The sequence below is a fragment of the Leptosomus discolor genome, chromosome 6, assembly GCF_034619465.1.
Source record: "Leptosomus discolor isolate bLepDis1 chromosome 6, bLepDis1.hap2, whole genome shotgun sequence".
NCBI lineage: Eukaryota > Metazoa > Chordata > Aves > Leptosomiformes > Leptosomidae > Leptosomus > Leptosomus discolor.
In genome coordinates, this window is record NC_141396.1 from 38518729 (window position 1) to 38590072 (window position 71344).

Consider the following 71344-nt stretch of genomic DNA (forward strand, 5'->3'; position numbering starts at 1 on the left):
TGAGAAGGGGGTATTCGGGAGGGAGAAACCTAAGTTTTCTGAGCAGCCTTGCTACTTCAGAAAGCATCTTGCTGAGTTATTAACCACTGTCTTCCCCATCTTACCCAACGAAGACAGTGAAACCAATTGTTCCATGAACAATGAACTAATGAAAGATAGATTTATATGCTATGCTCCTTCTTCTCATTCTTCAAGACTCTCATTTTTCCCTGTGACCTTCCTATTCCTTTGATACTTAATTTCCCCAGTAAATCCCCCAAATTACCATCCAGTTCTCCCAACCACCTGCCACATCTCCCAGCTATGGGATGGGGATGATGTGGCAAGTAATAGCTGAGTTTACCGCATCGTCGTTCCTCTAATGTCAACGCTGATTCCTGATACATGTATTTTGTAAAACCCGTGGAACATCATATAGCTGCTAAAATTCATCTTTCTGTCTCCAGCCTTGTTTTCCCATTCCTGTGCCCTACTAATGCTAAACACGACTTGATACTGGCGGGTACCGTGGCAAAAGTGCAGATCAACTAATTTTATAAAGGAAAGAAACAGCTAAAAGACAGTAATTATAGGCTAACAAATAGAGCTGATATATGCCCTAGTGAAAAGAAATGTCAGTAAAGTCTCCTAGCCAGGCAGCAGGCATTGGGGTCCTGTGAGTGAATGCAGGGCTGGTGCATGCCTTCCTCCACTCGTGGGGAGTTCAAATTCAGATTAGCGAGTAATCCCTTATCCAGTTTTGATCTGGTGTCAGGGCCTCAAATGCAAGACCAGCACCTACAGACCTTGATAAGGCTCTGTTCTGGACTGCTTTAAAGGTTCTTACCCACATTAAAGGTCTGATATTTACATGCTTCAGTTTGCTCTCGCTTGTAGTCTCTCTGATCTACTGGTGAGAAAATAAAACTAACCTCGGCATGATGGAGAATCGGTACAAAGCTGAAGAGGATTTTGGGCGCATTTCTGGTTACCAAGAAACAGCGGAGGGGGAATGGCCTCTCGCCTGCAAGCAGACGGCTCCGGCCTCACGCTCCCCGGGGAGAGCCGAAGAACGCTGGCCCGGGGTCTGCCGGCGTATCGGGGGCCGTAGGGATTCCCGCGGGTGTGGGTGTCACCGGCCCCTCCGCGGGTTGGGGCCGGTTTCGCCTGCGCTCGGCGGCTGCGCTAGGCCTTGCTGCCTCCGTAGGCGGCCGCCGAACCCAGGCGCTGCCCGCCCCGGCCTCACCGAGGCGCCGGGGCCCGGGCGCGGCCTACCCGCAGGGCCCCGCATCCCTCGCCCCAGCCGCCGCTGCCACCGCGGCTCCGGCAACCCCTGCCCCGGGCCTGGCCGTGCCGGGCCAGGCGGCGGAGGCGGAGCCGCGTCCGGGGCGGGGCGGCGCTGCGGCCAGTCGCTGCCTCAGCGGCGGGGTGGGCGGCGCGGCGCGGCGCGGCGCGGGGTGATGGAGCCGCGGGCTCTCGCCGCCCGTTCCCCGGCACGCAGCGCCCGCTGAGGCCCGCCCGCCGCCGCAGCGCGGCCGCCCCTCGCCTCCCGCCGCCAACCCCCCAGCCCCGGGAAATGGCCACGGAGCCCCCGCGGCTGGCGCCGCCCGCGGCGGGGCGTCCCGAGGGCGGGCGCGGGCGCTGCGCGGGCGGCGGACGCGGCGAGGCGGAGGAGGCCGCGGCCCAGCCGGCGCTTGGCGCCTCCCCGGGCCCCGCGGCGGCGGCGGCGGGGGGCCGGCGGCGGGGGCTGAACGGCTGCGTGCCGCTGTCGCACCAGGTGGCCGGGCACATGTACGGCAAGGATAAAGGCGGTGAGCGGCGGCGGGGCGCGGGGAGGGGGGCGGTGGGGGCAGCGGCTGGCCGGGCCGGCCGTGAGGGGCTTCCCCGTCACCCGCGCCCTCCCGTTTGTCTGAATTCTTCCAGACCTGGTTGTGACGGGGCGGCGAGGCTTCAATTCCCCTCACGTCCCGCTGGCGGCACCCGGCGGCTCTGCTGTTGGCGGGGGATTGGGTGTCGGTGAGGGGCTGTCGGTGACAGGCGTGAGCTGCTCGCCGGCGGCGGGAGGGGGACAGAGACAGCACCTGAGGAGCGGCTGGCCGGGCTCCCCGCCCCTCTGGGTGAGCTCCCGCCGCCCGGGCCGAGCTGCGAGCACCTGTTCGTCCCATCGGTGCCTGCCTCAGCGGGGCGGGGGTGTCGGTGCTGGGGTCAGGTGGTCACTCGGTGGTCCCTGGCCAAGGTCCGTGGCTCCTTCCCTCTGAGGGCTGGAGGGGCTGGCAGAGCTCGACCGGGCTGTGCGGGTTGTGGGCGCAGAGGTGCCGAGTGTCTGCCTTCTGGTGGTTTTCATAGATGGCAGTGGCCCGTCAGGAGAGCGAACGGGAACCTTTAAGCCAAAGGGCCTCTGCAGTTCAGCTTCGTTTTAACAGGCACCTTTAAAAAAGTGAGACGTTAAGTAACAGCCTGCTGGTACCCTCAGAATGTGTGTTGAAACTATGCTTTATCTAAAGGGAACCCCCAAACCTATGGCTGCCAGAAACTTCAGCAAAATACTAGTAAGCGATTTACCAACCAGGGGTTACTTCTTAGCTGCTTGTTTATTTGAGGTAAGTCTGAACCAATGGTTGACAGTACAAATATCGTGAGCATACAACATTTTTGAAGCGTGCCTCTGCTAGCTTTAAATTACTATTTTAATTCCAGGTTGAGGAGTGAGGTGTTGGCTCTTCTGATGAAGGTGCTGTTTGACATAGGTAGTGGTCATTGCCAGAGCACACAGCCAAGTTAATGTTGCCAAATGGCATTTCTCACCCTTCCAGGACATCACATTTGGTGTGGCTCCTGCCTCTGAGCCAAATGTAAGGTATACATCCATTCAGCTCTCAGTGTGCCCTTTGAGAGCAGCTATAATGAGTACTTCTGTCATATTGCCTTTGAACCCTGTAGGTAGGAACTGCCTCTGATGAATAAGCCAAGAGCTGAACTTCAGAACCCCTTCAACCGTCAGTGACTGGAATTACAACATTAATGGCACTGTGAGTTTGTCTTATCTACAGCCTGCGTCCATGGCATGACTTGCTGCTGATAATCTCCACAGCAAAGTAATTCTTGTCCCTTGCCCCTCCTGAAGTCGGTGCAATAAAATGTTGAGGGATGTGCGTTGGATCCTTGGAGCTGTACATCTTCCTCGTTGTTCATATGACATGGGGTGGGATCAGGCAAAAAAGTCTCGCTTCAGGGACAGCCTCACCTTTGGCACGTCAATTTTATTGCAGTTGGATCAAGACAACTGTGATACACCCTTTGTATTGTGGCTGTAGCTCAAATGGATTAGGTAAAGCTAGCTCCACTACATCCAATGAGTAAGACCAGGCCTTTCCTTCAGGGGTACCACCGTGGTTGATGATCTCATCCTAGAAACTGAGTTTTGCATTTAGGTGAAGACCAGAGCTGCTGTGGCACTCATGGCGCTCTCGTAACTGAATCTTCTCATTTTATTTCTTTACAGATGTTGTATGTAGGAGTGCAGGCAGTCAAGAAGCTAAAGATACAGGGTCATGTGTAATTCTGCAGTGCTGCTTCCCATGGTGTCTTTGTTGTGAAGCTAGTGGCCAGATGTTTGGATATATGTAGTTGCTAATAGCACTGGTAAGGAATATCACAGACAATCTGTATGTCAGAATCTGTGAGAACTTTAAGCATGTGTGAGGAGACCTGTGTGTCTTCTACCTTCTCTGCTGCTTTTTCTGCCTTTTCTTACAGTAGTCCTGCTATTTTCTGTTCTGCCCTTTTCTACCCCGTTGAACCTTTAGCATTTTAGAAGCCTAAAGCTATAAAACCAGTATGCCTTTTTGTCGGGATACCTCTATTGCTATGCTTACAACATGGCAAATGTGCCTTGAAGGTTGTACTGAGCTGTTTACTGATTCAAGTTCAGAGCCTTCTTTGTTCTGCCCAGCTTCCTTCTGTGTGTCACTGCTGTCTGCTGCACTCGACTTCCCTTCTGTCCCCACATACAAATACGCAGAGGACTTGAAGGTATTAGAAGTATTTTTTAACTTTTTTTTTTTTTTTTTGGCTAAAGTACACCTTAAAATTTCTTTGCCACAGGGTTCCCACCCTCCTGAATACCTTTCCATTTTCCCTTTGCTCCCTGTGGCTGTTACCGCTGCGCAAAGAAAGGGCTCTAGCAGTCTCCTTGCATGTACGCGTAGACCCTCAGCTTCTGGGCATTACAATTGTTGAATGCTGTGTTAGGTATTGCTTCCCCTGGAAGAGAGTAAATCGTGTAGTAAGTGAGGTAACCACCTTGGGTTGTGGTTTAGTTCTGTAGGCAGGTGGAGAGAGACAGGAGCTGATGGGATACACCACCTTACAGAGCCTCCTGCACCTGGCCGTGGTTTGGTGCTTGTACCTGCAAAGTGCTGGAGGTCCCCAAGCCGTTAGCAGGATTCTGCAGCTAAAGGAGCCAGTCTCTTTCAATGTAACTTGCTCGGTCATGCAAATCACAAAACTTCTAACTCTGGCTGCTGTTTTCCCAATGCAAAGGTTAAAGTGGCACATGCATACTGGTCAGTCCTTGTGAGATACCCTTGGAGGACAAAGGATCTTTTCTAAAGTAAATGTTCACTGTGTTTGTGCAGAACAGGTTTTGTCTATAGTTCAGTGAAGCATGTGGGTTGGATGTGATTTTTTTTGTTTGGTTGTTTTTTTTGTTTAGAAGTGTGCGTACATCTGTATTGGTTATTTTTGCAGTAGATTTGAGTTTCAGGCTGCTAGCAAGCTTTGCATGCAGAGCCATAGAGAAATATTTGTGAGATATTTCAGAATTTTAATTTTGGTATAATTCTACCTATTCAGAGATGTTAAATTGCTTATTCATATATTAAAACAATACTACCACCGGTCTGTGTTGAAAAACCCCAGGCACCCTAGAACAAAACCATGACCGATATCCATTGAGTATGGTCTGCAGGTAATGGTATCTCTCGTTGTTGTTGTAGATCAGAGGGAAGGTTATGGAGTTTCAGCGTTCGTGGTGAGTGTTGAAACATGAGTCTTTGGTTTCCAGGCCTGCCTCAGTCATGGCTACATTACTAGAGGTGCTCCAGTCTGTCAAGAAATCCAGAGGATGAGGGCATTTTAGGCAATGTCAGGTTATATAAAACTCCTTAAGTAACACGTATCAATCCAATAGCGTATGGGTTCTACTTCCAGGAATATTTGCCTGGTCTTTCTGCCTTGTAGATTGTCTACTTGTCTTATCATCAGAGCCAACATGCAGATTGTGAGGAGTATGTGCTATAAAACCTTTCTTTAATGTTGTGATGGTTAGTGGTTCACGTTCAGCATGCATGCCATTCAAATACTTTGTGCACTTTGCAAAGTGGTTCCTAGCACGTGTAAAAGGGTGCGGGGCCGAGGGGAAGAAGCTATTGTGTTTTGAAGATATTGTGATAGTCTGTGCATTGTTGTGTGGTGATATTGTTCGAGTTCTGGAAAGTACACAAAATGCAACTTTCAGCAAGCAACATGACTCCAGAGCTGTTTTATGCATCTCTTTGAAACCACTCTTTGTTCATTGGCGGAGCCAACTAATGAAACAACTTTTCTAAGTCTGGTGGTTGTTTTAAAGTAAGTATCTTAGGCTCTAAAGATATTGTTTAGTTTCCAAGGCGGCACAACAGAGCCCATTCAGAGATAATGCTTTCTGAAAGGTGAAAACACAATTGCTGTTCCAACTGCAAACTTTTTTTGGGACACAAAGCTCCTGGCTTGTTTAACTGTATTTCCTCAAGTGATAAGCTGAAGACTGAATCTATTTTGGATACAGTTGTCGTTTTTGCTTCCCATCTAAGCAAAATAAGTTACTGTCTAAAAGGCTATGGATAAATCCTAGGAGAAAGTTTCTTTTCCGGAAGTGGGTTTTTCTTTCTCCCTTGCAACTGATGATCTTGAAACTTAGAGCACATGTCACAGGGATGGAGTTACTTTTCTCCATTCTTGCCTGTATCTATCTCTTGAGTACCCTCAGATACTCAGCTGCATTTCTTATGCAGCTACTTGGCAATATTGCTGACTGGAGAATCATTAAGGCTCTTTCAGGAGGATATTTTGGTTTGTTTTTTTTTTAATGCAGTCATGGTGAAGGTGGTTGCCTGGCCGAGGTGAAATTCTGTATTGTAATGGGTGATAAGAGAAGTAGCATCTGGTTAGCATGGAGTGCTATAGGGGTGTTACTTCTAGTAATATGGAAGTGCTCTTTCAATGCCACTAGTATAGAAATACATTCACAGGACATATATCTCTATTTTAGCTAATGAGAAATTCATTACACTTGGTACTAACTCCTCTAAATTCTTGGCATTGTTGGTAAAACAACTTATCTGTTATTTAAAAAGGGAGTGTCTATGTAATCTTCCATAGCTGAATTAATGTTTTTTTAGGTGGAACTTTTAATGTCAAATCCCAGTGTTGTGTTGGCCTTGAGCAGAATTAGACCCAGGAAATCATCTTATGGCTAGAAAAAGAGGAATGCAAGCAAACCTCTGCTAAGGGTTTTGTGCAGGAGCTGCCAGTTTCCACTGTACTGTGCGCGTGCTGAAAGCAGCACAACTGTTCAAACAGGCTGTCCCTGATGGTGTATTTGCTATTTCTGAGGAGGGATAAAAAAAAAAAGAGCTGTATCTTTTAAAACTAAGCTCTGAAGGAAGTGCTTCTTTTCCAGGTATACTGCAGCATCCAGATGGGACTGTCCTAAAGCAGCTGCAGCCACCACCTCGCGGTCCCAGGGAGCAGGAGTTCTACAACAAGGTGAGGGTCCTGCAGCGTGGAGGGAGCTGGGTTGTTGTAGGTGAGGTGATGAGTGTGCTTCCTGTAGAAGTACATCCTCATTGTTGTGGTTGGGAAAGTGCAACCTGAATGTCTGAATGGTAGGTCACTGACAGCACTGTCATGGTATCTGTGGGCTCTCTAGAGTTTTCTCCTCTTTCACTGTCTGTCCTCATGCCCAGCCTTCACTCACAGGATTTAAGCTTGCTTATTTGCTCATGGGACAGTGGGGTTTTCACAGCATCTAAGATTTTATTGAAAAGCCTTGTATTATCTCCATCTATGATTAAAAGGTGGTATGTTTGATCCCATCTTTCTCATGTTGCTGAGTGTCTCAGAATTGATTGCATCTAAATTTAGCATGTCTTACACTTCCATCTAATCTGGTTTATTCCTAGAAGTATTGTTCTGTTCACAGTATTAAAAATGTTCCCTGTATTAAAACTCAGCTCCTTTAAAAAGTCAATAAAAAGTGAAACTCTCCAGCTGTTTTAACTTTAGTTTGTTGTATTTTTCATATGGCTTCTCTTGAGTTTGCTTTATCAGTAACTTTACTAATACAAACCAGGAAAGCTGTTGCTTGTTGCTTTATGACGGTAAACTGTTTTTGGAGCCTCTTTCCCTTACCGACTTACCTGCCCGCGATAGTCCGTTGCATGTTTTTTATGCCAGTTTGGTATGTCATCCCTTTCCATGGCTTATTAGGTATGAAGAACTGTAGAAATCTTCATGCAGGATGGGAGAGGAGCCTCAAGACCCTCTCTTTGTTGTGTTGTTTGGTTTGTTTTTCTTACTTCCGCTCCCCTGAAGGATATTAATTTAAGTTATCAAAAAACCTTATGTATTTTGTGGAAATGTCTCACATTGAAATGGACTAAGCAACATGCATGCTGTAAGTGAACAATGTGTTTGCATACTAACATTACTCAATTCTCATGATGGGACTTCTAGACAAAACAGCAGCTCTGGAATTAGTAGGACCTCAGTGGGAGCCAGTTAAATCTAAATGTAAATATTTTTCTGAGGTTTCTCAGTGACTGTCATTTAGATGAGGTTAAGAAAGCCTGAGCGGTAACTCTTCAGTAGAAGGAGAAAGCTTGAACAGACTCCTTTAAGTGCCAGGCTACTTACTCTTCTGTGAAATCCTGCGGTACAGACAGTATCGTGCTATCCCTGTCTAAAAGCTTAAGCATTGCTTAGATGTTAGCCGTTCACAGCACAGGCTTTATCATTCTGCCTGTTGCTTAGACTCCCGTGACAAGCTGTGATCAAGACCCTGGGCAAAATCTTTGCGAAAGAGGTCTGTATTAGTGCTCTTGTTACTATGCCATGTCATAGTGGAAGAGGTTGGGTCTCGATGCTAGTAACTTCCAAAGTTAGCTGCAATTATGTCTTCCAGGGCCTGGCGGGGTCATTTCCAACACTCAGGTTTTTTTGTTATAAGCCATTTGGGAAAGGGGTTGGGCAATTCTTGAAAAATAACAGAGAAAAGCAAAGGTATATATGCAATTAGTTATGCGTGAACTAGAATGCCTTTTTGTGGGAGAAGGGGAGGAGAGCAAACGCGTGTGTGTTATGTAGGTGAAAGTACAGGAGAAAGGTCTTGGGGATTTGTTGCTACTCGATGATTACTATCTTGCTCTCGGGCAAGAGCCATGTGATGTGGGATATAGACACCTAAGCACTACATGTGATTGTTACAAGATGAGTATTACTGCAGATTGTGAGGTTCAGTGTCAGGTATGGTTTCACATACAGCTTCAGCTGATAAAATACCTCATTGCTGCCAAGAGGGAAAGGCCTTTCTTCCCCTTTTTTACCATTTACCTTGTGCCCTGCTGGTACTTTTTGGACATCGATGAACTGATTATTTAAAAGACAGCAAAACTTCCTTGTGTTGGTAGTCTTCTGTCAGTTTTAATGATTGAACAGATAACCATTGGGAACAACAGCAAGACTGCCCTGTTTTGGTGCCTGGGCGCAATGCATCCTGTGGTCTATAATCAAAAGAGGTGTTATCACCTTGGAGTAGGCTAATGGAGCCTTCAGAGAATGGGGGAAGGAGAATTTTACCACTTCTTGAGACAAGGGATTATTTACAAGGCAGTCAGGTACAGGAGATGGTGAGAAACAGTGCAGAAACGAAACAAGTGATAACAAGACTGATGAATCCCAGGCTGTCGCTTTGTCAGGACTAGACAGTCTGTTGATAAGATTAAACCAAAATATTACCCATTAGTATATGTGGATTAATTGTGACTTTGTTTTCATTTCTGCACCTCTGTTTTCCTGTGTGCTTATAACTGTTTTGTCTGTAGTGATAGATCAGTTACTGCATGCTACCTTATCCTGGCCTGAATTCAGATTAGTACTCTAGTACCTGAGCCAGAAACAGTGGGGTGTTTACTTATGGGTAGAGCAAACCTCCTCAGCTGAAGTAATTGAGAACCTCTGTTGTTTATGGTAGCAAGAAGATGAGGATGTCTCAGATTCAGCCGCACAAGTCAGCTGGAGAGCAGGTATCACAGATGTGAGGCAGAATTGTCTTCCACTAACCAGCAGTGACCAGGAAGCAGTATTTCAGCAAGCAGTCTGAGTGCTCATGAGCTGAAGGTTTCAGGGAATGTGTCATGATAGAAGATAACGAGGCATTGAGAGACGTTTGACTATAACTGATATATTTAACCTGATACCAGGCAGATATTCTCTTCTGTCTGGCCAAGGCAGTCTTGTCTTCTGAAACTGCTGGATTTGCCTTCAGCTGGATGTGTAAACATGACAGAGGGCCATAGCCTGCATCAGCAAATCATCAGAAGTTTCTTTCCTCTGGATATTGCTGGATTATTTTCTATTGAGCATGAAGCTGAGTGCTCACTGGTAGAGCCCAAACAAAATGGGCTTCCATTTTGGAATGGAAACTTAAGCAAGACACTGTAGTATAAAATACTAACAATGATCTGAAACCTGCTAAGTTGGTGGCAACTGGCAGTTTTGAAGAATTTCACAGGTCTCTGTCAAAGTGGAAAACTGGAATCAGACTGCCATTAGGTTACCTTTCTGTTTTACTGTTAGTATATTTTCAATTTAGCAGTTAAAAACCCCACAACCCACTCTCTGAATACAGGTCTTCTTTCTTAAGGGATTATTTCACCAAGTAAACCAAATTTGTATCTCTACTACAGCAATACGTGTCATTCTGTACTGATGGGGTAATCATAGAATGGTTTGGGTTGGAAGGGACCTCAAAGATGATCCAGTTTCAACCCCCTGCCATGGCCAATAAACCAGGTTGCTCAAAGCCCTGTCCAGCCTGGCCTTGAACACTGCCAGGGAGCGGCATCCACAGCTTCCCTAGGCAACCTGTTCCAGTGTCTCACCACCCTCAGGGTGAAGAACTTCTTCCTTGTATCTAGTCTAAACCTGCCCTCTCCCAGCTTCCAACCATTGACCCTCATCCTATCACTGCAGGTCCTTGTAAAAAGTCCCTGCCCAGCCTTCTTGTAGGCCCCCTTCAGGTACTGGAAGGTCGCTATAAGGTCTCCCCGGAGCCTTTTTTCAGGCTGAATAAGCCCACCTCTCTCAGCCTGTCCTCGTAGGAAAAGCGTTCTAACCCTCTGACTATCTTGGTAGTCCTGCTCTGGACTTGCTCCAACACCTCCATGTCTGTTGTGCTGGGGTCTCCAGAGCTGGATGCAGCACTCCAGGTGGGGTCTCACGAGGGCAGAGTAGAGGGGCATAATCTCCTCCCTCAACCTGCTGGCCACACTTGTTTTGATGCAGCCCAGGATATGGTTGGCTTTCTGGGCTGCGAGCGCACACTGTTGGCTCATGTTCATCCTATCATCCACCAGCACCCCCAAGTGTCCTTCTCCTCAGGGCTGCTCTCAATCCACTCATGGCCCAGCCTGTATCTGTGCTTGGGGTTGCCCTCACCTGGATGCAGGACCTTGTGCTTGGCCTTGTTGAACTCCATGAGGTTTGCGCAGGCCCACCTCTCCAGTCTGTCCAGGTCCCTCTGGATGGCCTCCTTTCCCTCCAGCCTGTCAACCACACCACGCAGCTTGGTGTCCTCGGCAAACCTGCTGAGGGTGCACTCAATCCCACTCTCCATGTCGCCGTCAACAATGTTAAATAGTATTGGTAATGGCTTGCCGTGATTCTGTGTTATGAGGGAGAGGAAAAAAGAGTATGATAAGATTATCATGAATACCTTCTATGATAAAATGTAGTAGAACAATGAGCTGTTGTTGTCATTGTTAATAACTTACTATGTATTACTTAAGTTATCATTGGAGTGTGACATTCCAGTGGTAATGTCCACTTTATTGAGTTCTGTAAATATGAGTAATTATCAAATCAAAATAATAACAATTTAATTTTCTTCCTGCAAACTCCCTTCCTGTACCTGAGGGCATGAACTTCTTAGAAACATAGGCTGCCTAGCCATGGAGTGTTTTACCAGGTCTTCTGGTATCCTTACCTGGGTAAAAAAATTTGGATTTTTTTTTTTAACCTTAAATAGCTACAGAGTGGTTTGTTTTCAATAGGTATGAGCAGCAAGAGAATGAAAAAAATTGCAGTAGAAGGGTTGTGGTTTTTTAAGGACTATCTACACTGGTGATCATTTGTTTCCATCCAATGGAAATACACAGTGAGAATGTGTAGGCAGAGGCATTCTGAAGGACTGCTTTTAAAAGAGCTTTGGGAGGGAGCAGTGTAGAGAGATATGAAAACAGGAAAATAGTGTTTGAGAATGTAGTGTAATTTATTATGTAGTAGTGACCCATTTCCATTAGAGAAAATAAATTGGTAAAATGCAGTATACGTTTATGGTAGGCTGCCTACACATGCATACGGAGAAATCCACAAAAGCAGGTTACTACTTGGTGTGGTTTAGTATTTGGCTTCATCCAGCTTTATGCCAGGGTGCATTTGTACATGCTGAAACAGTCTGATTTAATTCAGAAGTGCTGGGAGAGGGAAGGGAAGAAGCTTATCAGCCCTGCTATGGTGATGTCCTCTGGCAGATGAGTTGGGAAGTGTGAGAAAAGCATCCTTTGAAAAGGTTAGTGCAGTCAGTGTAAGGTAAAACCTCCCTGCTTAGCTGGGTACCGAGCTCTTGTCTCAGACGTGTCAGGCTGTATGCAAGAGCACTGTATGCTAGCATAGCTCTCTTCCTATTTAAGAGCTGTCCTCTTCAGCACAGGGTTTTTCTTAAAGGGTTTTTCTTAATTTGTCATGTCAAGAATGTCGCGTTGCAGAAACTACTGTCCTGTTGGTGCCCTGAAGAGGGGAAGGAAGCTGGAATGTCAGGCAGCTGCTTTTGCGGGCACAAAAGGACAGAGCTTGGGCTGTGAGTGTTTAAAACTGAGAGAGAATTTACAGTTGTTGAGGTTACCTTTGTGACTACAGTTTCCTACGAGCTGCGTGTTTAGCACTAAGAGATGGAGTGTTTCTTATGTTCAACAGAACAAGTGAAGGTTGCTGAACTGTTCTGAAATGGCAGCTTTTTCACTTATGATTTCTGACATCCGCTCAGTGGGGCTGTAAACCTGTGTTACTGTGTGTACCTGTTCTGAGCATGGCATACTGAAGTCTTAAAGGTTGCTAATGCAGTAGCTAATAAACTGTGATTTTATGCTTAACAGATCAATAAATGTTTCTGTAAACTTTTATTTGGATTGCCCTTCTGCTCTGCTACAGTGACTGCGTGGTGCTTGGGGTATGACTAGTACACCTTCTCTCCTCATCCTGCCGGCTGAAAACAGTCCTGAAAAAGCTTTTGCAGCATGGATAACTTCCAGTGCTTACCATTTTTCTCCCCTCTTTGCTAGTGGCTGCGTGTCAGCATTGTCATGGCTGGGTCTTATGATGTTGCCGAGGCACGGCTCCAGGTAACATACCTGCAATACTATAAAGTTTCCATGGCTGTTGTAACACAAGTCTTAAACAAATTCTCAGGTGCACTTGTCCCAGAGTGAAAGGGTAATTTGGGGGAATTGGAATGAAAAGGTGGATGGGGTTCTCCCAGTCCCAGCTCAGCTCAGGCAACCTTCTGCCTCGATCCCAGTGCTTGGGAACCAAGGGAGCTGGTTCACCCCATGTAACATTGGGGAAAGATATTTGGGCTAGTCATCTGGCTGTTCTGGATAACAGATCTTCTACCTATCGCCAATTAATGACAGCTCTGTTAACTGCTGTAGTATTAGTCTGAAAGTTCAGGGTTCAAACCCTGCTGACATATAATATGAATGCAAGGAAGCTGTTACCGCTGTAGATAACCAAAATTGTTTTTCACTCTTGTTACGTGTCCTGAAAACAAAGCCAGGATGTAAGAGACACAAATAGCTCCAGCATGTAAAAAGATTTACATTAGTTAGGTGAGAGTCAGGCACTTGAAAGCTAGGAAGTCATGGTTTCATCGTTGCCTGCACAATTGATCTGAACTTTTGTTGGATGCATTCTAATGTAGCTTTCAACAGGGCAGTGACATCTTTCAGCTTTGTTTCCCCTAAACAACTTACTAACAACTCATTCTACAGCCTGACGTAAGGCAGAGTTTATATTGTTTGTGCAACTTTTGCTGTCTCTCTTGTAACAGTCTTTTGAGTTTGACTAGAGGATAATGTGTTAGTGAAGACCCAATTACATTAATATTCCTGAAGCCGTATTTCCTTGTGCTTCTGTGGTTACAGAGGACAAATGTGCAGGAAGTACGCCTGTTCGGACTATTATCAATAATCTTCTCCTTACTGTTTTATTTATTTCATTTTCAATAACCTGTCACTACTCCTGTGCTGTGGCTTTTCATTACTGCTTGATGCTTTCTTCTTGTTTGCGTTGTCTCATTTTAATTAGTATTCAAGCAGCTTCAGGCAGTGCAGAAGACTTCTGGTGACTTCCCTCCCCCTCCATGGCATAACATCAAGCCAGCAGCCTGAAAGATGTGTTTTGGCCTGGAAGCTTTTGCATAGAGTTGCAAGAACTGACTCATAAGGCTCAGTCCCCTTTCAGCCTATACAGCACAAATCACGATAAGGCAGCCTGTGTTCTGTAAACTGTTCTCTGCTAGTGACGGAAAAGGAAAGGGATTGGGGAGGCAAAGTATGTCTTGCTTCAGGATGAATTGCCCTATTTTGTAAATGCAGTTAACTGGTTTTATAGTCTTGATTTAGATGATTATGCTTGACTGAAAAAGGAGTGGATGATGGCCATCGTGCTGCTATTGTGTACCAAAATATCCTTATCCCATGATCAAGTCTCCAGCTAAGGTTCTGATTTTCAGTCTTGTATGGACAAAGTTTGGAGAAATAGGGTGCACAGTTCTCTTAACATCTGACTTTGGGGATGAAGTGCCTTGCCCAAACCTTTCATTACTACTGCGTTCAAAGCTGTAGCTCAGCATCCTGAGAGGTTATCTTTGGCCATGTCTCGTTCTGGTACATCCAGATCTGCTGCACCTCCAGAAGAGGTAGCCGTACTGAAGCATTTGGATTACCTGTTTGCAAACGTAGCCAGCACATCTGATACAATCCATTTCTGCCCTTGGCATCATTCCTCCTGCTGAGAAACTTGTCTGGGAAGGATTCTGTTTTGCTGAGGAATATGCAAATTTAAGTTCCCAAACCAGTGTGTGAAATTGCCTCACACTCTGTACTTTAGACCATGAGCCTGGGCAGAAGTACTGTAATAAAAGGAAGGACATGCAGTACTCCTCAGCTAATGAGAAGAAAATGGCTTTTTGACCAAATTGTGAAATACGGGCAGCTTGTATTCAGATCTTTTTCACATTAGGAGTTGTCTAAGAGAGATGAAGGATGAAGTGTAGGTCTAAGAATCTGCTGAGTTCTTACTACTGTCCTATAACAGTCACTTTCTTGTACTTCAGATCACTATTAAATGATTGAAAGCCTACTGTACCAGGACAGTATGACTTTAAAAGTGTGGCAGCTTTTTGCAATTCTTGCACTGTGTAGCAAAAACAAGTTTGGAAGGGATGCACCACGCAGTAGAAGGTCTGGTGGGCATCTGTTCCCCGTGCTCCTTGTGTACTGTGTGCACAGAATAAACTACAACCTGCTTTAATAAATCTAAGAAAACTTCATAAAAGGAGACAGTAAAAGGCCATTATTACAATTTGGTGCTATCGGGGAACTACGGGGTGGAGTAGGTTATAGACTGGGTAGTCTACAGTCCATGCTGTGTACATAAGCAAGAAGAAAAATCCGGTTCTCTTATCAATGTGATTTTGAAGAAGATTTCTTCCTGAGAGTAGATCTGGGTAGGAAATAAAGCAAAAATGCATTGTTTAAATGTGCATATCCACATGTTAAATTGGATTAAGTTACAGTACAGTGTTCCTGCTATGCTAGCAGGTCATGCAAGCACTGACTTTTTTTCAGGCTGGATCAAATATTATTTAAACTTCAATTCAGTCATGAATGTTTCAGAATATGGATAAACTTACTAAAGGTATGTTTGGGTTATACAGAAAATACAGTACTTCGTGCATTATAAGTTTATTTAAAAGAAAGATGTGGTTGGTGGGCTGCCAGTATGGGATTGAGGAAAGTGTAGGTTGCCTCCTTGAAAGAAAAGGAAAATAAATTCAGTCTCTGAAAGCAAGAATTCCAGTTTCCAGATTTAAAAAAAAAAGTCTTGTAATATTAGAATATTGTGTAAAGCCAGGACTGTGTATGTTGTGGAAAGATGTCAATCACTAGTAAATATGGTGGAAAATAATGTAATGTTTTAGTGTGTTCTTGGTCAGCCAGGTATCAGATTAACCATAAGTAAATTAAAAACTCTGTTAAATATTATGTTGAATGTCGCACTGTGCTTGTTAAAATTCCTGTAATATCCAGTACTTAGGGAGCAGTTTGGTAGCAATTATTTTTCAGTCTTTGAGTATTTAATTTTCTGAGTGCTTGTGTGTATTATATGAATACACGTGTGTGTGTATATACACATAAATATATCTCTGTGTATATATATAAAAATATATACACACACATACATATTTGTGTGTGTGTATATATATGTAAAAAAAAAAATATATATAAAAAAAAAATCTTCTTGACAAAACAAATGACTTGGCTCACTATGCCTGAGTGTAACAGGGTCCACTTACCCAGGTTTTTTTCTCTGCCTTACTGGAGCAGACTGATCAAAGACTTCCTAAGGTTTCTTTGTGGTGTTATTACTGCTCTTCTTTTTTGGTTTCTCCTCCTGCTCCCGTGTTCTGGCACAAGCTAGCATCGCTGCTTTCCTTTCTTGCCAGTGGTGAGCAAGGAGGTTGTTAGTAGGTCTGGGAAGCAACAGCCACTGTGCTTGTCCAGCAGACTGGTGAGTGAAATGAAGGTATGGGCTCATAGATGGTTCTGTAACTTTTGTACAGGCAAGCACGTAGGTGGGACTCCAAAGAGTTAATTATTCAAAGCAAACCAAAAAAAAAATACCTCTCGTGATTACAAACCAGCTATTTTGATGTTAGTGTATCTTCTCTAACAACTGAAAACCCCTCTACTTGTGTAGAAAACATCAGAATAGCTTTCGGGCTGTTATTTTTAGTCCTTGTGGAAGGAGATGTTGCATAGTTTCCCAGAATCGTCATCCATCAACGAAAATTCCTGTTAATAGGTGCCTTTCTTCTCTGTCCATTTTAAAAAAATAATTAAAATAATAAAATAAAAATTATTACTAGCTGCCTCTGTCTTGGCAAATGTTCTGATCACCAAGTAGAGCCTGTTGCTGCAGAGGAGCTTGTGATGTAGAAACTGAGACTATAAATCTGATGTGCTGTTTGTGGGGTAGCCCTTGAAATGATAATTTTGGACACCTGGCGCAGGTGGGAGTTGAATATTCTGGAATAAGGAACATGGTATCCTAGGAGATGGTAAAATACATAGTTGCTGGTAAAATAGAAATAATTTAGATGAATAAAAATTGTCAAAATTAAGGGGAGCACAAATAGGTGTGTTTTTAAAGGAAGATAAACATGTAATTTTTTTATTTTTCAGGGGTATTGGTGGTAGATATACTTAACTGGTGGTTTAACCAGGATGCCTTGGCCTGGCACTTAGGCAGTGAGGCAGCTCAAGGTGCTCAGCAGGCCGTGGGACCAGCTGGATGCTGACATTGCTGCAGGGGAGGGGATGAAAATGGAAGGGGATGACTGTGGTAGCCCTGGCTCAGATTGACTTTAACTACAGTGAAACTGCGTCTTTAGGGTAATGTTGCAGTAAATTCTTTGTGAGGGCTGCCTCTTGCAGTATTAAGGGAAAAAAACAACCCAAAATATGTCAAGACTTGGTTGCCCTTTCTGTCTCTTTGAAATGTAAAATGAGATTTTGCCTATTTAAGTATAACTGCTTCAGGGTTCCTCCCACCCCTTGTTCTCTCTCACTCCCTAGCTTGAATCTTCAGCTGTGATCAGATAGCTTTCCAGAAACAAAGGTTAATGCTTGTTAATGTTCTCAGAAAGTGGGACAGCCATACTGACTTATTTTCCATTTTGTCCTATTGTTCTGCCATTTCACTCTTCTTTCAGTGATAATTTAAGCTTGAACTTTGAATAGTTGGAGCTCTGAAAGAAAGTATCTTCTTGGAGCAGGAAGTTTGTATGAAGACAGTCTGGCTGCTGTCTTTGTTCAACTTGCTTTTGCATCTGTGAGGATTTGGATGTGTCAAGGTGGTGGTTTCTGACCAGGTCCATGTCTTCCTTTGAAATGCTAAGCAGTATTCATGTTGCACCACTTTGTGCATTGCAATAACAGAGCTTTCTTCTGGCACAACAGTTGTAAAGATGGATGAGAAAACTGGTTGTACCATACTTCTTCTAGGGAGGTACGAATTGGCAACGTGGCTTGACGTTTTGCCTTGAAATTTGCTGAATCTCTCTGGCTGCTGGTACCTTGAGTTTTTGCAGTGGGTAACTTGAGGACAGCTCTACTGGGTGAATGGTAAGGGTTGTCAAACTAAGGAAGAAGAGTAAGTAAGAATGGGAGAAGTAGTATTTAGTGTGTTAAAATTGAAACTTCCTTATGAGATGACCAATGGTAGTATGTCTTAACCATTTCTTTTAGGCTAGGTACTCTTTATTTTGTCCTCTAGTGGAAAGTACCTGATGTGGATTCAGCTCTAGTCTGTCATATGCACACATTGACATAACTGAGCCAAAGGGATGTTGGTTCTGGAGTAGAGACCTTGATGTGCACTTTGCTGTGTACTTTTGGACTATATTCACTTAAGTGTCTCGTAACCTATTAGGAGGCTGCTTAACAGGTGTTGATGCTGTTATTGTAAATACACCTACACTTTCCTGGGTATCTTCTTTAAGAGCTTTTTTTTTTTTTTTAAGAAAAAGATGAATTGGACTGTGGTGCCTGAGGGATCAGGCTTTGCACATCCTGAAAGAAGAATTATTTTTGATGTCAAAGAGCTTTTAAGTTCCTTGGAGGTTCCAGCTCCTATGTAGTTGAAGCTGAACTTAACGTCTGATTGTACTAGCGAATTGTGACCCTAGGATAGGCTGAAGGGCAAGAGGAAGCTCAGTTCTGTGGCAACAGATTTGTGACAAAACACGATCTCTAATTTTGCAATCTTGACCAAGAAGGCCCTGATGCCCCCTATCCTGCTCCGTGCTCAGCTGGGTGGCTTGCAGCAGTTGGAGGGGTGTGTGAGTAAAGTAAATTAAACTTGCTTTGTTGTTAGTCTTTAGTTGTCCAGGAATCTTCCGGAATGAAAGGTGAGGTGGGAGTTTGCTGCCTTGTGAAGAGGGAAACAACCCTTTTCTGCTTGTGATGGGTTAGGGTTGGGTACCTGCTTATGTCTTTCAAAATACTTTCCTGCCTTGCTTCTGTAGTAAGAGGTTATTGGAAATAAAGAGAGACTGATGGCTGTCTCTACCCAACTTACCTCTGACCATTTCAGAGTGACTTACTGCGTATGGCGTCTGCAGCTTCTCACTCTCAGCTCCACCGTGGTACTTGTTCAGCATCGCTGGTGACTGTGCCTGCCTGCTGCCTTTTGGTTTCTCCTTCTGTCTGCTGAAGTTTTGAAGCTCTGCCACATCCTCAGAAATGGATCAGGGTTTGCTTTGCCTCTTGTAAAGATGATTCCGTGCCTGGGACTGAAAATCTTGAGAGGGTCAGTCTAAATTTGACTATGTAAAACGTGTGGAAGTGGATAAAATAACACCTACTGGTTTTTTGGCATTGTTGGAGAATGGCTGGTTGATAAACATGACCAAGTATGTACCTCTCTGGGAGATTTTTGAAGCTTACTTTCACAGCCTTCATTTTTTGGAAGGTGAGATGGCTAGCTCCTTGTTATGTTTCCCTCTCCCCCCAACTCCTGGGAAAACGATATGGTTGTCACAAGTGTGCACCGTTCTTATTTGAAAATCCATTTACGTTATCAGATTGTGGGAATATGTCCTGATTTGTCTTAAGCTTTTTTTTTTTGTCTTTCTGTAGGTATCTTCAATGAGAACAATCATTACAATTTCATGTATAGCATCGCTATATATTGGATATTAAAATAAGCAATTCAGTGTAACAGTGTTCACATGTATTTAACTTTTGGAATTACTCTGGTATCAGATATTTTGAATATAAGCAGAGTGGGTTCAATTCCAGTCGTATTTGTTGAAATAAGTACTGCAGACACAAGTCGAAACATGATGGTACTACTTTGAAAAAGAAGCAAGGGCTAGTGGAGTTGGAAAGCCAAGCAGTTATGAATTGCTAAAATCACAGCTGCTGTTTCAATCTCAGTCTTTTTGGCCCTTGTATAAGGCCTGGTGTAAGTGGGTGATGTAGGCATCCAGAGGGAAATGCGGTGTGCGCTCAGGTAATTAAAGTCTGTGATACAAAGCATAAGCGCTGGGAGATGGAATTAAGGTTGCACGATCATCTATAAATCTTACATTTGCTAATTTGAGCGCATGACTTATTAACTGCTACCCACCCCTCAAGAACCCCCCCAAAAAACCACATTGGAAACTGAATTCTCTGCCTGATGTTGGCAGCTGGTTGTGGATCCTGAGACTCTGCAAGCTGTAGTGCTACTGTCTTAGGGACAACTTACAATAGCTGGCAACAAGAAAAGGTGATAGTTCAGACTGACATGCCTACTCTGGCACTTGAAGTTTTCTACTCAAATAGCTTGGAAATAAATGCAAATTTAAAATATATATTCTTTTAAATCAACTCTTTTATATACTTCAGAAGATTCTCTTTAGACTACATTTCTGTCAAAGTGATATTTTTTCATCGGGACAATTGAAGACAGGTCTGTACTGCCAGAACTAGTTTCCTGTTGAAATTTAAACATTTGTTTTACCCTTCCTCTGTCATTTATACACTTAGCTAATCTTTGGAAAACAAAAAAAACCCCCGAATGTCATGGTGCTTTAAATAAGAACAACATTCCCATTCTGTCAAGCAGCCCCTGTTTGCATTGAAAAACAGATGAATCTGTTTGGATCAGACTTACCAAAACAAACAGAGTGTACTTTGGATTAAAAACTAAGGGATGGTAAATTTGCCTCTGAATTAAAAAGTCCTGAGTAACTGGAAATTATGACTTCATGGTGTCTGTTAGACTATCTGAGCTGCCACAGGACATATCTGGGGCATATTCTTCCTATGAGTTAGTTGCTGTAATTCGTAGTGGTCATGTTGTGAGCTTTCCAAATGTCAGCATCCTGTTTACTTGCTTTTAAGCCCAACAGTTATTAATTTTGTGTTTCCAGTTTGTGCTGCTGGAAGAACGTTGCCTGTGATACATAGAATGGATACCTCCCCTGGCTGAGCTGACCCTGAATTGTTTTGCAGCTCTTGATTTGTTGGATGAAGATGTTATGTACAGTTACCAGTAAAGCAGAAATAACTTCTATTTGTCAGTGCACCCTGGAGAAATGGACCTGTTGTTACATTTAAAGGCGCAGCTGCTTGAACTGAAATTGGAATATTGCTGATATAAGTAAAAATATAATGGTTTATTTCTAAAGGTTGTTCTGGGTTAAGTGATAACCTGTCTCTTCCATGAGTTTTCCAACAATATCTGTAGTGCTACCTTGTGGAGCATGAGGTGCACGGTTTATTTCCTGTGTAATTTTAGGGATGGTATTGTCATGTATATGTTTATATTTGGCGTTCTGAATGGTGTTTAAATGTGTTACTTGCTCCCAGGTTGTATGAAATGGAAGAAATGCACATGGAATGGGTGACATTCACAAGGCCTCTCTCTAATGAGCAGAAGTGGTTCTCTCCTGCATAGGAATGAGCATAATTCCTAAAATGTCTGGTTTTCTTGCTTTGCCCATACCAAATGACTTCCTCTGATCTTTATTAACTGAGTGCTTATTCTTGTTTGACATGCAAATACATTATAGGCTGAGATTTGAGGTCTGTATTAAGGTCAAATAAGTGTTTTGTGTATGTTAGGTTAAACTTATGAGGGGAGTTTATTACTGTTTCTGGGAGCAAGATAACTTCTTGAGGGACAGAAATAATGTACTTAGTTCTGTTATGCCGAAGTAACAATACTGAACAATGCATTACTGTTAGTTTGTCTCCATTTAGAATGTCTTATAGCAGTGTGTTAAAGGATAGCCTACTTGGAAGATATCGCTCCTGGAGCTCTCTTCCCCATTTGGCTGTGACTTCGGGCTATTACACCCCATTATAAATTACCCAAGTATCTTTATTGTATCCTACTGTTTGAAATAGACAGTTTATTGTATCCTACTGTTTGAAATAGACAGTTTAGCATAGTTTGCTAAGTTTAATCACCTAATGTTGGTGATTAAAAAGTCAGTCAAAGCAAGAGTACTGTGTCTCTTTGTAAAATGGAAGTGGTCTCTTGACATGGCACTTGCTTAATTCACTTAAATTCACCTGGGAGAAGGGTATTTGTGCTGGGTGCAGTGCAATTCCCTGCCTTTGCTATGAGGTGCTATGATAGTAAACTACTACAGTAAACAAAAATTGGGTTTGTACTACTTGTCTGAAAATACTCACAGCATGAAGTAATTCCGCCAGTCAGTGCTTGGAATCCTGGCCCAGAAACAACTGTCTGTACGGTGGGGAACAGTGAACTCTCTTATAAAAGATAGCAGTGGATGGGTCTGTGCCTCAGCATCTGCATGGTGCTAATCTTTCTCTCTGTCCTCGCTCCCACCCTTAATTATTTTTTTCCTTCCTTAAGCTAGTAAGATCAAGCTACATTGCAGTCTTCTGGGGAAAGCACTGTCTTCTGGCAACGTCTGAAGCTTAGCAAAGAAATGTTGCATAAATAAACAGCAGCCACTGTCCCCCTTGATCCCAGGGACAAGCAAGACTTTTTTGTCTTGAAGCACAGGAGTATCAGCATAGCAGCTTGTGTTAACATGGAGGAAAACCAGGCCTAGATATACAATTACCTGTAGTCCTTGGAGGTGATGCTAGCTTGTCAAACGAGGACATGTGAAGAGAGATCAGTGCCCTGTCTTGTGACACTGTGACTTCTAAGATACACACCCAGCAACTTTTGTACGCTTAAGATAGCAACAGTGGTGGTAGAGGGTGCGGCAGTAGGCGTACATCAGTGTTTTGCATCATGCTGTGCACATATTTGTGTGGTTTGGGCTTTGAGGGTTCAGCCTCCTCAGGATCTTTAAAATGGGACTTAACTGTGAGCTAGTTAAAAGAATGGGTCAAATTAAATACTCTAGTGTAAAGTCAGAGTGGATTTGGTTGTTCTCACCACCTCAGTCACTGCCCAGTAACAGTGCTGGCATAAAGGTGTCAGGATGATGGCTGGTACAAGCCCAGAGCCCCATATTAGATGCGCATAAAGGGCTGCGGAACAACGCCGTGTGTTTGAAGCACACTTGGTGGTTTGAGTTTGCCCTGTTTGAGGTTTCTGCAATGAAATCTAAATTTAGCACAAACCGGCATTGACTAATTTTAACATTCTGCTGCTGTGTGAGGCTCTGGCTAGAGTTACGTGGCATCAGTGATCATAGCTGAGGCTTGCCTTGATGCTCTAAAATAGTAGCTGGACTTCAGGTCTGGGGTTTTTTCCTCCCTAGATGCGTTAGTATTAGAATGCTAAAGGCGTGTATTTTGCAATTCCTACCCTTTGTAGTTTCCACCACAAGATACTGTCCCACCGTGGTTAAATGTGGATCTTGAAGCAATAAGATGAGCCAAATCTGCAGAGCTCTGTTAGCTCCTTAATTTTTTACATTGCTTCTGACTTTGCAGCGGGCTCTGACTGCGCTCCTGGGCGTTGCGTACTGAAGCGAAAGCAGGACTATTAGCTTGCCCTGGTCGCTCGTGTGCAGCGCCTGTGGGTATTGCTGTGCAGCTGCTGCAGGGCTGAGGGACAGGACACAAGCCTGGTAGCATCAGAACTAGGATAATTGCAAGGGGATTAGGATGAGATGGTTACTAAATGCGGTCATAATCATTGTAACCTGTAATTGTGTGGATATAGATCTTTTAGTCTGCAAAGCACGTTGAACTGTGCTGTAGGCTGTCCCCTGTGTCTGTAACCAGATGGGTAGGGAGGAACGTGGTCAATGAAACAGTTTTGAAACCCTCTTACAACAAGACTGCAAACTGGTGACAGTTCCATAGCAGATAGTCTCCAAGGCTTTGTTTTAACTCTGCAAAGAATTACTCCTTCAGGAATATAGGCCAGCTGCTATTCCCAGACTGTTCTTGTTTTTCTTACAGAAGTTGAAAAAACAACATTGAAAGCGTTAAAACAAATGAAAAGAAATATATTTGAATTGTGCAGTGTCTGTGATGCAGTTACAGGATGAGTTGTTTTGGAGGAAATGAGGAAATACTATTCAGTCTGAGCTTGTATACTTTAACTGATATAACTTAATAAAAAGCTTCAGTTGGATACGGGATGGGAGAACACCCTTTTCACTAAATAGGCTTCGATATTAACAATTATAATTTAGATTTTATTCAAGTTAAGCTGTAAATTGTGCTTGGTTAGAGGTGGTGCATATTTCCTGCTTTAAAATTTGAAGGAAAGGACTGTGATAATTATCAGCTTCATCTTGTATGTCTTTTAAATGTGAAGTAGAAAGCTTGAACATATGAAAACAAAGACTGTAAGAAACCATAATTATGGGACAACTGGAAGTATAAAATGAATGTTTTAAACTGATGATCTCTCCACCCCTCCCTAATTTATTTCAGGTTTATGACTCTGACTGTTGCGACAGCATTCTTCTGGAGCTGCGGGAATATCTGCCAAAATACTTCGGTGTCTGGTCACCACCTACTGCACCAAATGGTACTGTTCTAATTTTATCTGTTAATCCAAACCTTCTGGAAAAATCTTCTGGAGACTGATTTTTGGCAGTTGTGAGCTCTGTAGGGTTTTTTTGGTTTTGTTTTGTAATCCACTGAAGTTCCTTCTAACACCTGGTTCCAGTTTGCAGTCCTTTGGCTGGATTAGGTCTTTGGGGTCTTCCTCCCAGGGGAGATGGGGCATGGCTGTTTGTAGGGCAAACATTTCCTGAGCAGCTGGACCAGATGCGTATTACTGCCCCGGAGCTGCTGCTCTGATCTGGGTCATGTCTGGTTGCATGTTTATGTCTGGTCAGGCCATCAGAGCAAGAGACAGGCACTGCATGGGTATGTAAGGAAGAAAAAAATGGATAGGCTGGGGCCTAAGGGGAGGTGTTCCAGCTGGAATCTGCTGCTCCATCTCCAGAGGGTGGATCCCATCGCCATGCCATATTGTACAAAGCAGTTATTTCAGCAGGTACCTTGCTGGGGAGCTCTGCTTGTCATCCTCTATTACTGGTTTGTCATGTGCCAAAGGACGAACTGGCAGGGAAGACGACCGGCCTGGCTGAACAGAGAGCTTTGACTGGAACTTGAGGGGGGGGAGGGGGGCGGGGAAAGGAGAGTTTATAACCTTTGGAGGAAGGGGCGGGCCACTCAGGAGGACTACAAGGATGCTGTGACGTTATACAGGGAGAAAATCTGAAGGCCTAAGCCCAACCAGAACTTAATCTGGCTGCTGCTGTAAAAGACAATATAAAATGTTTCTATACAAACATGAGCCACAAAAGGAGGGCTAAGGAGAACCTCCATCCTTTATTGGGTGTGGGGGAAACACAGCGACAAAGGAGGAGGAAAAGAATGAGGTACTTAATGCCACCTTTGCCTCAGTCTTCAGTAGTAAGATCAGTTGTTCTCTGAGTACCCAGCCCCCGGAGCTGGAAGACAGGGAGAGGAGCAGAATGGAGCTCCCATAATCCAAAGGGAAATAGTCATCGACCCGCTACACCACTTAGACACACACAAGCCTATGGGGCTGGATGGATCCACCTGAGGGTACTGAGGGAGCTGGCGGAGGTGCTCACCAAGCCACTTCCCATCATTTACCAGCAGTCCTGGCTAACCGGGGAGGTCCCAGTTGACTGGAGTTAGCAAATGTGATGGCGTCTACAAGTAGGGCCTGAAGGAGGATCTGGGGAGCTACAGGCCTGTCAGCCTGACCTTGGTGCCAGGGAAGTTGATGGAGCAGATCATCCCGAGTGCCATCACACAGCATATACAGGACAACCAGGTGATCAGGCCCTGTCAGCATGGGTTTATGAAAGGCAGGTCCTGCTTGACTAACCTGATCTCCTTCTCTGACAAGGTGGCCCACTTAGTGGGTGAGAGAAAGGCTGTGGATGTCGTCTACCTAGACTTTAGTAGAGCCTTTGAGACCATTTCCCACAGCATTCGTCTGGAGAAACTGGCTGCTCATGGCTTGGAGGGATGTACTCTTCACTGGGTAAAAAACCAGCTGGATGGCCGGGCCCAAGGAGTGGTGGTGAATGGAGTTCAGTCCAGCTGGCAGCCGGTCACAAGTGATGTTCCCCAGGGCTCGGTATTGGGGTCAGCTCTGTTTAATGTCTTTATCAGTGATCTGGACGAGGGGATCGAGTGCTTCCTCAGTAAGGCTGCAGGCAACACCAAGTTAGGTGGGAGTGTTGATCTGCTGGAGGGCAGGAAGGCTCTGCAGAGGGACCTGGACAGGCTGGATTGATGGGCCGAGGCCAGTTGTGTGAGGTTCAACAAGGCCAAGGGCCGGGTCCTGCACTTGGGTCACAACAACCCCACGCAGCGCTACAGGCTTGGGGATGAGTGGCTGGAAAGCTGCCCTGCAGAAAAGGACCTGGGGGTGCTGGTCGACAGTCGGCTGAACATGAGCCAGCAGTGTGCCCAGGTGGCCAAGAAGGCCAACAGCATCCTGGCCTGTATCAGCAATAGTGTGGGCAGCAGGAGTAGGGAGGTGATCGTGCCCCTGTACTCAGCACTGATGAGGCTGCACCTCGAATGCTGTGTGCAGTTTTGGGCCCCTCACTACAAGAAGGACATTGAGGTTACTGGTTTGAATGGAACAAAGCTCTGTTATCTTAACTTCGTGTTTGTATAACATGTTAGGAGTCAGGAAGAAAAAGATATTTTGGGAGGAGAATTGGAAGATTGTCTCTTCAAAAGAAAATGGATACTATTGATGTATTTAAAACAGAAACCAGTTTTTCTTCTTCTTGTTCACACTGGGGAAGGGGAGCTTCTGGAAGGTACAGAAACAAAAGGCTGCCTGTGAGTCTATTTAAATACACAGGCACCAAAACTAGATACTGTGCTCCTTTAATAAAACTGTTTTCTTTTGCTTATGCTGTCACTTGATAGACTTATTTTCCAAAGAGAGTAGTAAGACAATGTCCAAAGCCACTGTCTAAACTCTGTGAAAAGAAATGCAAGGAGGATTGTGGTAGTGCCCAGCACTTTCTTGCTCAGATTTGCCTTCAAGCTTTCATATTTGGCACTCAAATATGAAAATACTCAAATAGCTCTACTGGAGCAATCTTTTTATTTCCCTCATAATTTTGTGTGTGTCATGGAGCTCCCTTAATGTCCCCTCCAAATTGCAAGTCAGTGTTTTCTATTCACAGTAGGATCTTAAGATGTAAAAACATGTAGTCTAGCCAAGATACAGTACTTCAACTCATCCCTAGCTTACTTTGGGGATTCATTAGCACTGTGCACCATGGGGCTGAATTTTGGCAGGTCTCCACCAGTAGTCCAGACATGGCCAGTAGGAATAACTGTTTAAAAGAAGGGTAACTTTTGGTTTTGTTTGTTTTGCTTCTTGAAAAGACTGTGCTATCAGGAGCCTTCTTCATAGAAAGCTATGGCAGGGGTTCAACTCCATTGCCAACTCTTACCTGTAGTATTAATGAGTTTTCTGTGGTCTTGAGAGAAATCAAATATGGAGCTTAACAGAACACATGTGTGTTGGATACATCCAAAGCGGAGGAGGTAGCCGTTCACGTTGGAAGTCATCTGCTGTTTAGCAAGTATTTGCAAATGCAGTTTTGCCAATGCCAGATGTGAAGGAAAACCTCTATGATGCATTTGTGTGTGTGCATTGGTGCTTGGCACCAGAGGTGCAAAGAGTTGGCAGTGTTGCATTTAAAGTGATAAAAAGTAGGAAAAAAGGTTAGAAAAATAGGAAGAGGGGAAGTAACCACACAGGGGAGGGACATGGAGAGGCTGTTTTGGGGAAATCGGGGATGGGTTTGTTACCTGTCCCCCCAAATTAGCTGTGGATTAAGCTCTGGTTCAAAGGATTGAACAATACGCTTAGCTGCTGTGGTGTGTCTCAGGGATGTTAGATGATGGAATCTAGCTACTAGGAAAGTATCTAGTTCTTAAATGTAGATTGAGGCTGTATTTGTAGGTTTTTGCAGTCTTGACATTGGAAGCCCAACCTTTCCTTTGGCAGTCACTGCTCTACAGACTCTGGGGACACAGCTCCATACAACCTTTTGAGTAGTGAACCCAGTAATTCCTTATTGTTGCTAAATTGGGCACAGGTGACTTCAAAACAAGTAAAAATTAAATTAAACGATCTATCAGTTACCAGACTCCGCTTGCTGCATGTTTTGAACTATGTATATTTTTTAAGATTGTTTATGTGGAGGAACAATGGCTTGCCTGGTTTGCCAGGGCAGAGGGATGATGGCCATCAGTGTCCTTCTTTCATAGAAAGTTCTTTTATGAGCAAAGGAAGAAGGAGGGCTGGTTGGTGAATGGGGTCCTGTACGTGTAGCATCATGGCTGTTATCCTGGGCAGAGAGTGGAGAGTTTGAGTAGGTTCATACAGATATGAAGAGAATCATAGGCTTGTGGTAGGGAAAAAAAAACCTAGAGTAACTTAATTTTGGGCCACTCTGAACTTGATCTGTGACCACCTCTGAGTTTCCATGTGACGGGTAAGCAGGAACTGTGGTGTGTAAGGTGGAGAACACGAGTTTGTTTTCTCAGAGAAAGGGAGAAGCATCAGTCCTCTATGCGGAAAATGTGGATGAGTGGGTGAAATTTGGGCTACAAGGGGTGAAAAGTATTAAGTGTAAATGAGAATATAGGAAGCATGACAGAAAAGATGACTGATATTCACAGTATCAATAAAATTTGCAAAATAACTGTCCTTTTATACTGAAATTGGATACCTGCTACACAGGAGATGGAGTTAAGATGGTGATGCTCCAGCTTCCGAAATTTGGAGTGAGACAATTTGATTTGAGCTTTGGGTTCCCTAGCATTGTGGACATTTGGAGTTTATTAATAAGTGGAAAAGTTGTTATAAAGATGTAGGAGCTGTGTTCAGTTTTTTATATCTCCTGCTGAGAGTTCTGGTTTTTGCTGCCTACTTGTCCCTGCATATTTTTTTTGAAGTAACTTCACTGCTGCTCATTTCGTACTGTGCTCTAATTTTTGTTGCCTAAACTGAGAACAGGGTAGATAAATACAAACCAGCTTCAAATCTTCTTTTCTTCCCTTGTTGCTGGGAGCAACTGAGGCTTTTCCCTGCTTATTCGTATGTTTTGAGAGATGTCTTGTAAGTTATGAGAACAAATCAGACGCCTCAAGTTACTTTGTCACTTCTAATTCCAGTAGGACTGAATGCATCAGCGCATACATGCTGAAGGCTGCAGTGGTTCATGCCATGCATACTTGCCGAATTTTGGTGGTCTTTCGGTTTGTCTGCTTTGGGACTGTAATAAACTATGTAAATAATATGTCAAGCCACATCTTCCTGCCTCCTTCCCTGCCACTGAAAAATAGAAAAAGGGAGGGCAAGCCTCTGAGGAATCATTTGTTTAAATCCTTGAAATATATAGTCAGGATTATCTATGAAAGCTAAGATATAAATACCCTTATGAATTCTTTCCTTTGCAGGAGATTTTAATTTAACCTGGTTTTAGATGGCGAGTGCATGATTTTCAGAAACACATTGGGTTAGCACTATGTAATAATTTTGAAAATGTGAACTGCTTGAAAAATCTTCAGTTTTGTTTAACAAAAGGAGAGTGCTCTGGTTACCGAGGCTCAGCTGCAGGCTTGTTGATAACCTTGAGGAGGACACTTGAGGTCGGACCCTCAAAGACTGTTAGAGCACCTGACTTGAAAAGGTAGAGCAGTGATACCTACTGACGGCTAAGTCGGAAGCTTACTTTGCTTTCATCTTAACGCGCCGAGATACCGTAGGGGTAACTGTTGAAAGTTATGATGTGGTCTGATGCTGTGGTTTTGGGTCTGTTTCAGTAGGCCATAGGTCTTGAACACGATGCAAATGACAACTGAATGGTGCCAGGAAAAACAGAGCGTAAACACTTGATGCATTTTTCTGAAGCTGAAATGAGAATAAAATAACAATGCTTTATCTGTGGTGGCATTGCTGTCCCCGCAAGGGCAAAAAGCTTTTTTGGGGGTGGGGTGTGTGTGCATTGAACAGATGTAACATGGTCTTAATTCTGAGTTAGCTAACGATGGAAACTTAAATAATAATTCCAAAAAGTGTGAGGGAGATGAGTAATTTCTGGATAATTTACAGGCTTTGCCAAGTAATTAGTATTTCCCAGGGTTAGTGTTAGCGCTTAAGTTATTTTAATGCTTATTTTTTAAAAATAGTAATTGTTACATTTTTAGGAGGTCAGTAAAGGAGATATTCTAGCTTAACAGATCTGAAATGGATAGGGAACTAAAAAGTGACAGATATTTAGAACTTTTAAATGTTTTGGAGGTACTGAATGTTGGTGCTGTATGCTTAAAAACAAGGATTTCGACCAGTGGAGCAGAGGACAGTGGATAACCATGGGTGCTCCATGCCTTTGATGGAAAGAGCACGACTGTCTTGCCTGCATGTTGTCTGAAGGGCAGTATGCTAGGTTTTGGGAGACTTAAGTTCTGCTTTTTAAGCTAGTTGTTTTTATGGGTTCACTGGTTTTTGCATTATGGAACTAGGTGTTTTACACTACTTTGTATACAGTTATATTTTAGGGTTGATAAAAACATTGCATCTGAAAAATTTGTATAAGTTGCGGTAGCTTGCAATTCGTATAATTTTGTGTTTCTGACAGTTTGAGGCTGGAGGTGCTCACAACATAATCCAAAGCATTTTGGAGTTGGTAATGAAGGACTGTAACCATTTTCCAAGATGATTTTGTATTCATTTTCTTTCCACAACTCTCATGGCATACCTCTGGCTCAGTGCTTTTGAGAGCAAAGTACTGAAAACCCTGAATTGCATTTAGTTGTTTTCTGGATAGTTTTAGGGTGACACAAATCTATTGATTACAGGGATTTCTGTAATACGCAAAAAGGGTAGATGTGAAGGATGACCTTAGTTTTCTACAATTGTTGTTTTAATAACAGATAACTAAGAGGTTATATGGACTCCCCTGGATTCAGTAGTGGTTCCCCAAAGCCCTGCAAAAGCTGTGCTAGTATCTGACTGAATTAGAGCTGGGTATACAAACCTTGAATGGCAAAAGTGGCACCTGTGGTTCAGGTGATACAAGAGATGCTTCCTGGTAGGGAGAGTATTTGTCCTGCTTCTCCTTAGGGAATATCTAGCGAGCAAATACTGAGTATGTTTGCTGCCTGTGGCTTCACAAAGTTGAAGATGAGTTATTTAGCTTGGATATCCCTGCAGCTGTAGTTAACACGCCTGATTTATGGGTGAGCTAGTGTATAACGAAACTCTTTTTGCTGTAGCTAGGTTGATTGTGTAGCCCGAAGGACACTGAAAAATACTGTAAACTGATACAGTGACTTAGTAGAGGACTGGATTTTTAAAAATCTTCTATTGGTTTGACATGCTTTCTTGAGAATGACTTTACATTAACAATATGCTTAGTCCCGTTTATCCATAAAGCAGGCATCTAAGGATTAAATCAAACCTATTTCAGATTGATACATACGTACTTTGGGTGACTGGGACATTTGATCATGATGGTGAAAAAACCCAAGCTCTGAGTAGGACTTACTGAAGTAATAACAGTCCCTTTCACTTCTTATCCTTAAGACAGTGTTTCTACTGAAGTGGAAATAGAACGTTGCTTGTTCCCTTGATCTTGACTCTAGCTGGTTTTGTTAACTGTTTGTACAGCTGTCGAAACAAGGCACTTTGTCCCTCTTCTCTCTTGAAACTTGAACTGTTTTTGCTTTCTTTGGCAATCCCATTTTAGATTATGCTGCAGGAATGGGGAATAATACAATATTTTTGTGTATTCAGATTGCATTAAAGCCAAAGAAATACACTCATGGAGTAGCCTGTACCTGAAAGAGAAATAAATTTTAACGTGAGGTTTGTGACTGATAACAGGTGGGTTTGCAGAAGCTGATGTGAAGAATGAGAGATGTGTTAATGTTGTATGTTGTCTTGGTGCATATCATGCCCTGGCAAGGGCTGGAGATCTGCGCAAGCTTCCTCCAAGCAGAGCTGTCTGTGAGTCAAGTAGTTACTGAAGTTTGTTTGCTGCTTGTATTCTGACAATCGGTGCCGTAGAGCGTGTTGGGGATAATCTCTTATCTGCACTGGAGAAGAGCGTAAACCAGTTTGATCAGGTTTTAGATACTCCTTTAAATGTTCAGGCGCTCCAAGGGCTTGGGGGTTTTTGGTCCACCCACCCTGCCAAAGGGACTTTTAGGAGTGGATGAAAGGCAGCCTAGGGTTTGAGGAGTGTTTTCCCCAAAAGGTGTGCCATGAGAAATGAGTACAGATGGGAGTGGGATAAAAAGAAAAATGAGATGCCCCTGTAGGGTAGGGCTCCGAAATGTTAATTTCATTTTTTAATATGACACACACAAAAATTGCTGTTTTAATTCTAGCCCTTTCACACAGAGAAAGAAAACACCATCTCCACTGCAAAACAAGCCATGTAGTAACCTGCATTTGTATGTGCTTATTAATGCTATTTGGAGTATGTTAATGGCTTAATAAAAGCTACTGATTAATTTCATTTGGGCAATAATTTGAATTTGAGTGCTAGGTTAGCACACTTTAATTGTATGCAATTTTCTAAACAATATGGCATTTAGAATTTAATACCAACAGAATTTGTGGGTGTCAATGACCATGATTTAGTCTGTGTTCAGAGACAAATTTGACTCAAAGAACTCATGTGATGTTAAGCCTTAAACTATTCTCCTTTCTCCACAGAAACTCAGCAGAAACTATATAATTATTTTGCCTTGACCCACTGTTTATGAAAGTTTTGTCTTTTTAACAGATATGTATCTAAAACTGGAAGATGTGACCCGTAAGTTTAATAAGCCTTGCATAATGGATGTAAAAATAGGTCAGAAAAGTTATGATCCGTATGCTTCAGCTGAGAAGATACAGCAGCAGGTCAGCAAGTACCCGCTGATGGAAGAGATTGGCTTTTTGGTACTTGGCATGAGGGTAAGACCTTGTTTTGTTTTCAAATTCAGCTTGTGCTCGGGCCTGTTGTCCCATGCCAGATACAGCAGCTAGTTTTTCTAGCAAATGATAGTTCACTCAAGTTTTACGTAAATAAAGCATTACCTGAATATGCTGGTAGAACTGGTGTCAACTGCTATGTGAAATACATTCCAAAACACTGCTTTTGTTCACAACAAGTGTTTAACTTGGCATGTCCCTTCTGGGAACATATTTGCAACCTGAGTTCTGTATATGTATGCAAGAAAGGGGTTGGGACAGACCATAGTTGTTTAAAACTGAATGTAGTTGCAATTAATTCTTCTTGCATAGCAGGTATTTCCAATTATTAAAGTATTTTTATTTGACTCTTAGGCTTGTATCAGAGATTTACACACTGAACCAGTCTTTGTAATAATTTAATAACAAGCTGTATCCTCTCCAAATTTTTCATCTTGATTTTTTTTTTAATAAATATAATTTTTAATAATTTTTCTATTTAGGGAAGAGTAAGTTAGCTGTCAGAGGTCATGCAGGTAGCTGTAAGTAGCTGCTTACGTTCTGCATTTAAAAAAGCTTTCCACCAGAAGAAAACATCTTTGATGCTTATGCGCTTGAACGACTGTCCGTGAAGGTTAGTTGAGGTGGGTAACGCCCTGCAGACGTCTGTACTGACTATTACATTTCCTTATCTTAGGTGAGGAGAAAGATGAAGATGCAGTATTTGTATGTTGGCTACTCTAAAACTTCAGCGTAAAGAAAAGCTCTATGGAACATTTATGGATCAGTAACATAAACATGTTGATGCCAGTAACGAATTGCTGATGCAATGCATCGGAAGTACTTTTTCCTGCTATGACTGGTGCAGGAGTAATTTTCTTTTTGATGTGAGATTTTTTTTTTCCCATTCTCGCATACACAAAGCCAGGGCTTCTCCAGCTCTGCATCAACAAGCATAAATGCCTGAAGACTGATAAGCTTCCCCTTTGCTGTGAAATAGCAACAGCACACATTGCACCATTGTCTGAAATTGTTCTATCTCGGTAATATTTTGTACTTAATTGCCTAGGCTCTCAGCCTGAACTCTGTCTTGAGATAAGCTTTTACGGCTATAAATTATAGTGGCCATGAGTAGTAATTATTTAAGACTATGAGAAAAGATTGTGGGAGTCGAGGTGAAAAACAACAGTTTAGGTAGAGAAGGAAGGCTGGAGATTATAGCTTTGGATTTGGCTTATGTCATTACATAACCTTTCTTATCTCATGAGTAAAACAAGGAACTCACATCCTTTGTTTCATGACGGTGCAAGAGGAATCAATGCTTGCTTCCATGGTGTTTTTCCTTGTGACTACTGTTTCTAACATTGTCATTTATTGATATCTTTATCCTGTTGCGGAAATTCTTCCGATTCCTTAATTCAAACTGCATGTACAATGATGGCTCCCCAGAGCATTGCGGTTTCCCATCTGGTGTTTGACTAGATGAGATTTGGTTTGTGCCTTTGGTACCAAATTGCATGTTGGAAGTTATTTTCCAAGAAGGGTTGAGAAGGTTCTCCCTCCCCTCACACAACACTTAGCAAAATCTCAACTCACAGGGCATTTTCTCTGCTCAGCTTGCTGCCTCTTGAGTATGAGGCGGTCTCTGCCTTGCTTCTTGCTTCATTTTTTGCAAGATGCCGGCCATAATGTAAAACACTTTCCTGTATGGGGGTGTACTGCCTGTAACAGCTAATGTTGCTAGTGTTTGCTGGACAAAACATGGTATAACATGATTCAGAAAGTAGAGGGGTTTGGTTTTGATCCCTCAGTTGAGTGTTGTTTTTAACATGGAGGTGGGCTTGTTTATTAAGTTTCTATTTTAGAAGAGTGAGAAAGAGGGCCAGGAAAAATAGAAAATGTAGTTGTCTGGTTTGTAAAGCACACATCATATAAGCTGTCATGAAGAGATACAAGCACAAATGTGATATAGGTGGGGTTTCTTATCCTAACATTTATTTATAGCGGGTGTTTTACCCCAAAAGCCATTGATACAGCTTTTTTTAATGCACTGGTAAATAAGCAGTCATCTGTTATATGTAAAATGTGTATGGTTTGTCCTTGAAAGAAGCCAGTCTCCCATCTGGCAAGATAGACTGATTTATGTACCTGGTTCTGGCATTTGGCATATGCTAAACTATATTCATCTTAATGCACGGAATAGATAGACTGAATGCATTTAGAAAATACAGTAATTTCAATAACACTGGTTACAAACCAAATTTCGTGTTTAGTGGAGAGGTTTCTTTAACAGCTGAGGACGTACATTCGTTATGAAAGTAGCGAGAGTTGAAATGCAAGTAGGAAAACAAAGGTGCGGTTCCAATAGCAAAATATAAGATGCAATATGCTGTCAGCAGCAGACATCTAAATATATAAGAAATATCTTCACAGCATGTGCTGTTGAATACAAGCAGAGGGTTGTGATGTCATTTTGGATTCGCAGTCCATTCAGAATCCACAATTCCCCCTTTCTGTAGGTTTTCTTTTTTATCCAGAACGTCTTGGTTGCAATATCAAGTAGTCCGTAGTATTTCTGGAACGCATTTTTAAAGCACAAGCTGGTCATTATGTAACTTTACCAGTATAATCCATCGTTTACTTTCGTGGTTTCTACCTGTGAACTATTGCATGCAGTAATGCAGATACCTCATCACAGCTGTTTTAAAAGTGAATTTCCTAATCTACAGCACATGTTCCTGCATAATATTTTAAAACTGACTGTAGCTGCATCTGTTTTATGAGTTCTCCATGAACCCTTCCTAGTATTGTGGTAATTTTCATCAGCTCTGATATGTTAGTAACTAGATTTAGGAAGGGAGGAATAATAAAGCTTTTAAATCCTGCATCTAGTGTTCGTATTCTTCCACAGTAAAAAATTGCTAGAACTGGGGTTTTTTTATATTTAGAAGTCTAATTCAAGCTTTGATGTTTAAGAAAACCGGAAGACAAAACAAAAACTAACACACCCGACACTAAAACAAAAACCACAGCAAACCAAACCAACTGACTAAAAGCACTGAAAAAAAGCCCCTCCAAACCAGCAACCCACCCGAAGTCTGGACATAGATATCTGCAGTGGTTGAAATGAGCAGTAAACCAAGTCTCTGGCTGGCTCCTCTGTGCTGCCTTTGTTACCTCTGTGCACCACCGCCTCCTCTGCTTTTCTCTCCTTCCGCTGTCACTCCCTGGCTCTTGCAGTTGAGTTCGGCTCATCGGTTGCGCAGTCTGCCGGTGCTGAATCTGTGCTGTGGTATTGAGGGCTGTGGTTCCTCGGAGTTCAGGATCTGCTAGTGGGTTGAAGGGTATGTGGCAGAAGTACTTAATTTGTAGAGTTCAGGAGATTCATCTGGGACCCTCTTGGGCAAGTTCTAGCAGATGGGCACCCTGGCGTGTTTTTCCAGCCATTTTTCCTTACACAAAAGACTCGTCATGTATATGACAGCTGGTCCACTTATGTCCTTATGGCTGATAAGATTTCCTGTATGTTAGGGAAAAGCTGATGATAATGAGATGAGATGGCCTCTTCCCCTTGCCCCCCCATTATGTAAAAAGGAGGCATAAAAGTAAGTTATTCTAATGAGGTGCTCCATGGAAGTTCTGGGAGTCAAAAATGATGTATTAAGCTGTTTGTAAAATGGTTCATGATTTAACAGCAGTGTCGTTGTTTCTTTTATTTGGAAGATTATTAGTCTGCTTGTTCACTGAATTAGTTTCAACATAATTTCATTCGACAGCTTACATAACGGCCTTACTAAAACTTGATACTGGTTGTCAGAGCATTTGGTGATATACTTCATATAAAGCATGCTGTCAAATACCAGAAGAACAAAGAGCAGAAGAGATAGAATAATATGTAAATATAGTCTTAGAAATGGGGGAGCAGGGATGCATCCTTCCTGTGCTGAATCAAGCCAGGAGCAAGCAGGGATGTGTGTACTTTTGGCACTTATGGTCTAGCATCAACAACAAAAGTTTGGGGGTTTTTAAAATAAGAGAAGGGGGGGTGTGTTTAGATTAAATGGATTTAGATAACCAGGCATGTTCTCAGCAGCAGTAATGGTATTAACAGCATTACTACAAAGCAGTAGTATCAAATAATAGAATGTATTTGAAAAAAATTCTCCCTTTGTTATTTTCTTCCTTCAAATCCTTGTTTTACTTACTTTTGGAAAAAGAAAAAATAAGGCTTATTAAAACTCAGTATTTAAGTCTTCCACTGTGGCAGGATCAGTCCCGGAGATCTCACAGGACTGCAGAGAAAACCAGGTTCTTCAGATGGGAAGGAAACCTGTGTATTTATGTAGGAACAATCGTGAGGTCCGGGCTAAAGGTACCCAGTTGGGGGTGTGGGTCTTGGCCTGGCGCTGGCATTGCCCCTGCGAGGGTGGTGGGCTCATGCTGGCGTTGGATGTTCTCTGGGTAGCTGGGGTGCTGCCTGCTTGCCTTCAGCTTGGCTCAAGTTTTGGCAGCAGGCTGGGTACTGACCTTCAGATGCCGATTACGGGCGCAGAGGTGTCTTGCTGTAAAGAGAAAGCTCCATGTAATATTTAAACGCTTGCTGTTAACCTGTGTGAGTGTAAGATAGGGGTGACTGTTAAGTATATTTACGGAAAAAATAGGAGAGGTGGGCAGCTCAGCCCTTTGAAGTCTGGGTGTCTTGGCATCAGAGCGTGGTCTCTGATCAAATTGTCCTTGCTTAGAAGAGCAGGTCCCAGGCTGGTGCGTGGGAATGTCAGTGGCGCATGAGTCCGTATCGTGCAGGCAATCAAGTTGGCCTTCCCTCTGCAGGTACCCCACTGTAGTACCCTACGAGCCTGCTCAGTGTATTTTTTTTCCCTCAGTTTCAGTGAGGTGAATTAGTTAATGATTTTTGCAGATGTCAAAGAGCTCTGCAAGTTATTTATTGGAGATTTTTATTTGTGCTCCACCAAACAGGGTAGTCTTAATTAATATGTATTTAAATTATATTTCTGGAAGTTAGGGAGTTGCCACAGATAAGCATTTGAACAGTGTGTTTATTTTTCTGCCTCACCATGGAAGTCAGTACTGAATGACTGTAAATAACATTAAATAGCATTTGATATTTGGTTTCCTCAATTGAGTCTTCAGCTTAACGTCATAAAGCTGCAGTTGCAAGGTTTCCAAACCATGTGTCCCGCTGTTGAGATCTTGCGGGGGTTGTGCTTTTTTTAAGACCACACTGGACGAACTCTTTGTTTTGGCTCAAGGTTCCCCTCAGTACAGGAGTGTCAGATGAACTAACCATAATTGAAAAAAGGGTACAAAAATATGTGTGCATGTGCAAGCAGCAATAACTTAACACCTTGTGGGGAAACAAAAGCCAAGTACAGACTGAGGAAGTCTGAAGATAATTTCCCCCAAGACTTAAGTTTTGACATGCTGCCTGTACAGAGTCCCTACTACTAATAATTAAAAATTGGAACCTGTTAGCATGCTGGGTTCCAGTTCTGTTTATGTAGAAACATCACCAAATGGGAGCTGCTTCTAGGCACAAGGAGGAGCCTCTGCGTTGTCAGCCAAAACAGCTCTGATCCTGTGTAGTAAGAATGTACAAAAATCAATGACAAAGCAGGAGTTTTTTTTGAAGGCAATGTTTTGCAGATCATATAAGGAGTTTCCTTTGTCTTGTGCTATACAGTGGAACTCCTTGTGCTTACAGAGCAAACACGTAATGAGCTGCGGCAGGTGTACGAGAAATGAGATTTTCCTGTCTAATAATTTCTTGGCCGTTGTTAAGGTTACAGATTTGATTTATTTGACTTGTCATTGTTTTGACAGAAATGGGCTAGTACAGACAGCTGCAACAACAGGGATACAGAAAAAGGTTGGTTCAAAGGCAAATAGCCTTTTGGAAAGTGTTAGTAGCAGATTAGTAGCAGTGGTGGCGTGAACAAAAGCACGGTGAAGCAAGAGGTCTGTAAGCTAGGAAGTTGATTTTAGTCCTCTGCTACTACAGCACTGCCATTGCTGTGTTTTGGGGGGGCAGGTGAGGGTGAGGCAAGAACTGATGAAAGATTATTTCTGTTGGAGCTCAGGTTTCTGTTCCTCTGCTTTCAGAATGGGGCTTCACGCATTTGCTTGAAGTTTGCCAGGAATGTTTCAAATCGTCACTTCCTTGCAGTAGAGAAAAGGCTTGGAGCAGTGTTAAGAGACAGCCCTTCGGCTAACTTATTGCTGTTGTCTGCAGCTAAGCCCATTGGTAACCAAGGGTTCTCTGAGGGTCGGCTTGTTCACAAGGTAGTTAAGTATATACGTTGCACTGTTGGGGTGGGATGGGGGGACTTGGTAGTTTGTCATCAACCATTTTGTATAGTTAAAAATGCACAGTCAATGCAGAACACGCACATCTGCCTGGGGACTTTTAAACTATGTGGAAAGCCATTTTGGGGCATGGTTTTGTGCAAATGATGAGAAGAGGTGGGGTGGCTTCATGGAAAACCCAGCTCAGATGCACAGGCGGCTTATGTGCTGCTCCAGAGTTTCTTTGGAAAACAAAATGAGTTTGCAGATCTTAATCAGCATTTTTGAGCAAGCGCCCATGTCACAAAAACTGTTAGCTCCTAGGGGGAAGAGATAAGGTTCTGGTAAATAAGATCATTCATTCAGGAGTGTGCTGCAGTGCTGGTGTAAGGAGGAAGCTGCCCTAGACCAACTAAATCGGAATGTTTAATATTATTAGAATGGAGACACAGCTAGTGAAAACTTAGTTGTAATTGTCAGACTCTTATCCTTTTCCTAAGCAATATATTTTTTCATTCTTGCTTTATTTAATTAACCTTTGGCTTGTGGCTCTTTCAATTTAAAAAGTTTTTGAAACTTTTTATATGTTTTTGGAAGTAACTTTGGTACCTGAAGTGTTTACAAAAGTAATCTTTGAGTTCGTATGTAGGATGCTGTGCTGGTTTTATGTGCTTGGGGGGGGGGGGGGGGGGAAGTGGTGAAAAACTGTTTACGTGAAACCCAAATGACACTTGTCAGATGCTGTTTTTAGAATAACTCACCTCTGCTATGCTCTTCTATGGTTTGTAGATTTGTAGATGTCAGGGCCTCAGTTTCTGTTAGTAGCATAACAGTGGAAATAGGAATCATAACAGTGGGAAGTGTCTCTGCTGCCGAGTAAGTTTAGACGCTCAGGTTTACAACTGTTATTTCTGTAGAATAACCAGAATTATTCAGTCCCTTAAATTCATGGTTGATTACTTAAATCAGTTTCCACACACTATGATTTAAGTTCCTTGGGGACCCTGACTTTAATTACGTCTATCTTTTTGTCAAAATAAGAGCTATTTGGAACTTTTCTTCCCAGCTACTTTGCGAAGCAGAAGTTACAGACCTGTATTTTCGTATTGTGCTTGTTGTGGTTTGGATGGGGAAGAGAGGTTTTGGTGTGGGGGACTGCAATGAAAACAGGGAATTCTTTTTTTTTTTTTTTTTTTTTTTAATTATTGCTCATGTACCACTCCTTTTTCTGTGCTGATGTTTCACTGTCCTGGACTTTCTCTGTGGGCTACAGCAAAAACAAGACCCCAGAGGAGGGATTGGGGAACAGCACCTCACCAGTGCACCCTTACTTGCTTTCTGTGGGATCCTCTCTTTTTCCAGCGGGTGAAGGGAAGTCGGATTGGTGCTGCAGGGTTGGGTGGTCTGAACAAGCGCCAAGCACAGAGTTTCTGCCAGACACAACTGCCTGCTTGGTAACACCATTATTTCTGCAAATAAGAATTGTCTACACTCCCATAAACAAATTATACTTGGGCCTGGCTGGCTGGCACGTTTCTACTGTGGAAATTATTTCAGTTAGGGAGAAAATGTGTCTCTATGTAAAACATTTTTGAATTAAGTTGTTAAGCTTGTACAATTCCTGATATGGACAAAACTGTGCCCATATGAGTTGCCTCCCTTTCAGGCAAGAGCTGATGTACCACTATCAGTGCTGGAACCGAGCTTTCACTTGGCTGCTGCCATTTATTTAGTGTAACCTCATTTGTGTCAACAGTTATCCTTTCAGGTGGGTCTCACGGAAGTGGGCCTTCCTGGTCATGTCATAGTATTTCTTCTTGTTTTGCTGTTGTGCTAAATATTTTTATAGTTTTAACAACTGCATTGAATTTTTGAGCTTGTTACATCTTACTAATTTAATGTTCGTAGTAACATGGGAAGGAGTATGACAGTTTCAAGCCTTAGCTTTGATTTGCAAGGCAGGTGCTGTATAAAATGTTTTCCTGTAACGGATACATTGCTTTTTGCCAACAGCATGTCTTTCTAATGCAGGGAAGCTGTAGCTTAGACCCCAGGATGTGAAGGGGGGGATCTTGTGGATCGGAGCACTGGAGGGCAGTGCTGACCGCTGCAAGTAACAAGTAACTTCAGACTGTGTGAGGGCTAAATGGTACTGAAGATTTTGTCACCTCTACAGAGAGGTGTCTCATAGCTCTGCAGAAGTACTGGTTGTTTGAAAGAAGTACGATTACCTCCTTGTTTCTTGCAGGTTTACCATGCCTCTTCTGACAGCTACGAGACACAAAACCAGCACTATGGAAGGAGCTTGACAAAGGAAACAGTAAAGGACGGTAAGCGAATTTTGTGTGTCAGAATTGGTGCTCTTGGATATTTTTCATTTATTTACTTGTTTATAGAAACTTATGGAAAAAGTAGTTCATGTGTTCCTATTTTGAAAGTCCTTTATTCCCCTCTTGCAAGATGGGTCTTTAGCAGTTTTCTGTATCATTCGAACTACCCGTTGATCTTAAATTAAGTATGCAGTTGGCTATAAACAGCAGTGTAGTCTGCAGGAATTTCCTCGTCACATGTCTTTTACTACTACTAAGGGGGTGATAGCAGTAGAATTCAATTTCTTTGCAGCTTTGAAACTATAACAAAATAGAAAGCTTTTAGAAAATGTGTGGTTTTACCTCTAGTTGTCTTCTGTGAATATATCCTGTCTTTTATATTAGAAAGCTACTATAAATGCAGCTTTTGATTTAAGGGACATTCCTGGTTGAAGTCAACCCATGTGTTGCTGTACATTAACAATAGATAAAAATGCTACCATCATGTGGCTGGTTGGTGATAACTATTTCAAACTGGTTATTAGTTGACATCTGCTCATCTGTCCCCCACCGAGGGACAGAAGGACGCACGCTCAAACGCACCCCTTTCCAGTGCTGGCACTAACTTGTCAGCTCTGTCGCTCGTGATAAAGAGCTGCTTGAGCTTGTTTACCCCTGGAGAATTTAATGGGTCTCTGCCCAAAACTGTCCTGATACTTGCTAAAATGACATGGGGAGTAGGAACCATGTTCACCTACTGTTTGATTGATGCATTGATTAGTTTTATTTCCCATCCAAGCCCAATCTGTAGTATTATACAGCATGCCTTCTACAGGTGAGGTGGCTGAAGGTATCAGGGTTCCTCCATTCACTTCTGATTTAGTTGTTAATTGCCTGAAAGGAAACTATGTGAATAATGTTTCTTCAAATCAAGAACTATTCTCATCCTGAAAGAAATGAAAAATGCTGGATTTCTTTTCAGACGTGAAAATAATCCCAAAATATGTCTCTTTGTTACAGGCATCTCAAAGTTTTTCCACAATGGGTACTGCTTGAGAAAAGATGCAATAGCTGCCAGCATTCAGAAGATCGAAAAAATTTTGGAGTGGTTTGAAGGCCAGAAGCAACTCAACTTTTATGCAAGCTCATTGCTGTTTGTTTATGAAGGTTCATGTCAGGCAACAACCGTGCGGTTGAGTGATGTCACCTTGGCGGAGAAGAGAGGAGTGCCCAAAGGACTGTTATCAGGTGAAGACATACTGGAGTATAATAATAATATTCATGTAATAAATTCTACAGAGAATGGAAAAATCGAGGCATCTGTAAGTAAAGGCTTGTCCAAATTTTATGCACTTCACAAAAAGGCGTACTCGAAGAGGCACCACAGTCAGCTCTCACTAAAAGTTGAAAACTTGGAGCAAGGCAACGTGTGGAAAAGCAGCACGTGCATTACACAGGAGCATCTGAACGGAAATGTTATACCCCAACTGGAAAAAGTTTTCTGTCACATGCCAGCAGAGATCAAGGAAAGCGCAAACGTAGAAGTCCGAATGATAGATTTTGCTCATGTGTTTCCTAGCAACACAAAGGATGAGGGCTACATTTATGGTCTGAAGAATTTAATCACAGTACTTCAAAATATTTTGGATAACTAAATTCTTTGCTATGTTTTTTACTGGGGGCCAATGATAAAGAGGAGCAACAACATGAAGAATTTCTGCACTCGTAATGCTGTATAACTGGGTTTGTATTGTTCTATATTTTATTTGTCTTTGTACTTTTGGTAGAAGGGTTTAACTTTTTATAATCTCACTCAGGAAAATAATTGGTAGTTAATTAGGGAGTGTGAAAGGATGAAGATACTTGAGATTAAGCAGGGTAGGTAAATTAGTCGAATGAAATGTGTATGGTTGGCTTAAATCCAAGGAGTACAGTTGTACAATAAGCAAGGGTTATGTTAGTTCCCGTAACGACTTTAGCATAGATGACATTTGCCCACTTAGCCTTGACACTGAGCCGTATCTCCGTTGGTTTCTAAAACCTGTTGGTTTTTAGAAAATGGACTGAAAACGCTAATGTACAGGATCGCTCTCCTCAGTGCTGCCCTCTTATGTTTACTGTACTTAAATAACTGGAGTTAACCCTACTTGGCGAGAAATCCCGTGTTGAGTCAGAGTCTAACTTGGAAGACAGTGTATCAAAAAGTGCTTTTCAATATCATGGGACGATATTGCTGTTCTTTCAACCCTGGTGTGGGCGCTTCCCCTCGTAGTGGTTGTCTGTAGCTGATGTTCACCAGACAAGCTACAACATAGTTTGTGTTGAGGTGCTAAGAAAATGCTGGATTAAAATACTTTAACAGGCTTAAACTGCACAACTGCTAGAGAGTTGTTTGTTCCTAAGAAAGAGTGAAAGAATGCAAACGCGAGTTATTCCAGGAACTAATTTGGTTTAGGAGATTAAGTCACTCTGTTAATGGAGTGTCTGATGTTGTGACTAAGGGAAATGCCTCAATCCTTTGTTCTGATGGCTGTTCTCCAAAAACATTGCTTTTAAAAGCAAACTAATTGAATGGGGAAACAAAGCATTTTGGGTAAGCATATAGAGATGTCCTGTAGCCATTTGCCACTTGTATTTTTGCAACAAGTGTTTCGTATTTTCACTGCTGGGAAGCACCGACTGGAAATGACGAGCCACACAGGTGGAGGACCCTTTCCTGCGAAGATCCAGTTCAACCCTGGAGCAACCAGATGTACCTCCATTTGTTGCAGTGGAGCTGTGGCTCTTGGCCCGGGCTAAAGCCAGCTTTGCTTTTGTTCTGTTTTTTAATGACACACAGGCAAGCTGTGTAATTTGAAAGTTGTACCACTTCCTTGTTTTTCACAGGAAAAATGCAAGCGTTCCTATGGACTATTTGAGATCTGGATGCGTTTTTGGTGTGTCTCTTGTGTGCTGTGTAAGTGGCTGTCCTACCATCCATATATAGCCAGCTATACAAAAAGTGGGGACAGAGGAGTCTTGCCATCCATAGAGCAAGATTTCAGTGCTTTAAGCAAGCCCCAAAAGTAAAACTCCTTAGAATGGATTTGGCTGTTGGAAACGTACGTCCTTTACGTGTGGACTTAATGTGACACTGTGGCCTTGCTGCTTTCTCTGTGTGGTGTTCTGCACTGTGCACTCATTTGTGTACGTGTCTCTGCAAGCTCTTGATTTGACATCTGTTTTCTATATCAGAAAGAGAAATAATACTTCAAGCAAATACACTGTTTTAAATAAAGCTGAAGTTTTGACTCTATTTGAGAACCCAAATTAATTGGAAGAAACAGGGTGTTATGTGTAGAATGACATTATTTAAACTTTAGAGCTAATATTGGCCAATACATTCAAGAATTAAACCAATCTGTTAGTAATGTAATGTTTTTGAAGCCTGGGAAAAGACACTTCCAGGAGGGGCAGTATCACTTTGTTGAAAATTTTATGCAAATTATGGTGAAGCCTGAGAGGAAAAGATCAGGAAGATAAAGTGTTTTTTTTTTCTACCTGACATTTCCGTTGCACCACATAGTTAATATATTCCCAACTCTCCGAGAACTGATTTAAGCCATATTCTAGAAAGTTTATGGGTTTGTTTCTTTGATGCTGGTTTCTCTGTTATGGTTTTGTTGTTCTATCCCGTAATTAGTCAACACTACAGTAGTCTAGGCTGGTAGTGACCTTGTATGATAAATTCACAATGTTTTACAGAAAATATATGGTGGAAAACATTTACACATCTGAATTTTTGTCCTCTGGAATTCATCTCTTCTGGATTTTAATCCATTTTATGCCGGAGAAATTAGACATCTGTCTCAAAGTAGTCAGTTATTGGAAAATTATCTGTATGCTCTTAGTATAAGCGCATTCTCCTGTCTTTGCTTTAAGATACATGTCTTCAGTGTTTGAATGCTTTTAAGTATTGATTGTTGTGTTGACTATGGCAGTGTTTGTAATGCACCTGGAATATTGTTAAGCTGTCAGAATATTTTGAATAAAAAAAATAAAGTAATTTTATCATTTTTTTTTACCAGTAGTTGTTATGGATGTATTTCTGTTAATTTGAAATATAGCTTGAGAGATAACAGTATTTTTAATGGGAAGTTGTGTAAATAAAGCTTGCTGTAGGGCTGTTTTGGCATGGTACCAACTGCGAGTTGAAGCCTGCGGAGGCATTATATTCACATTGTTCTTGCACATTTCAGATTTGGTGTTTCTGGTGTCTTGTATCTGATCAGATTGTTTTCAGTTACGGTTGGAGATGTATTTGCAGCAATCATGAAACAGATTACCGAATTAACGAGAAGATGAAGAGGGAGACACTGGTCACTAAACGTATGCGTTGCCATCGATCTCACTCTGTAGGAAGCATACAGGACAGGCGACAGTTATGTGGAAATCTTCATGGAAATGGTAACAAGGCTTACAGGGATTTCTGTCCCATAAAACTGAAAGCAGGTCCCTTCCCCAGACTGGTGTGATATGTCCGAGTGCAGTTGTCATTGATGAAACCAGTCTGTTTTGATTTGAAGCAGCAAAAGTTTGCTTTAGCAGAATCGGTTGTTGAAAGGGAAGATTCATGGAAGCGTTGTCCTTCATGTACTCTGTGAGAACATACTTTTATGAAGACTTTCTACCTAGGCGATTATGAGAATTGTGTATAGGCTTACCTAAGGAGAGCTTGAATTGTATAAAGTTTTATAAAAAAGCGTTTACGTATATGGTATTTTTGGATATGGGTGGAATTCGTTGCATAAATTACATTGGAATTTTACACCATTACAAAATGTTTAAAATATTTTAATCAAATTGTTTTATGAACTAGACTGGAGACCTTGCTTATAGTTGTGATTCACATGAAACTTGTACTGTTTTGTGGGGTGTTTTTCCGCTGTAATGCATAATCAGACTATTATTTTCCATAACCCTACAGTTTCATGGAGAACACTTAAAGTACTCGGTAGATTAGGAAACCACTAATTCCCTTTAGTTTGATTAACAGTGCACACATTCTTGAAATACTTAGTGCATGTGATATTTTAAGTAATGTTAGTGTACTAAACATGTAGAGCCCCAGTAAAAACTCCTCACCTGTGGAGAGCTCCTGCTGATCAGAGTCTGGATTACACAATATTTAAAATGGGCCGTTTCCCACTTAGCTGCAGCAGCGAAGGGGAGGCATCACCTGTGCTGGCCACGTCAGGCGGGTGTGTTTACAGCCTGAACTTAGAAATCATTATTGTTTTTCTCACTTCATGATATAAAGTGCTATCAAGTATAGGAAGACAGGGGAAGGAAAGAGACTCTCATCTGCATCTGCTGTTTATAAAGTTATGGTTAGTCGTTCATCCTCCTTCCTAATTTTTTTTTCCCCTCCGAGTAAGCTTTCCTCCTGAGTGCTGCCTTCAGCCCTTGCCATTGGTAACCTGTATGCTGTAGCATCACTGTGGAATGTTTTAAAGTGAAACTTTTATTTCCTAAAAAACTTATGCCCCGTAACTGCAGGTATTGGGGAAAAAAACCCAAAACATCAGAATGCCTGAAGTCCTGTAGGAAATGCAATTTGCCTTTTGTACTCTTTCCCATGAAAGAGGAGGGATGGAGTGTTAGTGGAGAGCACACTTTGATGGGAGACGGGATTTTAGGTTTTGTGAAACTTCTTCATCTGTATTTTGAAGAGGACATTTGGGGGTGAAGGTGAGTGACAGCCAAACTGTATGAAGTTTTCCTTTTCTTGCTGCAATTAATACCGAGGTTTGGGTTTAAGAAAGTAGCATAGAGGGAAGTGGTGAAAGTTCATAAGGAGCCCTGAGTAGGGCATCTGGTCAGCTCTGCAGTGCAGGTAGTAGCTAGGGGATAAGATCCAAAGGCTGCAGGTCTTCAAGTACATCGCAGGGAGGTTATGTCATGCATATTTATCGGTTACAACAGACCTTTTTAGGGTGTTATCTGGGAAGTACATTTCTCTCCATAGCCACGGGCCAATTACTGCCCATTTTCCATGTTCACGGCAATCTGTAAATGAAAGCTGCAGAGAAGGTTGTTACATCCAGAGGACAAATGTAACTGTGAGCAGGGTTGAAAGGGGAGAAATGAGAAAATCGAAGGATTGTACAGAAAACACACTTCAAGAAATACCTTAGAATGTAGTCTTGTTTAGTGGAGATGGGCCCCGTGTATTTGCAGTTTAATTTGTTATGTGACATTCAACAGCAAAGAGTCAGCACAAAGGTACTTTAAAACCACCTTAGTTTGAATTGTGTGCATTGGTTCAAATAGTTATTTTATTTAAAAAACAAAAACCTGACCTATGAAGTAACTTTCAAATATTATGTGTTGTACCTGACTATAAATGAAACTAGAGTGCACAAGGGCACTTTAATACTCTGGGAGTTGTACTGGAAGGCAAATGAAAGCATGTGAAATTGCACCTGATGTTGTGTTGTTAATTGTTTTTCAAATCTAAAATTCTACGTTAATTATGCTTGATGGGTGGATGTATCGTGTCTGGTCTCAGTTTCTTTGATTCAAGTGTCTAAAGCTGTCACTCAATCTCTATTTGTATGTGTTTGTAATTTCATTTGCTGGTTTTTTGACATTATTGGACTGCAAGGGGTATTGTTAATGTTACATGTGTTTATTTTATAGAGCATTGTATTATGCTATCTACCAACTTTTGTAATTAATTATAAGTGATATTTAGGGTAATTCTAATAGCTGTATATTTGGCAAATTATTAAAATTTTCTGCAAGTGACTTGCAAGTATAACTGGCTTCTTTTTAATACAAGAAGATTGTTGAGAAAAACCTTTCTTGAATATACCTGTACTGATGAACTCTTTTTTTTTTTTTTTTTTTTTTTTTTTTTTTTAAATGTGCTCTATAATGGGTGTTTAACCTTGGATTTACCAGTTTTGCTTTACCACCATATTTTTGTCATGGCATCCATTGCTATTTTTTGTTGGGAATACCTGCTTTGGTGTACAAGAGTCACCTCTCTAAAATGAAAAAAACCAACCCAAAGCAAAACCACCACCCCAAAAAAAAACCCAAACAGAACTTGTTTATTTTTTTGAACAGAAGTCCTCGCTTTGCTGTGTTGCATGTGAATTCTGTTGCTCAGCTTCATACTCTATAGCACTTCTCCATAGTTTTCTTAAAACTTTCTTCTCTGCTAGGAAGTGCTTCTCTGAATGGAAAGAGGGTTGGAGAAGACAAAGCCATTCCCTTAATTGAGACACAGGAGGGGAAAAAAAAAAAGGTGGGGGGATTTTTCATAGGTTTGGGACAGTTCAGGCCTTGATGAGCTAGGAGATGATTATTGTACTCCAGAAGAATTGAACATCAAGATTACCTTTAATGTTTGATTGAAAGCTGTGAAAATCACAGCTTAAGGGTGTTAAAGATGACTGATTTTTCTCCTTGTCCTTTCAGAAGAGGGTGAGGGGTTGGGCAGTAAAAAGAAGGCAGAGATGAAAATGTGGAAAAGTTATACTTTTCCTTTGTGCTCTGTGCTGTAAAATGGGATCACAGAATCACAGAATGTTCGGGGTTGGAAGGGACCTCAAAAGATCACCTAGTCCAACCCCCCTGCCAGAGCAGGACCACCTAGAGTAGGTCACACAGGAAGGCATCCAGGCGGGTTTTGAATGTCTCCGGAGAAGGAAGGAGACTCCACAACCTCTCTGGGCAGCCTGTTCCAGTGCTCTGCCACCCTCACAGTGAAAAAGTTTTTCCTTATGTTAACATGGAGCCTCCTATGCTCCAGCTTGCACCCGTTGACCCTTGTCCTGTCATTGGACATCACCAAGAAGAGCCTGGCTCCATCCTCCTGACACTTGCCCTTTATGTATTTATAAACGTTGATGAGGTCACACCTCAGTCTCCTCTTCTCCAAGCTAAAGAGACCCAGCTCCCTCAGCCTTTCATCATAAGGGAGATGTTCCACCCCCTTCATCATCTTTGTGGCTCTGCGCTGGACTCTTTCAAGCAGTTCCCTGTCCTTCTTGAACTGAGGGGGCCAGAACTGGACACGCTGTTCCAGATGTGATCTCACCACGGCTGAGTAGAGGGGGAGGAGAACCTCTCTCGACCTCCTGACCACACCCCTTGTCATACACCCCAGGATGCTCTTGGCCTTCTTGGCCACAAGGACACATTGCTGGCTCCTGGTCATCCTGCTGTCCTCAGAGGACATAATCTGAGCTGTGTATGAAAGAATTTGCTGCCTACCTTAAGGTAGGCAACAGAATTATTGCTTTGCAAATGTGAAACCTAAAATCAATCAAGTGATAGGCATCATGGTTGTAATTATATGGGAACAGTTGCTGCCAATTAATAGTTTCCAGCTCAGGAGTACTTGTGGACAATGCCCACAGTTATTTTGGAATGTGGAGCATAGCAGTCTTATTTGACAGCATACCTTTGAGTAAATGGATTAAATTGTTTAGGCAGGATATCTGTATCTAAAATTTCCATAATCCTTTAAACTCATCCTGGAAAACACTTAACAGATACACAAGAGGCTGTGTGTGTTGTTGATTACAGGCTTTTTGCGTCCACGATCAGGTCCCCAGCTCTGTAAGCCTGCAGGAACAGCCTTCCAGTTTAGCTGTACATCAGTTTGGTTTTGGTGGGGGTTTTTTGTTGGGTTGGTTTGTTTTGTTGGTTTTTTTTAATGTTGTCTTACTTCTATACCAAAAGCTTTCTCAATATGTCCAGGAGTCGTAGCAGTGTCCTGGGGGTCTGCGCAGCCTTCCTCCCCATGCTCCAGAATTGAAAGAATTATTAAAAATGGGGTGAGGCTCCAGCTGTGGTAAGAAGCATAGTTTTGAAGGCTCTAGTTTTTATTGGAGTTGAAATTTAAAAAATCTGAATGGTGGCTGTGAATCAAAGAATCCTCTAAAGAAAACCCCATTTCCTTGTTGAGGAACTGCGCTCCTCTGTTGCCTGCTCAAACCACTTGTCAGTGGGGTATCACCCAGCTGGGGGTCACCCAACTCTGCTGTCTCCTTCCTTGTGCTGACACAAGTGTCTGAACAGCTGCACAGTGAAACGTGTCAGGGAGCTGACATGGCTGAAAGCTGGCTCGGACAAAGAAAATTACATGGGGAAGTGCAGAGGGGAGCTGGGGAGCTGCACAGAGTCCCCTCGCAAAGAATTCCCATCTAGGACAGACGTCGAGTTTGGATACAGCTTTATGTGAAGTCTGAACCTACTCCTCTCTTATCATAAACACCTGCTTGTGAGACTTTGCTTTCACAGCTGTTGGGTTTATTCCCCCCTGCCCCGTGTGCAAAGCGTGACTAATGCCTGACTGATGCTAAATGTTACAGCCCTGCTCTCACCTCCCCCTGGGCGATCTTCCTGCGCCCTCTCCAGCTCAGCAGAGGCTTTCTGCAGCTGGTGGGTTTCAACGGAAACCAATCTGACACCCAAATTACTAATTTTCTGCTGTCCTGACTTCCTCCATTTGGCTCATTCAGGGGTAGACGAGTGCCTCTTCTGGGTGCAGTGGAAGTGGTGAAAGATTGTGGAAGGGGAATGGGATTGCTAGAGAGCCATTAAGGAGGCTTACCTTTAATAGCAGACATTTCTTTTCATCTCCTGTTGCTGCTCTGCTGTCTTTGCTTGTACTTTTCATCCTTCTTGCCATCCCCAAACATAGACTTCCACTAAATGTAACTTACTTTAGTTTGTGGATTAGGTCACCACAAGATTTGAGGATTAATTTAATCCAGAATATGAACTGTAAAATATCTGCAGTCAATATATATTTTGTATCTCTACACTTTGACCCTCCGCAGAGCAAATAAATCTACCTGTGTACTGTGCAGTGCATCTGTAGGGCAACCTCTAGCCTGCTGCAATGTCCCCACTGCTGGTAGTAAAGAGTTGGTGTCAGTACACACTTTGGTTGATGAAGCCTAAGGAAACATTGAGTGCAGCCCATTTTCCCACAGCTATATAAGCTTTGCAAGGTGGTTAGCAATAAAAAAACCTGTGATTTTTGTTAGCAAATTCAGTGGATATAAATTGGACAAGGAGATAGGAAGCTATCAAATAGATACTGTGCCAAAGTACCATTTTACCATTTTTGCAAAATTACTTTTTAAAAGAAAAGCCAGAAACAAACCAGGAACAGCTACAAAGAAAATATGGACTGCTTGGACTTTGGTCAACATAAACCATTTGTTCTCAAACACCATGAGTTGCAGCTGGAGTGGTGTCTCCTCTAGCAGCACAGAAAAAGCCACTGCTCTGGCCTTGGGCTTCTCCAATACCTGTTCATATAAGTTTGTGAGTAGGAGAGGTAATTCCCAAAAAACATTGTGTTCAGTAGCAATCAAAAACCAGGAGGAATTTGTATTGGATCTATTTTATCCAAGCAGAAAACAATGTTCTGCTACTATCTAAGTCCACAAAAGCAACGGTGCTCCCATCGCGTGTATACTCTGTGTGGTTTTCAGAATGCTGATGGAAAGCAGAGTGGGATGGACCCTCATACAGAATCACACGGCCTTTTGCTAGGTCTTACCCTGTTTAAAGTCACTGTGGTCTCACTCAGCCAGGGACAATGTGTCTCCTGGGACCCTCCTTAGGTCACCCAGGGCATGTTTCCAGCTCCAGCAGTCATAACATCTTCCTCCTCCACTAAACTACAGTTGTTGCCACAGGCTGAAATAATGATTATTAATACTGTGTTGTGCAACCTTCTCTGTAAAGAAAAATAATATTCTTGTGAACAGACAGCATGGCCTCAGCCTGCCTGCTTTCTTTTCTTTCAAATCTGACTTTTTTTCCTAAACTTGAGTATTAAACCCATGGTTTTAAAATGAACTACAAGATGTATCATAATTCCTCTTATCAGTTAAACTGGTTGCATGAGGAAAACGTAAGTAATAAAATGGAAAAAGAGCAATCCAAGCATCAAAGCAACAGTTACGATCTGTCTGGGTCAACAGATGTATTTTTATGAGTTTGTAATTACCATTACAAATTAGAAGAATGTACTGCATTAGAAAGAGGCTTGAGAGCTGAGCAGTTTGCACAAGCGCTTCTCTTTCCTTTGTGGTATTAAACAGATTAAACCAAAATCATGGCCCATACGCATCCTTTTTGTTAAATTACAGTTATCCCTAAAGCCAACCAAAACGCATGTAACTGGATTTTTCGGTGTAATTAAAGCGCAGCAGCTCACACAGGTTTGTGGAAGGTGCTTCTGAAACAACCTGAAGGTCTTCAGCAGCCTAGATCGAGCTCTCTGAAATCTTGCATCTGACATAAGTCATTTTAGTACTAATGGCAGTTCCTAAGTTTGACCTCAGTTTAGCATTTGCTTACTCATCGCTGACAGTGATATAACTGCGAAGCCTGTATTTGTATTAGACATTCAGGCAGCCACTGACGGAGAGGTACCCTCGGGGAATGTAAAACCTGCTTCTTTCCAGGGCTGGCAAATTTTTGTTCAGTGGCCTTTTTAAAATTAATTGTACAGAGGGAAAGGTGACTGTAAAAAAAGGCAAAGAGTGGAAGAAGGCGGCAAGTCTCCAGTGCTGCACTTTCCCTGCATCCCTCCTCGGTGCAGGCTTTTACAGAATTCACTGTAACCACACATTGGCATTTAATTAGCTTGAATTGACCTCTTCCCCTGCCTGGCAGCTTTTCGGTTCTGTTTTCAACATTGATACCCCAACATCTGGAGCAAGGAGGCTCCAGGTCTCTCTCCTGCCACAGTGGTGCCTTGGAGAGGCTGATAACCAGCCAGGCTCTGTCATGGCTCTTCTTTGACATCCACTTGTGGCAAGACTACAAGCAGTAACTGTTTTAACACTATTAAAACTCTGTCCAGAGAAGTAAAATGATGAATCGCTCGATCTGTAAAAACCAGCGTGCCTCTAAGAAAACGGTGAAGACATGCAAGTCCTGAGTACATCTTGATTTACGCTTCTTTATTGACACTCTTTAATTTTCAAAGCTTCCATCTCACCTGGCACTTGCCAGTATGAAAGCAACTGTACTGTATGTTGGAGCAGCCAGCATGGGAAGTCCGAGAAGTGAATCAGAAGGTCTTTATAATGCAGAACTTTTTTTGCCAGCAGGAAAGGAAGGTGCCGCTTTTAGTGCTCAATTACGTTAGTTTTAGTCTAAATGAAAGTAGCTCCCAGGGTAAAGAAATCAAGACAGAATGGACAATCAATTAAAAAAGGAGAGGACCAGGCAGAAGAGGAGGAACGCATTTGCAGGGAACTGGGAATTTTGTCTTAAAGAAAAGTGGATTGAAATAAAAGGAGGTTAACAAAAATAAAGTTCTGTTGCTCGTGAAGCTTTCCAGCTTAATGGACTACTAATAGAAATCATTGATTTATTCACACTAAAAGACAGCCTGGGAATTGCAGAAGGGCTCCCTTAACCTCATCGGTGTTATCCTTAAATGCCAATGCTGTCTGTCCCCATGGGGTCTGCTGCATATATTCCATGTGACACTCAATAGGCAGTTTTTGCCTTTAAGTGGCTCTACCATTTGGCACAGAAAACTTGAGCTGTTGCATTTTGGTTGGTATTACTAAATGAAGACTGTTTGGGTCTGCTTTTCTCAGGGATGTCAGTGGGAGCTTTTCTCTTGGAGTGTGTTTGGAAAAGACCCTTTTGCTCTTCCAATCGAATTCAGTGCCATTTCCAGTTCCACACTACACCTGACTACAGAGTACTGCCAAATACTACCCTGAGAGCTTGGAGGCTGATACAATGGCCTGCAGCATCCTTCTAAACCAACTGCTTCTCTGGGTGGTGCTAGGTGCTGTTTTGGGATGTGCCCCTTGTACCCAGCAGGGGTGGCGGCAATTAGGGTGAGGCCACACTGCTGATTTATTCTGTTTGCCTCCTCCCTCCTATTAGGACTTTGCAGGGGGTCAGACGGGGGGGGGGGGGGGGGTGCGGGAGGGGGGGGGGCGGGAATGAGCCTCTGGGTTTCACCCATGGGGACCCTGGGGCTCGTGTGACCAGGGTGAGGGTGAGCAGGGGAGGCTGGTTCATGGGACTGCTGCGCTGTGCTGGCAGCCCGGCGTGGGTCCCCATTGCTAGATTTGGTGGTTTCTGCACAAGTGTCACTGATGCCCTCCGCAGGCCACAGCTGAGCTTTGCACGCAGTTTTCCTACTCGGAGCTGAAGGCTTTTTAGTTACATTTCTTCAATGCTTCAAGACAGCACCCTGTTTGTATCTGGAGAGCATACTGAACCCTGGCCTTGTTTTGGCACCTCAACTCATCTGGTTCCAGAGTTTCTAGTGACCCTCCTGAGACTCTTTTATTGCTTCAGGGTTTGTTGTTGTTTGTTTGTTTGTTTGTTTTTTTTACCTTTCCCTGCCTTTCCTTTAGCAGGAGCTAAACCCATCATTGACAGACAGGTTTAATTCCACCATTGGAACATTTTTTCCAACAGTAATTCTGGCTTGTGCACCACCATCTCTCTTAAACATAACAAATATCCCATGCAGCTTTCTTACACATGGAGAACAACCGGTGTTTTTCAGCAGAGGGCATCCTTTGCATTTTCCCTGGCTGCTGATCCCCGTCACAGTGGGGAGGCCCTGGAGCCTTCCAGGTCCCCTTGCACTTTCTGCCCTGCTGTGGCCCCATTCTTACTGAGGGTGTTGACATCTCACTGGCATGGGAAGACAAACCCTGCAATGGTTCTGGATGAAGACCTGCAAAATTCATGTCAGAGATGGCTACTCCCCATGGGGCTTTTGGCTTTTGACCCGCAATTATTTTTAAAATATTTTTAAGGCATTGTTCATCATTAAAGGCTGATCAGACCTGACCTTTGCTCCATGCCAGGATAGTCTGACAATTGCTTTTTGTTACTTTCTTTTTACTCAGATGCAGGCAGCCTGAGCTGGGCTCTGCAAACTTCACGAGCCTTTGGAAAATGCTGTGTATTTATGTTTCAACTGTGTAATATCTTTAGCTGCCAAGTAAGACACCCCAAAAATCAATGTTCCAGTCACCTGGGGAGGGAGTGAAAACACTTGTCAGTCCTGTGCATGGCATTTGGGTTAAAGTGGAGATTTAGTTAAGTAAGGCTAAAATTTTGGAGTGCCAATTGTGAAAGTATTTTGTGGAGGACCAGAGCTGGAGATGCTCTGTGACTTGTGCCAGAGACAGGTCACCATGGGGGCACGGGGTGTATGCAACTGCTGAAAACCTCCCTAAATTTATCTCCTCCATTTGGAGATCTACAACTATTTTCTTTGGTGGCAGCAGCTGAGATACTGCCAACAATAAAGACAGCTGCTCTGCCCCAATAAAAAATGCCAGAGACAGGGCATTAAACCTGACCAAGATGGGCTTACTATCGCATATCTCTTGGCTTTATAAATGTATGTTAGAGAAACCATTCTATACATTAATGGGATTATTTCACAAGAAGCAGAGAAGTGATAGAGTTCTTATATCAGAGGAGCTGTAAATAGTCTTAGGACTAATTATTAATTACTGATAATAAGCAGGAGCACTTTCCCAAGAGAAGCTGTTGCACATGCTTAGTGGAATGTGTTACTGACAAATATTAATGTGTTTTCTTTAAAAATGTGGGTTTAAGGACATCAGTCTATGATTCCCTCAGTTGTGTGGGTGCGATAGATACTTTCAAATGAATGAAATTAAATTAATAGGTATTTTTAAATTAAAATCTGCAAGGGTTGTTCTACCTTGCAAAATAACGTAGTTAAAAGAGAGAGACCCTCTGTTCCTCCAGGAGAAAAGGCTGCTGGCTTTGAACAAGAAAAGGATGGGAATGAAACCCCAAACTCCTCCGTGCAGCCTCAGGAGGTGTCAGGCCATAAGGGGACAATGGCAAGGGAGGGGGACACGGTTGGCAGCCGGGATGTGGGAGAGATCTTAGTTTTTCTTCCAGTTGAGCTTTCATCTTCTCATCCCTCCAGTAAAAGCTCCTTAATCACAGTTTCCTCAACAAATTGGTCCTGAAAAGTAGGTTAGAGATGATCTTACAACCAGCAGCACTGCCAGCATCAAGAGAGAGAGGGTTTTGAGCAAGAGGGCACCAGCTGCTCCCCGAGATGGTTTCTCTTGCCCCTGAGGATGGCGGCAACAATCTTTGACAGGAGGAGGCACAGCAGCACAGCCGTTCAGAGGGACTTCAGCCAGTAACCTTGCCGGAGTGCCTGAGAGCATCATGTTAAAACACTGGCTTATGGAAAAAGAAGGAAAATGCTGTTTTTTCAAAATTCCCCTCTTTAGTAGTGTAACAGTCAGTGGAAGTTGAAATAACAGGATTGGTTATTTTCTTTCTTTATAGCAGTCCTGGCTGGGTCACGGCCACTTTTGGAAGCAGCTTTGGAATAGTTTTCCTTCTTGTTCTAGGACAGCTCATTTAGGGAGTTGATGTGGGTTTTATCCTCTGGCGGATGGTTTGCCAGTGTCAGGAACAGCGTATTTCACAACGTAATTGCTTTTTCAGCTCTTTGCACTGTTGAAGATGCTTCACTTCACCAAAAGTGGTGCATGTCTGTGCAGCAGCATGGATGTTAGGGGCTCCAGCACACAGCTCTTGCCTGACCATCTTGTGTGGGGGATGGAATACACTATAGGTTTGCACCACCAAAGCCTTCTTGCTTGTGTGGAAAGCCCAAGTTTTGGCTACAAGAGGTTGGGAAGTCAGAGTGAGGCTTGGGGGGGCTTTCTGCCCTTTTCCTCTTTACCAGAAACACCATCTCCACCACTCCCAATGAATGGGCTTGCAGGGAGCTTCCCACCTCTACCACCACTTGGAGAGAAGAAGTTTTCCTCCCCAAGGCATCTACAAGTCTTTAATTGTAGCAACAAAGTTCTGTACAGGCAGAGGTAAGGTGACCAGTGGAGCCCATCCTCATCTCCTCTGGGCTGGGCAGAGCCCGAGCTTTGAACCAGTTCACCTACAGGTACATAGTGCTTAAAATGAAGCTGCTAAAGTTTTTTTAATGTCTTCAGATGGATCCTGATGCTGGATAAAACACTTCCCACTCCCACCACCAAGCAGGTGCATGTAAGATTTTACGTGGCTGGTCATTCCTAGCTCATGTCTGCTCATGCAGGCACAAGGCTGCTGAAACACCTGACTGTGGAAGGAGAGCAGCTTCTATTTTAAGGAAATCCAAAAGGCTGTAAAAAGAAGAAAAACAGTAATGCAACTGCAGACCTTCTGGCTGTTTCACAGCACTTAGGATCATTAAGAAATGTGCAAAATAAAACAACTACTTGTGGAAAAAATAAGACTGTTGAAAAGTCATTCTGATTTTCTTCCTTCTCTGATCCTCTCTTATTTTCCCTCCTACCACTCCTTCCTGGTTGCTCTTGAAATAGCCACAGCACATATTTTTTATTACATAGAGGAGGGGCAAAGACTCTCCAGAGCACCCTTCTGTGTCCAGGACACACACAGCTCCTGATGACAGGTGAGCCTGTTCCCGCTCTTTGCACACAAATGCACTAATGTCTGGGACTATTCTGAGAGCAGCTGAATAACCTGTTAGGCAGTAACTGCCTTCATTGAGCATGCAGTGTCAGCTGCTCTCCCAGCCAGGATGGGAAGGCAGCTCTCTGGGTTAAGTGAATTGCATTAGGGTGATTCCTTTGATTTTGCCAGAAATATTGGCTACAGCTGCTCCAGGTCCAGCTGCCCATCCAGCATCCAGCAGCACTCCCCTCCTTTAAAAGCCCCTGAGCCCTCAAGCAGGTAGGTACTGCAGTTTAGTGTTAGCCCACTGGGGAGAAGCTGGTGGAAGTCTGTGGAAAATATGAAATAAGTTCTTATCTTTGCTTTAGTCCCTTATATAGGTTTACAGGGGCCCTGAGCTTGCCCTGCTGCTGGTCAGCCATCCTCCCTGTCCAAGTCCTGTGCTTGGTGAAGGGGATGTGTTGTGGTGAAGCATCTACTTCATCAAGAAAGCGGCTCCGTGACGCACAAAATGCAACACTGAAATAAGAAAGTGCTCTGGCACAGAGGTGCAATCTGGTAGAGATGAGATCTTCCCACGTGCCCTCCCATCTCTTCTTTGCATTCCAGCTGCCTCATCAAAGTCTGTCTTGTATTTGATTTTGTTGGGAGACAACCAAACACAAAGAAAAAGCTCTAAAGCAAAATATTTCCTTTTCTATTTCTTGTTATTTGTTTTTCACCTTGTGACAGTTTTCTTTCGGCTTCTCTGATGGAGATGGAAACATCAGGATGATTAATGCTCAAAAGCTATTTTTATTTTATTAAAGCATTTAGCATAGGGATTTCTCTTTAAAATCCCCCCAGAGGAAGTCTGTGGGGATTGGATGATGCACAGGTGAAAAGCTGATGTGGGTCCTCCTTTGTAAAATGCATCTCCCTCCTCTGATTCTTGCACAAGGGAGGCTGAAGGAGTCAGTGGTAGCCTTGAGGATTAAGTATGTGAATAAAGTGAGTAAGGGATCAGTGAAGCTGCAAAAAGCTTCTGCTTCCTGGTGAAAAGTTGAGGGAGCTACTTACAGCTCTGCTAGTGTTTGCAGCACGATTTCCAAGTTGGCTGCAGCAACAGAAACTCTGGTGGGAACTCTAAGTGCAGTGTTTCAGCACAGCTTCGGTTTCTTTCTTTTTTTTTTCTTCTCTCAGACTAAATTGAGCTTTAAAGAGGTGGAGTGTTGGGCGTTTGAAAGTGGACATATTTTGAGTGATAAGAAAGAAATTGTTTTACTTACCCCTGCTTCTATAAGCTGCAAATATAGTTACTGAAGTCTTTGTAAGCAGTATTCACCTTGGCCAAATTTAAATGGTTTTCATCAGTGTATGAGGCCAGCTCTGTTTTCCGTGCAGGATACCAACTGTCTTTGAAATAGAGAAATAAAAGGGTAGGTAAAACTACAAAATGCAGACAGTAAGTGTGGACTCCTTTCTGGTAAAGCATTTTCAGGGCTTTTAAGTGTTATTGCTGTTTTTGGGATGGTGGTTATAGAAGGGGATGGGTAAAGGGAGACACAAAACTTGGAGATGTTTGTTGAAAAACAAAGCTGACAAAAGGCAGCACTTAGCTGTGCAATGTTTATAAACTACTGTAAAACTATTGACCTGGAGTTTGCCTGATTTTCCCTGCCTGTGGGAGTTATCTCTGGCCTGGGAGGCTGCTGCCTCTTCCTCCAAGTTGCTGGTATTTTAGTGTGAGGAGAGACTGATCAGCAGCTCCTATTTTTTTGTTGGTTTTGGGACAGCTCTGTTTCTTCCAAGGTGTCCTGTCCGCTCAGGAAGACTCTTCTTTGTTTGTGAGTGAGGGAATCGGTTAGGTGGTTTGTCATGCTTGAGGCTGTGTAAGGAGATGGACTGGGCTTATGAGTCCCGATCAGAAATGCCTCATGGTAAGAAATGTATTATTTCTCCTAGTGAAGTAGAGCTCGTTTTCACCAAAGACCTTTTCAGTAAAAAGCGCAACTGTGGTGGTTTTTTTTTTTTTTTTTTAAGGAAAATACACGTTTGAGGGAGGTTTTTGCACCTGGAGAAACTGCGAAACCCGGGAGAGCACTGCTGTCGGGCATTACCGACACCTTATTGTGCCCCAGGGTCCCCCCTGGCTGAACGACCCTCTTGCGGCTCTTTAGTGCCGTGTTTGCCTCTAAAACAAACGCAGATTTGATTTTTTTTTTTTTTTTTTTTTTTGAAACAAAGGCGCAGATGTCAGTGCCATAGTACCGCCTGACGACTCCGCAAGATGGCGGCCTTCCGCCACCGCCCGGCCGTGGGCGCCACCTGGCGGCCCTCCCCGTCCTCACCGCGCTGCCGCGGGCCGGAGCTGCCCTCGGCTGCCCCGCTCCCACCGGCTGCACGGCCTGGCCCGGAGGGGGTTCCCGGTTGTGAGGGAGCCGACGGCAGCCGGGTGGTCGGTGGGCATGCAGCGACCCCGCCGTGGGCAAAGCTCACGCCGCGGGTAAGGCAAACCGTACTTGCTGGTGTGAGTTGTGTGTGCATGTGTGAGGAAAAGGACTTGGGGGGACGCTGTTAGTGGTGGTGCCTGAGGCAAACCTGAGCCCAGCAGCTATGCGGCTGGTGAGGCTTTCCTCAGGCAGGTAAATCTGAAGCTCGCGGGTGCTCAGGCCCATGTCTTCACCGCGGCCTTTGATGGTGGCTTATGGGGAGTTTGTTTCCCCGCTGGCCGAGGGGAACCTGGGCTGAGCTGAAGGATGGTGGGGAATGGCTGCCTCCAGTGAGCAGGGTTACGCATGCAGGGGGTTTGGGGGGAAACCACCTTCAGGAGCCTGAGGGATCTCACTCTGGGAGGGGTAATTTGCTGTATTAGATAGTATATTGCATGCTGTGCGCACAGGTCATCTTGGCCTATGCGGTAGAAAACTAGACATCAACTGGAAATGAAGGGGAAGGGAACATGCACCATTAAATACGTAACGTTTGGGATGTCTGATGCCCTTAGGTTTGCAAAAGCTGAGGATGTGCCAAGTCATACTGGAACCACTCACAAGAAGTCATCCTGAGGCCTGCATGCCAGGTGGGCACCACTGCTGCTGAAAGGTGGCTCTTGTTTAGCTGCGCTCCTGAAGCTTTCTCCTGCTTCCCCTGTGGGCCCTCAGCATGGGCTCTCCTTGGGAAGAGGTGGCTGCTTCTCATGTTTTCGGTCAGATCTAGTTGAGCCAGTGTTATTTAGCATGTCAAGGGTGGTGTGTGCCACACACAATTAAAAAAAAAAAAAAAAAAGGAAAAGAAGTTCCCAGACAGCAGTCTGCTCTGCATCTATGATGTGTAGTAATGCAAAAGCTGTGGAAGGAATAGTAGTGTCTCTTATGAGTCGCTGTGGACAAAGTGATATACCTGCTCAAAGAAAAAATGTAAAAAATCTCCTTGTCCAAAAATTTGATGGAACAGGACTTGGAGTGTGGGGGAACCAAGTGTGACCCAACTTCATTCCAAAGCAAACAGATTTTCAAGGCTTTATCAGTTGTTGTGGGGGATGGCAACCTTGATTACAGGAGCAAGAGAGCTCTAATTTGGTTGTTTTAAGTTGCTTATTGTTACCCTGATGGATAGCAAGCAGGAGCAAGGCTAGCAGGGATGCTGGTGATGTAACACTACTCTGCAAAAATAAACATTGTGTCAAGGATGTAACCTTTTTTTTTTTTTACATGTAAGGGTTTCTCTTTTGTATGTGTGGGAGAGGGTGTTGCTTTATTTGCTGTTACAAAAGTGCAGCCGTCAAAAAGGTAGAGCCTGGAGCTCATCACATCAGTGTCCTGTTAGCAAAGCCAGCCTTCATTCAAGCTCAGATCTACTTTGAAGTACTGGAGTGAAATCCTGCCCCACTGCCACCAGTGGGAGTGATGCTGTTGCCTTTGGTAAGCCGAGGGCTCAATTCCCGCTGTTGCTCTGGCAGGCTTTGCCTGTACTTTGTCACCTCCTTCCTGGTTATCACCTGTTGCTGGAGGAAGGTCAAGCACAGGCAAAATTAGGGTTCAGGACTGTGAGCAAGCTGCTGCCTGTTGTTCTCATGACCTTTCATGCTGAAACAGTGTCAGGTGAGAAAACATCTTGCAGAAGCCAAGATTTCCAGGTATTGATGGGTACTGCAACTGCTTTGTAGTGTGTGACTGTGAAATGGCACTTCAGGCTTGCACCAAGATCGGAAGAGCCATGACCTTTTGTTCTTAATCTTAAATCTTAAAATTTTATTTTAGGGTTGTCTCAAATCTACTTTTGAGATCTTTTTTGAATTAGAAAGAAAAGGGTGCTTCTGTAGCCTATCAGTTTAGGGATAACAAACAGTGGTGTAGCACTAGATGTCAGTAGTGCTTCACCAGTTTCTGTGCCAGACCTTACAGGCTTTGTTTGCTACTGTTTTTTGGCACAAGGATGTCCTCTCCTTATTCTGTATTTTCTAGAATAAACATGTACAAATATGCTGTCCTTCAAAAATACATTTTCTCTTACTTTGCTGTCCCCGGTGAATAACCATCTTAGCTCATAGATTTCCAAAAATGACATGTTTTCTGACACTTCAGTAGATCATGCATAGGCTTTTTTGTTCTTGTTGGTCAATCTATAAAAGTTGCATCTGGGCTTGTAACTTGGCAAATATCACTGTTGCTGTTGCTCATTAAAATTCAGGTGTGAAAATTTCAAGAGCAGTTCAAACACTACCAAAGAACTTTTTATTTGTAAGATATACCCTAAACCACAGCTTTAGGTCTGAAAGCTGTGGTTTAGCTGCATGTCTTTATTAAACTAAACTGCTATCAGCCAGATGCTTTAATGAAGTGTCCTTTATCACACTTCAGGAAAGCAAATGTAGAAAGGAGGTAACATAGTTGGCTGAAGGACTCGGATTTGTCTCCTTAAAATGCTATGAAGCAGACGACACATTTTCATGGTGATCCTAGACTGTTTCCTGGTTCGTAATACTTAATAAAAAATACCACAGCTAGTGTTGTGACAGAAGCCGGATAGTGCAGCTGCTTCTTGCTTCTCTTTGCTAAGAAATGTTTAATATGTTAACATAAAATTTCTGAAACCAAATTTCTGTTATTGGAAGACTTTCTGGAGGTTGTAGTTATTTCTCAAGGGAATGCTGTTGTAAAAATTCAACCTGTATCAAATGGTTATGCGATTTTGCTTCAGGATGGAGTTAAAAGTGTAAGTATGTCTTCTGTTCACTCTTTTTTCCTTCTTTTGAAGTCACTGTAGCCTCTTAAGGCACGTGCTGTCCTTGTGTGGTTAGATGCTGGGCAATGTGTGGGGTTCAGATCTCAGCTGCACCTCTTGAATGCAGCACTTACACAGTGCAGGGAGGAGAGATGTAAGCTTAGAAAACAGGAAGCTGTGTATAGAGGGAGTTTGCTACGCTCATCAAATACGCCAGAGGGATCTCAATCACTGAATGAAACTTTGAAAATTGCTAATTTTCCCAAGACACAAAGTGCAGCAATCTTTCCAGAAATCTGTGCTCCTCATCCATGCGTTGGATTTAATGAGGTGGAAGGACATTCCTCACTTCTCCTAATACAAGAGCTGTGACTGTAACAGGAAATAGCTGGCAGGTTCAGGGCAAACAAAGCATGTCTCTTATGCAAAGTTCAGTGAAGCTGGAGAATGATTCCCACAGGGGACTGCAAACAGCAAATTTTAAGTGTGCTGAAAAGGGGAATAAAAATTGATGGCAACTCAGCTGTGAGCCGTCAAATAGAGCCACATCAGGCACAAGGAGTCCAGGTATTGCTGATCCGTAGAACAGGGGACAGTGTGCAAAGGCCTTGGCAGAGTGTATGGGGATAAGCAGATGTTTGTCTGATACATCTGGGAGGTGAGGCAGCAGGTCTCTCTGTCCCTACCACTAGTCCTGCTTTCTGTCTTTATGTGATGTAACAATAAGAGTTTTGTGAGAATAAGCACCTGGGAAGAGAATTCTGCTGGGAAAAACAAATTATCTCCATCCTTACTGGAAATCAGAAAAACGGTAGCCTTGGGGACAACTCCAGGGGAAGCTGTTCTGAATGAGAAAATTATTTTAAAAATCGTTAGTAAATCCTTAATTCTAAAATAAAACGAGAAGTAAATAACAGTTCTGTGTGAGGGAATGCTGCATTTTAAAGAAGTGTTGTCATCATGTGTTCCTTACCTGTGCGATATAGCTATGCACATCTTATCTACACTCCTTATGCTATCAGTTTTAGGATAGAAGACAAGGGGTTTAGTATTTGCTTTTGTGGCGTCTCTTTGCCTTCCCTTTGGGAACTGTGTTACTGTGATCAGCTACAGCTGTCACTCCAAACCAACTCACCTGGAGAGTAAGTTTCCTTCTGCTGAAATATGTGTGATGAAAATACGACCTTTTAATCCATTTAGCTCTGTTTTGGAGATTTCTTTTTAAAATGGTGTTTCTGTGTATTAGGCTTGCTTCGATCTTCCAACTGTGTTGGCTAATTTCTTTGTGTTTATTCTGGATTGGCATCTGTTATAGTCTGTACAGAGTAAGAATTATGGAAAACCACTAGGATGTTTGTGGTATTGTGGGACAGCATAGTGTTCTCCGCTGCAGCCTCAGGTTAAACAATAATTAATCCAGGGGCAGATGTTTCCTCTCCACCAAGCAGCTGAAGGCATCCTCAGGAAATATTTCTTTAAGAACAGAAATAATTCATATGAACATGAGGCAAAATGTTTTCAGAAACCCTGTAACAGATGAATTTACTGTTTCAGCAACTTTAGTGCATTAAATGTTTTTTCAGTACTTGATCACTAGGGTATGAGACAGTTTCTGGGGACACAATTCAGCTGTTCCAGTTGCTCCGAGTCAAAATATGTAAAACCTTATAGAAGCAACTTTTAAATTTATTTACCTTTAGACTACTGTGTTGGTTCACGAGTGTGGCTCTATCAAGTAATATTACAAAAATGTGCTCGGCAGGTATTATTTTGCAGGAGGTGATGGTGTCACATGGAATTTTGCAAGCATGGGGCTTCCTTCTGATTTGCAGGCTACTCTGAGAGAATAAAGCAAGGATTAAGAATGCAGATGTGTGTTTAGAAAGTGAAGGTGACAGGCAGAGGAACTACAAGAAAGCTTCTTTCCTGGGGAATTCCTGAGCAGGCTAGAGAAGCTTGGCAAAAGCTGTATTGTACAGTAGGAGTAATCAAAAGGAAGTTAACAAGGAAGAGAGAAAAGGCTGTTTTAAAATATTCCTGCCCTCCCTGTTCAGCAGAGGAGTGAAAGACTGTGCTATGTGTGTGCTTGGGGGTATAGTGCCCCCTTCCTTTTCAGCTGGGATCTCTGAGGGTGGAGTGGCAGCTGATGGCTCCCCAGACTGTCCCCATGTGTGCCTACCAGGTGGGTGAGCAATATGGGAGCTTTTTTTTTTTTTTTGCGTCTCCTCTCTCACCAAAGAGGTCATGGGTGTGGTGTGGTGGCTCAAATCTGCAGATTCCCATCAGAGCTATGTCACTGCTGGGGGACTTGCAAGGGCTTACACAAAATTATGTTTTGAAACTTCATAGTTGTGCTGCTGCCTGCTTGCACTGCAGTTGTACAGCAGCTCTGCTGGGCTTTACACCAGCCAGTAACAAAAAGGTGACTCTGTGGCTATGCCCAGCTTAAATTGTGAGCCAAGGTTTGTGTCTCTTGGCAAAGACAGTCAGATGGGCTGTTTGTAGCCACTGTTGCTTTTAAGACCAACAAACCCTATGATCTAGAAGAGAAACTTTTAGCCTCATTTTTAGTGCTGAACCCTGTTCTGAAAGTCAGTCTGTCTCTTGGGGGGGGGTGGGGGCAGATAAGGCAACTTGTGATGTTGCTCAGTGCAGTTCTTATGAACCTGGAGACTTCTTGTGTTTATAGGAGTCCATAGATAGACATACTGATCATGCAGACAATAGAAGTGGTTTTTGTAGTGGACAAGAGCTGAGAAACAACCTATTAAATACAAAGCATAAATTGTGTAATGTAGCTGGAATAAACTAGTCATAAAGTGACCTTAAATATGAACCTGTTTCCCACTATATTATTATACAGGTGTCTGTATTACAGGTGCATGTGACATACAGAATGCATATGTATGTTTCTATATGTTGTATTCACAATCTATTGCAATGCAAATAGATGTATGTAGCAGAGGCAGCTGCTACCCAGAGTCACTGTCCTGTCCCAATCTGAGAACAACGGTGACCATCAGTCTGCAAAAGGTTCTGGTCTGCACTGAGGTAGCAATAGGTGGAGTGATTTTTGCCCAGCAGCAAAGAAGGGTACTTTTAATCCCTGCATGAGGAGAAATGTGTTGTCACTTTGAAAGACACCTGTATTTTGTACAATCTTATTGTCCACCTGGCAGTGAACATTGCTGTTCAGCAGCAATGGCAGGTACTCTATGTACACAAACTTTCTCTAAAACCAAGTACAATTTGCTTTTCCTGTGTGATAATTTCCAGCACTGGGACTTGGGTTGGGTGTCATTGTTAAGCTAAGGTTTCCCAGCTTTACTTTCCTTCTAAGGAAATGAAGACAGATAAAGTTGACTGGCTCTATCCTTTCCAAAAATAAAGAGTAGCACTTCTAGTTAAGAACAGTGGACAGTGTTGTGAAATGATAATGTGGATGATGTTGGTGTTAAAAGCTTATGAAGACAGACAAGCATTGCACTTATGAAGGAGATATCATATACTTGAATTAATCTGCACGAACAGCTTTGAATTGTGTAAAATTTTATTTAACAATAAGATACTGCTAGCTATATGGGTTGCTGGCATGAGTATCTGGTTGCTTGATGCTAACAAAGTAGATTCTATAAATGCAGCTGTGTAAGTAAGGATTTAATGTACTTGAAAGTGATTTCAGTGAAATAATTTGCTTTTTCTGCTCACTTTTTTTTCTCAATGTATCCCCATATATTAAACAGCAAGCCTGAGCTGAAGCAGCCGAACAGCTGAATTTTTAAAACTGAAGATGAAGGCAGAGATTATGTACAACTCCTTAAGTTGTTCCCTGAAAGCTGAGCTTAATCCTGTCCTCCAAAATAGGATTATGAATATTAAAGGAATAAATTCTCTCACTTCAAGTGTCTTAATGAGCTGTGATTAATTCTAGTTTATTTTTCTCAACTTCTGTTTTTCAGAAGGTAAGAGCGTTTTCAGATTTGTGATTGCAAAACTTAACCTTCTGGTAGATAGATTTGGTGACTGTGGGCCCATCATGGTCTACGCAGGTGCAGTCAGTACTCAGGTCTCACAGATGTTGGCATACCTTTAAGATCCCGTCTCGCCTGTTGCCATGGTGGATTATTTACCACTGCTAACTGGTGCTTCTTTTGTCGTATTGGGGAAATGAGATGCGTTGTGGTGATGAATAATGGTAAAGAAAGAAGCAGGAGAAAACTTGGTGAGAAACCCTTGTGTTAGTGCTGGAAGCTCAAATGAATCTGACCCCAGATTTATGTGTGACTTATAAATAGATAGGGCTGGTGAAGTTAAATGTTACCTGACTGTGTTTAAGCTTGCTCTGGCGGCAGTGACTTGCAAGGTCATTCATAAGGCCCCCTGGCATTTCTGGGCACAGGTCCCTTGCCTGTACCCTGTTCCTTATGCTTTGTTATACATCAGCTTGTAGATTTTGGGTGTGCTTTCCCATAGGCACACCAGAAGTAAGAGCAGGTCCTCAAGTAATAGGACCTTCCCCTAGCTCTGCTTGGGACCATTTTCAAGAAGGGCTGCAAAAAAACTCCATCATCACTTCCACTTGCACAAGATGTTGAGATCTTTATCCTTGGAGGAGCGTGTCTTTCACCAGAGGTGCTGAATTTGCTAGTGACTTCCTGCATGTAGTTTCAGAGAAGTTTCCAATGGTGTTCTAGAAATAACCCATCAGCATACACAGCCTGCACCAAAACGCTCTAGTGTACCCCAAAAGGCAGGAGTAAACCTGCAGTAAATAGTTGTCTGGTCAAACGTAATGCTGATGAAAGGCTAAGCATGGTATCAGCACATACCATAGTGTGTGCTCCTTCCCAAACTTGGAGGAGTTTTGTTCTAAGGGGCTAAAAGTTTCAAGCACATTTTCCTGTTGACTGGTCTTGGGTAGGACTGTTTGCAAATGCTGGTTCTCAAATACATAGAAATTCATAAGGTATCTGGTGTCTTCTGTTAGCCTTCAAATAGTATTTACAAATTTTGTTGTGAATATTCATTTTATTAACTTGGTCATGAAGTCTTCCAATATTCAATATGGAATTTAGTAACTACAATGGTAAAGTAAAATTGCTGGAATAGAAACAAAGTAGATACAAGTCTTCCTGAAGAATGATCTTGCAGTAGTGACAGAGACAAGAGGTCACTCTCCTCATAGGAAGAAATCGAGTGGGTTGGGGAGGAGGAGATTTTTGTACTGTGAGAATTGTTCTTGTTTTGAAGTGATGGGTAGGAAGAGGTTAGTGATATCCAAATTGTGGCAGAATGGAATATAGAAATAATATGTAAATTCCCTGAGTAGGACGTGCAGTCCAGGCAGGCCTTTGATTCACAAGGCAAAGGAGTGCTGTGCTGATAAGGGCACTTGTGCATGACTCGGGAGAGATGGCTTTGTCCCTGGTTTTGCTGTTGACCTTACACCTTTGTGTTTCTTTCTCCTTTCATCCTCTGCCTTGTGTATTTATGCTGCATTTCTTTGTATTGGTGCCAGCTTGCTGGAGAGTTTGTTTTCATTCAAGACCTTGGCCAGGGACTGCAGGCAGACTTGTCATAGAAATAAATAATCTTTAAAATGCACAGGGAAGCTGCAGAGGATAAGATGGAGGTGACACTCTTTGGTGACATTTCTGATAAGCTGACAGCAGCTTTCTGCTTATAAAGACTTATTTTTTGAAAAGCAGCCTGCTATGCAGTGGGCGAATTAAGGGCAGCAGCAGTAGAGATTTGGAAGAGTCTTAATGGTGTGATGTCTAGCAAGAGTGTGAACTGCCTGAGTGTTCCTGCAGCCAGGGCTAACCAGGTATTAGCCAGGGGAGCTGTGAGGCTCTATAGAGATGTTTAATAGTTATTAAAGTCAGCTGTGCTGCAGCATCCTGTGGATGAATGCAGGTGTGGAAAGTCTCATGCACAAAAGATGCTGGTTTGGACAATTTTAGATCTGCTAATTGATAGATATGAGTGAAAGAGTCTTTGTTAGACTGAAGCCTGCCTCTCCATAGTGGTGTACTGACATAACTGAATGTGGAGACTTTTGTGTTATAGACAAAACTAGCTACCTCATCAGAAGTGATTTTTGAAAAGTTTTAGAGCTGGTTTGTTGTAACTTAAAAAGCAGAAAATACCTGTGGATAAGGAACCAAGGAAGCTTATGTGATGTTGTGGAAAGAAATTGAAATCCAAGTTCCTTGAAGCAGAGATTTTTAACTTGAAAAGAATGCTTTATTTGCAACAAAACGGGGGAACAGGACCAGGCTGCTGTTGGCATCTCCTGCAGGCAGACATTTGTCCCCGTCCTTGCGGTGAGGTGGGCCAGATGGAGCTTCCTTACCTGGGACCAGCACACACAGAGGATGTGGCTTTAGCTAGGGCTGTGTGACTTGTCAGTGATTCCCCAGCCTCTGTGAAATACATATTATACCAAGATGCAAGTGGTATTGTCTTGCCTCAAGCTTGGAGGAGAGACAATGTTCCCAGAAAAACTAATGCAACTTCTTGTACTAAGACAGAAGATAACTCACCCAGCAGCTAGCTGTCATCTGGTGTTCGTTACCAGCCCTTTCCTGCTGTGGGAGCCTGAGATTTAAAAGCCATTTTACTTCTGGGGTCTTTCTGTACAGCAGAGCCAGCTCTCTATAAAGCACGGAGCAGCCTTTCTGACAGCTACTGTAGAAATGTCACTAGGAAATGTAGCCTGAGTGTTTGAGTACTCTGAGAGTTTTTTGTAACAGTGTTATTTCCAGAATGAAGCTACTCATTTTGGCTCTTGACTCTGCTTATGTTCATTAGGCAGACTGTGCCTTGAAATGTGTGCTATTAAATAAGAGAAGGGTAAGAAAGTTCAGTGGGGAAACCCTGAGAAGATTGAAAAAAAAGCTAGAACTGGTAAAACAGAGCAGAGAAGTAGTGATGAAGTGGTGGAGCTGCCTGCTGTTTTCAAGCTGGGGTGGTCAGGCTGGGAAGTGAGGAACAGCTGAGAAATGAGCATCAGCAGTGAAGCTGCTGAGGATGGCAGTAAGGAAATCCCACTGTGAAGTCCCTGACAGAGGGAGTCCAGGGGGTGACAGTGGGTGGAAATGTAACCCTGCCTGAGAGTCAGGATTAAAAGCAAGTGTTTGGAGCTCTGTGAGCAAGAGAGTAGACCAGCTTTTTTTTTTTTTCCCCTAGCACTTTCGCGATTGCTTCTTGTGCAAGTTTGTTTCATTTCCAACTTTCCATGAGTGGCTTGACAGATATGAAAGGACTGTATTGGACCTGTCAGGGCACCTGGGGCTGATTAGTAGAAAAGTGCAGCTCTGTGTCTGCCCTTGTGGACTTCACCTCCTGATTTTGAGTCAGTCTGTGTGGCAGAGTGTGTTAAGGAAAGGCCCTGTGCAGTGTCCTTTTGTGGGCTTGTTTTTTTCCTGTTGTTCTGCCTTTTTAAAATCTGCATGGAAATGTGGGCAGCAATTGAAGAAAACCATAACCTGAAGCAATGAAACTATTTTGAGATTTGTCTTGAACCCAGCAAGATTATGTCTTCACTGCCTGAATCAAGCTGGTTTTCATTTCAGTGGTGGGTGCTTGGCTTTTGGGCCATTAATGCAAGGATGGAAGTCACTGGTTTTGCTCTACAGACCCATGGAGAATTGTAGAAAGTTCTCTGAATGGGTACTTCACAAGCATCAAGACACAAAACCTACTGAATGTGTGCAGTGTATTAATTATTTCTAAAGGATGTGCATGTTGTTCACTTAAATATGCCATAATCTCAACACAAAATAATTTTTTGACACCCCCTTTTAGAGAGGAGTAAATGCATAGGGTTTAGCAACAGCAGTCACTGCTGTCCTTGGAGTTGAGTCCAAAACCAAGTTGTTGGCCGTGCAGCCTACTACGTGTGCTGGGCAGTTGGATTCTGCTATTTGCTCGCTATTCCTATGTGCCTCTGCAGCTCCTGCTGCCTTTTGCTAATCCTGTTGAGTTGACAGGTAAACCATTGTCACCTCTCCAAATTCAGTGAAACTTTTGCAGTGGCAAGAGGATGGGACAGGTGCTTTCCTTTACTTGCTGCAAAAATGCTGCTCTCGAGCCTATTCTGATGGTCCTCTGGGTCCCTTCCTGTCTGGAAGAAGTGTTTGGGATGAGCTGGGCTATGGTGTGGTTTTTTTTTTTTGAGTGCAGGCCGTTTTCACTTCTAACTGCTCTTAAGCAAAAGTGGTCACTGACAGCCTGTGAACGTTAAGGAGCTGCAGTCAAAGCAGAGTGTCCCAGGAGATGTCTCTAGCTGGCACAGGAGAGTGTGGCCTTGCAATGTCGACTACAGCTCTACCTCGTATCCATTTATTGCAACGCTGCTAACAGGAAATTATATCAATTTTATTGATAATAAGTAAGCATTTGAAAAAAATAAAATAAATATATAAATATCTATTTTTTAGTCCAAAGACTTTGAAATCCCAAAC

General features: G+C 42.9%; 1 protein-coding gene across 2 annotated transcripts; it reads left to right on the plus strand.

Moving 5' to 3' along the window:
- Positions 1–1555: 1555 nt before the first annotated feature.
- On the plus strand, positions 1556–45244 carry IPMK (inositol polyphosphate multikinase). 2 transcript variants are annotated; one of them, XR_015183528.1, is made up of 7 exons: positions 1556–1790; positions 6701–6786; positions 24012–24108; positions 32402–32574; positions 41123–41204; positions 42204–42926; positions 43857–45244. XR_015183528.1 is itself a non-coding variant. In XM_086466457.1 (6 exons), the coding sequence occupies exons 1-6, from the start codon at positions 1556–1558 to the stop codon at positions 42836–42838; spliced, it is 1308 nt and encodes a 435-aa protein (XP_086322583.1). In that variant the 3' UTR covers positions 42839–45244. The 2 variants fall into 2 exon arrangements, 1 of the variants encoding a protein (XP_086322583.1); XM_086466457.1 differs by having other exon boundaries at positions 42204–45244.
- The last annotated feature ends 26100 nt before the right edge of the window (positions 45245–71344 follow it).

What these genes read in the sequence shown, in the direction of transcription:
- IPMK (XM_086466457.1), top strand. Translation starts at nt 1,556, where the DNA reads ATGGCCACGGAGCCCCCGCGGCTGGCGCCGCCCGCGGCGGGGCGTCCC. An exon ending in TTTTGGTACTTGGCATGAGG is followed by an intron (nt 32,575 to 41,122) that starts GTAAGACCTTGT and finishes TGTTTCTTGCAG; the next exon opens with GTTTACCATGCCTCTTCTGA. An exon ending in AAAGGAAACAGTAAAGGACG is followed by an intron (nt 41,205 to 42,203) that starts GTAAGCGAATTT and finishes TCTTTGTTACAG; the next exon opens with GCATCTCAAAGTTTTTCCAC.